Source organism: Phyllobates terribilis, unplaced genomic scaffold (assembly GCF_046119375.1).
Source record: "Phyllobates terribilis strain yellow unplaced genomic scaffold, ASM4611937v1 Scaffold_1__5_contigs__length_1240528914, whole genome shotgun sequence".
NCBI lineage: Eukaryota > Metazoa > Chordata > Amphibia > Anura > Dendrobatidae > Phyllobates > Phyllobates terribilis.
Window position 1 is genome coordinate 210,134,622 of NW_027362761.1, and position 72,089 is coordinate 210,206,710.

Sequence of the window (72,089 nt, forward strand, 5' to 3'; positions counted from 1 at the left end):
GACGGGGAATATGAAATTTCTCGCATCCTTGACTCTAGACGGTATAGAGGTAGTTTGCAGTATCTTGTGGCCTGGAAAGGTTTCGGACCCGAGGATAACTCTTGGGTGAGGTCAGATGATGTTTCCGCGTCCAGACTTATCAGAGCGTTTCACAGGAGATTTCCTGATAAGCCTGGTCCTAGGGGATCCGGAGGATCCTCTTAGAAGGGGGGGTACTGTTAGAACCTTGCTGTTAGGTTTTTTTTCCTTTGCTGGTCACATGACCTTGTTGGCCTATTTAATCCTGCTCCGCCCTTCTGGCTTTGCTGGACTTCATTGTATATCTACTTTCTAGCTAGCCTGTGCTCTGTATCTAACTCTGTTAGTTTGCTTGGTCTACGGACCTCTATGTTCTATCTATTTTGTTTGTTCGTCTGTCTGCTACTATTTCTGTTAGGAGGTGTCCCATATTCCTCCCAGTCCTTAGTACTTGTAGGGATTCCCTCCCCACATCTATAGGTCTTCGTACAGACTAGATTAGGACTTTAGCAGGTCTGATCGCAGGATCAGGTTCCCTGTTACATCGTAGGGATTCAGCTGAGTCTTATAGTAGGGACAGATCTCCTCTCTTTCCTTAGCTTTGGTAGCAGAACATAACAGTAGGTTTCTGGTTCTGCCTTTCCCTTCCTGTCTGTTCCGTGTGAACAGAGCCCTGTCCCCTCTGCTCTGCCTTGCTCGCTGCTCCGGCGGTTCTTGCCTGCTCTGCCTTGCTCACCGCTCCGGCGGTTCTTGCCTGCTCTGCCTTTGCTCACCGCTCCAGACGGTCTCACTCTGCTCTGCCTTTGCTCACCGCTCCAGGCGGTCTCGGTCTGCTCTGACCCTTTGCTCACTGCTCCGGCAGTCTCGCTCTGCTCTGACCCTTTGCTCACTGCTCCGGCAGTCTCGCTCTGCTCTGACTCTTTGCTCACTGCTCCAGCAGTCTCGCTCTGCACTGACCCTTTGCTCGCTGCTCCGGCAGTCTCGCTCTGCTCTGACCTTTTGCTCGCTGCTCCGGCAGTCTCACTCTGCTATGACCTTTTGCTCACTGTTCCGGCAGTCTCGCTCTGCTCTGACCTTTTGCTCGCTGCTCCAGCAGTCTCGCTCTGCTCCGACCTTTTGCTCGCTGCTCCGGCAGTCTTGCTCTTCTCTGACCCTTTGCTCGCTGCTCCGGCAGTCTCCCTCTGCTCTGACCCTTTGCTCGCTGCTCCGGCAGTCTCGCTCTGCTCTGACCCTTTGCTCGCTGCTCCGGCAGTCTCGCTCTGCTCTGACCCTTTGCTCGCTGCTCCGGCAGTCTCGCTCTGCTCTGACCCTTTGCTCGCTGCTCCAGGCGGCCTCGTCCTGCTCTACTCTCGCTCACCGCTGCAGGCGGTCTCGTCTTGCTCTGCTCTTGCTCGCCGCTCCGGGCGACCTCACTCTGCTGTGTTTGTCCACCGCATCTGCGGTTCTGTTCCTGAGTCCCAGTCTGTACTGGGTCCTATCCACTGTCGTACCTGCCAGTACCTCCCTGCCTGCATACCAGTCGTGCTTGCCAGCATCCACCCGTCTGCATACCTGCCATGTCTGCCTGTACCCACCAGTCTGTGTGCCAGCCTAACCTGCCTGTTCCTGTATTCCCCGGTGTGGGTCAACAGCCGTGTCCGGGGTCTGACCTGGAGTAGCACCTGGTCCCTCTGCTCGGTCCATCCTTGGTGCACTGGCGTCATATGCCGTCGTGCGACCTTGGTCGGATCGGGTGGATACTTAGTTGCGCCCCTCCAGGAATTCACTCTCCGGTACGGTCCAGTGGAATCACTACATATACACGCACACGCCAGTCAGTCCGGGCGTGTGCATTACAGCATGCTCAGGCCATGGTTCCCGTTGAGCCCCACGGCCTTCGCTCTCTGAGATGTTTTCCAGCGAATACGTGCATCTAGAAGAAATTTTTTTTTTTTTTGCTACTAGCTGAGTTCCAGGCGAATTACGCACCCGTCCAGATGGATCTATCTGCACTCGTTCCTGCAGATCCGCCACGTTACTATGGGGATCCAAGACTGAGTCGTGCATTTGTGGAGCAATGCTTGCTACACTTCAAGTTCTACCCTCTTTATTTTCCCACCGATCGGGTTAAGGTGGGATTCATGATGTCTTACCTAGCGGGTGATGCCTTGAAATGGATCACTCCCCTATGGGACGCACAGGATCCTATCGTCCTGGACCTGCAGGCCTTCCTGGTGGCCTTTCTAATGGTCTTCGATGACCCTAATCCGGAAGGCCCTGCTGAAGCTTCACTTCCCAATATCCCGGAGCAGCCCCGATGGGTAATGTGTGTGGGTAGCGCACTAGTCCTCCTGCCCGAAGAGACTACTGCCCACCCAGAATCCACACAGGATGACTACACTCTCTGGAATACTTCTCCCAACCTCAAGAGGCAGTCCAGACGTGCTAGGCGTAGAGGCAAGCCGTCACGCCAGGGTCTGTCCTCCCAAAGACCTCCTGACCCCAACCTTGAAATCCCTGCTGAAGCTTCACTTCCCAGTATCCCGGAGCAGCCCCGACGGGTAATGTGCGTGGGTAGCGCACCAGTTCTCCTGCCCGAAGAGACTGCTGCCCACCCAGAATCCACACAGGAGGACTTCCTGCACCCGGTATCTGATACTTCACCCACTTTAACCGGTGAGCCTGTCCAAGGGTACTCCGAAGCAGTGATTACCTCCGAGTCCATGCACCTCTACAACCTGGACCCCCTGTTGCCTCCTGAATCCTCCGGGATACCACTTGATGACAAATGGAGAGAGACTTCCCTACACCCGGTACCTGATACCTCTCTCGCTTCGTCCAGTCAGTCTGACCTAGTGTAGTCCAAAGCAGAGGTTACCCCCGAGTCGCTACACCCCTCTGACCAGGCGGAGGACCTCCAGTTGTCTCCTGAACCCTTTGGGGTGCTACCTGGTAGCGAATGGACAGAGACTTTCCTATACTCTGCACCTGATACCTCGCCCGCTTCGTCCAGTGAGTCCGACCTAGTGTACTCCGAAGCAGAAGTTACCCCCAAGTCTCTACACCCCTCTGACCAGGCGGAGGACCTCCAGTTGTCTCCTGAACCCTTCGGGGTGCTACCTGGTAGCGAATGGACAGAGACTTTCTTATACTCTGTACCTGATACCTCGCCCGCTTCGTCCAGTGAGTCTGACCTAGTGTACTCCGAAGCAGAGGTTACCCCCGTGTCTCTACACCCCTCCGACCAGGCGGAGGACCTCCAGTTGTATCCAGAACCCTTCGGGGTGCTACCTGGTAGTGAATGGACAGAGACTTTCCTATACTCGGTACCTGATACCTCGCCCGCTTCGTCCAGTGAGTCCGACCTAGTGTACTCCAAAGCAGAGGTTACCCACGAGTCTCTGCACTCCTCCGACCCAGCGGAGGACCTCCAGTTGTTTCCTGAATCCTCCGGGGTACCACCAGATAACAAAGGGACAGTGACATTTCTACACCTTGTACCTGATACCTCGCCCATTTCATCCTGTGAGCTTGACAAGATATACCCCGAAGCAGAGGTTACCCCCAAGTCTCTGCCCCCCTCCAACCCGGCGGAGGACTTCCAGTTGTCTCCTGTACCCTCTGGGGTGCCACCTGAAAATATGTGGAGAGAGACTTCCTTGTATGCTGTTCCTGGTACTCCACCCGTTTTGTCTGTTGCTGAGGATGGCTGGATAGGAGGTAGCATCATAGCTACCCAGATGAGACCATTTTTTTCTGTGGACAGCAGAAGTAACCTCCTTGAAGTGAAGGATTGGCCCTCGAATTCCCTACGGAAGATTCTGGCAGGCCTGAAGAAGAGGGGGCGTAAGGGGAGGGTACTGTAACATACCTGGCGGCGTCCTTGCATATTGGTCCATCTCCCACTGTGCAAGAGTGCGCACTTGATTTCCAGTCCAGACTATCACTTTGGCTTCTTTCCATATGGTCTGCTTTGCTCTCCTCTGTCTGCTGAGGGAGACGCCCGCTGAACTTCCTGTTTCTTGTAGCTGCTGCAGACACACCCCTAATGCGTCCTCAGCCTATTGCTGTCTGTCACCTGGTATTTAACCCAGCTCCTCCCTGGAATCCATGCCTGAGCATCTTGTTCTGTCAGTTGGCGTCTTGTCACTGATGTGCCAGGTCCTGTCTTTGCTTCCTGCCTTGCGGTATCAGTTCCCGTGTCTGAACTGAGTCCTGTCTGTGTACTCTAGCCAGCTGCCTTTCCTGGAGGCTGTATTTCCAGGCCCGTGTGAACACGCTCTTTGCCTGTTCCTTCTGCCCTTTAGGGGCCGTATACCTAGATCTGTTGTCTGTGTCTTTTCCCAGTGTCTGTTCCTGCCCTATCTATCTTCCAGCCTGTTTCCCGTTTCTCTCTACGCCCATATCTTCCCTTTTTCTGCAGAGTCTGAACTCGTACCTAACTCCTGCTCGTTGTCACTGTACTTCCGATTGTGAGTTTGTGGTCCACTCGCTACTTCACTGCAAGTACCCTGTAGGTATCTGGTTCTGCCTTTCCCTTCCTGTCTGTTCCGTGTGAACAGAGCCCTGTCCCCTCTGCTCTGCCTTGCTCGCTGCTCCGGCGGTTCTTGCCTGCTCTGCCTTGCTCACCGCTCCGGCGGTTCTTGCCTGCTCTGCCTTTGCTCACCGCTCCAGATGGTCTCACTCTGCTCTGCCTTTGCTCACCGCTCCAGGCGGTCTCGCTCTGCTCTGACCCTTTGCTCACTGCTCCGGCAGTCTCGCTCTGCTCTGACCCTTTGCTCACTGCTCCGGCAGTCTCGCTCTGCTCTGACTCTTTGCTCACTGCTCCAGCAGTCTCGCTCTGCTCTGCCCCTTTGCTCGCTGCTCCGGCAGTCTCGCTCTGCTCTGACCTTTTGCTCGCTGCTCCGGCAGTCTCACTCTGCTATGACCTTTTGCTCGCTGTTCCGGCAGTCTCGCTCTGCTCTGACCTTTTGCTCGCTGCTCCAGCAGTCTCGCTCTGCTCCGACCTTTTGCTCGCTGCTCCGGCAGTCTTGCTCTTCTCTGACCCTTTGCTCGCTGCTCCGGCAGTCTCCCTCTGCTCTGACCCTTTGCTCGCTGCTCCGGCAGTCTCGCTCTGCTCTGACCCTTTGCTCGCTGCTCCGGCAGTCTCGCTCTGCTCTGACCCTTTGCTCGCTGCTCCGGCAGTCTCGCTCTGCTCTGACCCTTTGCTCGCTGCTCCAGGCGGCCTCGTCCTGCTCTACTCTCGCTCACCGCTGCAGGCGGTCTCGTCTTGCTCTGCTCTTGCTCGCCGCTCCGGGCGACCTCACTCTGCTGTGTTTGTCCACCGCATCTGCGGTTCTGTTCCTGAGTCCCAGTCTGTACTGGGTCCTATCCACTGTCGTACCTGCCAGTACCTCCCTGCCTGCATACCAGTCGTGCTTGCCAGCATCCACCCGTCTGCATACCTGCCGTGTCTGCCTGTACCCACCAGTCTGTGTGCCAGCCTAACCTGCCTGTTCCTGTATTCCCCGGTGTGGGTCAACAGCCGTGTCCGGGGTCTGACCTGGAGTAGCACCTGGTCCCTCTGCTCGGTCCATCCTTGGTGCACTGGCGTCATATGCCGTCGTGCGACCTTGGTCGGATCGGGTGGATACTTAGTTGCGCCCCTCCAGGAATTCACTCTCCGGTACGGTCCAGTGGAATCACTACATATACACGCACACGCCAGTCAGTCCGGGCGTGTGCATTACAGCATGCTCAGGCCATGGTTCCCGTTGAGCCCCACGGCCTTCGCTCTCTGAGATGTTTTCCAGCGAATACGTGCATCTAGAAGAAATTTTTTTTTTTTTTGCTACTAGCTGAGTTCCAGGCGAATTACGCACCCGTCCAGATGGATCTATCTGCACTCGTTCCTGCAGATCCGCCACGTTACTATGGGGATCCAAGACTGAGTCGTGCATTTGTGGAGCAATGCTTGCTACACTTCAAGTTCTACCCTCTTTATTTTCCCACCGATCGGGTTAAGGTGGGATTCATGATGTCTTACCTAGCGGGTGATGCCTTGAAATGGATCACTCCCCTATGGGACGCACAGGATCCTATCGTCCTGGACCTGCAGGCCTTCCTGGTGGCCTTTCTAATGGTCTTCGATGACCCTAACCCGGAAGGCCCTGCTGAAGCTTCACTTCCCAATATCCCGGAGCAACCCCGATGGGTAATGTGTGTGGGTAGCGCACTAGTCCTCCTGCCCGAAGAGACTACTGCCCACCCAGAATCCACACAGGATGACTACACTCTCTGGAATACTTCTCCCAACCTCAAGAGGCAGTCCAGACGTGCTAGGCGTAGAGGCAAGCCGTCACGCCAGGGTCTGTCCTCCCAAAGACCTCCTGACCCCAACCTTGAAATCCCTGCTGAAGCTTCACTTCCCAGTATCCCGGAGCAGCCCCGACGGGTAATGTGCGTGGGTAGCGCACCAGTTCTCCTGCCCGAAGAGACTGCTGCCCACCCAGAATCCACACAGGAGGACTTCCTGCACCCGGTATCTGATACTTCACCCACTTTAACCGGTGAGCCTGTCCAAGGGTACTCCGAAGCAGTGATTACCTCCGAGTCCATGCACCTCTACAACCTGGACCCCCTGTTGCCTCCTGAATCCTCCGGGATACCACTTGATGACAAATGGAGAGAGACTTCCCTACACCCGGTACCTGATACCTCTCTCGCTTCGTCCAGTCAGTCTGACCTAGTGTAGTCCAAAGCAGAGGTTACCCCCGAGTCGCTACACCCCTCTGACCAGGCGGAGGACCTCCAGTTGTCTCCTGAACCCTTTGGGGTGCTACCTGGTAGCGAATGGACAGAGACTTTCCTATACTCTGCACCTGATACCTCGCCCGCTTCGTCCAGTGAGTCCGACCTAGTGTACTCCGAAGCAGAAGTTACCCCCAAGTCTCTACACCCCTCTGACCAGGCGGAGGACCTCCAGTTGTCTCCTGAACCCTTCGGGGTGCTACCTGGTAGCGAATGGACAGAGACTTTCTTATACTCTGTACCTGATACCTCGCCCGCTTCGTCCAGTGAGTCCGACCTAGTGTACTCCGAAGCAGAGGTTACCCCCGTGTCTCTACACCCCTCTGACCAGGCGGAGGACCTGCAGTTGTATCCAGAACCCTTCGGGGTGCTACCTGGTAGTGAATTTACAGAGACTTTCCTATACTCGGTACCTGATACCTCGCCCGCTTCGTCCAGTGAGTCCGACCTAGTGTACTCCAAAGCAGAGGTTACCCACGAGTCTCTGCACTCCTCCGACCCAGCGGAGGACCTCCAGTTGTTTCCTGAATCCTCCGGGGTACCACCAGATAACAAAGGGACAGTGACATTTCTACACCTTGTACCTGATACCTTGCCCATTTCATCCTGTGAGCTTGACAAGATGTACCCCGAAGCAGAGGTTACCCCCAAGTCTCTGCCCCCCTCCAACCCGGCGGAGGACTTCCAGTTGTCTCCTGTACCCTCTGGGGTGCCACCTGAAAATATGTGGAGAGAGACTTCCTTGTATGCTGTTCCTGGTACTCCACCCGTTTCGTCTGTTGCTGAGGATGGCTGGATAGGAGGTAGCATCATAGCTACCCAGATGAGACCATTTTTTTCTGTGGACAGCAGAAGTAACCTCCTTGAAGTGAAGGATTGGCCCTCGAATTCCCTGCGGAAGATTCTGGCAGGCCTGAAGAAGAGGGGGCGTAAGGGGAGGGTACTGTAACATACCTGGCGGCGTCCTTGCATATTGGTCCATCTCCCACTGTGCAAGAGTGCGCACTTGATTTCCAGTCCAGACTATCACTTTGGCTTCTTTCCATATGGTCTGCTTTGCTCTCCTCTGTCTGCTGAGGGAGACGCCCGCTGAACTTCCTGTTTCTTGTAGCTGCTGCAGACACACCCCTAATGCGTCCTCAGCCTATTGCTGTCTGTCACCTGGTATTTAACCCAGCTCCTCCCTGGAATCCATGCCTGAGCATCTTGTTCTGTCAGTTGGCGTCTTGTCACTGATGTGCCAGGTCCTGTCTTTGTTTCCTGCCTTGCGGTATCAGTTCCCGTGTCTGAACTGAGTCCTGTCTGTGTACTCTAGCCAGCTGCCTTTCCTGGAGGCTGTATTTCCAGGCCCGTGTGAACACGCTCTTTGCCTGTTCCTTCTGCCCTTTAGGGGCCGTATACCTAGATCTGTTGTCTGTGTCTTTTCCCAGTGTCTGTTCCTGCCCTATCTATCTTCCAGCCTGTTTCCCGTTTCTCTCTACGCCCATATCTTCCCTTTTTCTGCAGAGTCTGAACTCGTACCTAACTCCTGCTCGTTGTCACTGTACTTCCGATTGTGAGTTTGTGGTCCACTCGCTACTTCACTGCAAGTACCCTGTAGGTATCTGGTTCTGCCTTTCCCTTCCTGTCTGTTCCGTGTGAACAGAGCCCTGTCCCCTCTGCTCTGCCTTGCTCGCTGCTCCGGCGGTTCTTGCCTGCTCTGCCTTGCTCACCGCTCCGGCGGCTCTTGCCTGCTCTGCCTTTGCTCACCGCTCCAGACGGTCTCACTCTGCTCTGCCTTTGCTCACCGCTCCAGGCGGTCTCGCTCTGCTCTGACCCTTTGCTCACTGCTCCGGCAGTCTCGCTCTGCTCTGACCCTTTGCTCACTGCTCCGGCAGTCTCGCTCTGCTCTGACCTTTTGCTCGCTGCTCCGGCAGTCTCGCTCTGCTATGACCTTTTGCTCGCTGTTCCGGCAGTCTCGCTCTGCTCTGACCTTTTGCTCGCTGCTCCAGCAGTCTCGCTCTGCTCCGACCTTTTGCTCGCTGCTCCGGCAGTCTCGCTCTTCTCTGACCCTTTGCTCGCTGCTCCGGCAGTCTCGCTCTGCTCTGACCTTTTGCTCGCTGCTCCGGCAGTCTCGCTCTGCTCTGACCCTTTGCTCGCTGCTCCAGGCGGCCTCATCCTGCTCTACTCTCGCTCACCGCTGCAGGCGGTCTCGTCTTGCTCTGCTCTTGCTCGCCGCTCCGGGCGACCTCACTCTGCTGTGTTTGTCCACCGCATCTGCGGTTCTGTTCCTGAGTCCCAGTCTGTACTGGGTCCTATCCACTGTCGTACCTGCCAGTACCTCCCTGCCTGCATACCAGTCGTGCTTGCCAGCATCCACCCGTCTGCATACCTGCCGTGTCTGCCTGTACCCACCAGTCTGTGTGCCAGCCTAACCTGCCTGTTCCTGTATTCCCCAGTGTGGGTCAACAGCCGTGTCCGGGGTCTGACCTGGAGTAGCACCTGGTCCCTCTGCTCGGTCCCTCCTTGGTGCACTGGCGTCGTATGCCGTCGTGCGACCTTGGTCGGATCGGGTGGATACTTAGTTACGCCCCTCCAGGCATTCACTCTCCGGTACGGTCCAGTGGAATCACTACATATACACGCACGCGCCAGTCAGTCCGGGCATGTGCATTACACTTTAGGTGCCAATTGACTTCCTTTCTGGTGGTGTTGATTAGTTTGTTATGGTAGAATTGCTATGTCGGTTTAATAGTCTTTTAATACCATTTTTGGCAATTCAAAAGTGCTCCCTGATGCTGAGTGTGAAGGGGAGCATCAAATGAACTCTCCTCTACCTAAATCCACTCAGATATTCTACTGATTTTGGCTGCAGCTTCCCTACCTCTAATCTGGAGTATAGTACAAGTGCATTCAATTTCCAAGTACCCACTTGCATGTAGCGGAAGAATCACAGTATTCCATGCTAGGTATTATCAGCCACTTGTAGATGTAGCCTAATAGCATTATGGACACTGATGTGCAGCAAGGAGGACCTCAACAAGAGAGGAGAACTTTCTTATGTGTTCCTAAGGCCAGGTTCTAGAAAAGTGGGACTATTATTTTCTCACTCGTCTTCCATGTGCTGTTCATATACAATCCGTCTCTTACAGCAGCAGCCATTGATCATTAACAGGACCATTTAGAGTTTCCTCTGTTACAGAATTGCAATATATCCGTAAAAATCGGATGCTATACTGTGGCTCCATATGACATTTGATTTTGTTTATCATACCAATAGACTTGCATGGCTGAGTCTCTTCTGATTTTCGGATGCTGTGATTTTTTTCACACACATTTGGTCAGTGAAAAAAAAAAGTTCATCTGCACTGTCTGATTAAATAAAATTGGTTCCAGCACAATCCGTTTTTTTAACAGATAGGACTTCGACTGAAAATAAGATCATGTGCACGAGGCCCAACAGCGTGGAACACTGTTTTTTACCAAGCAGAAACACTTCAAGAATTGACATGTGGCTGTTTTTCTACATTTAAAAAAAAACAGGAAAAGAACAACACCATGTGCACTATTTGAGTGATTTCCCATAAAAACACAATATGAAACTTATTCATTATTCACCCTTTCAATGTAGATTAAGGAGCTAAAAATTCTATGTGATCCTACCATTACTAAGCATTCCAATAGGGCTGTAATACACAGGTTTTTTGCAGGTCTTTCATGTCAATAGCACCTTTAGAAATATATTTACTTAGAAAATTGGTGACATGTTAATACTTTTTTATTTTATCCGCTATATGTGCACAGTAAGTCTTTGTTCCTCCGGTGGAGCCACCACGCCTAAGAAGAACGCCACAGGTCTTTTTCCTGAAGTGGCTTCACTGGTGCTTCGCCATCGTTTTTTTCAGCAGCTCTGCCACCAGCGTCTTATCTTTGCATTTTACACTAAAGTGGCGAGAATGAGTATGTTACATCTTTTAAACGTTTCATAGCTACTGTGCCCTGACGTGGTTAAAAGAAGTATCAAAAGACTGAACATATGCACAGCAATGTATTTTTGATATTACTGCGCACTTCATTTTTTGTGTCGGTTTTGCGGCACTATTTCAAGCAGAATCCGCCTGAAAAAGACGTCACGCGCACATATCCTCTAGAGAATACCTTATCAAGGACGCCAACCACAACATCTACCAAATAAACAACTCAACTTTTTCCCCTCTTTAGGTTCTGTGGTTGTCTCCATATCTTCCTCGTCTTACAAGATATCCACCCATAGCACATTTGCTGACAAAGAATTCTTGTTGCTGATATTGGTTGGTTCATTAATGCATCAATGATCCCTTTTTCTTGTTCTGAAAAATGTTGACACTTTATAAATAAAAATATTATTATTATTAATAATAAAAACTTATACCCATTTAGTGTCTGTACAGGGTGGGCCATTTATATGGCTACACCTAAATAAAATGGGAATGGTCGGTGATATCAACTTCTTGTTTGTGGCACATTAGGGAGGGGGAAAACTTTTCCAGATTGGTGGTGACCATGGCGGCCATTTTGAAGTCAGACATTTTGGATCCAACTTTATTTTTTTCAATGGGAAGAGGGGTCATGTGACACATCAAATTTATTGAGAATTTCATAAGAAAACCAATAGTGTGCTTGGTTTTAACGTAACTTTATTCTTTCATGAGTTATTTACAAGTTTCTCTTTGTGTACAGCCATTGACATGTCGCAGAGGTTAACACGTGAGGAGCGGATAGAAATTGTGTTGCTGTCTGGTGAACGCAGTACCCGGGTCATTGCAGCAGATTTCAATGCAAGACACCCTACGAGACCACCCATTTCCCATGCTAGAGTTAGCAAACTGCTTGCCAAATTTTGTGAAACAGGTTCAGTGTTGGATTTGCCAAAATGTGGACGCAAGAAAACTGTCACTAATGAAGAAACATCAGTGGCTGTCCTACAGTAGCCTCATTCAGCAAGAGCCCACAGGGTAGTACTCACCGCATGTCACTGGAGAGCAGCATCAATCGAACATCCCTTTGGCGGTTATTAGCTACTCACAAATGGCACTCTTACAAAACCAGCTGCTGCAGCATCTCATCGAGGATGACCCAGATCGGCGCACTGAATTTGCAGAATGGGCAAAACAAAAATTGGAACAGGACCCTCAGTTTACACAGAACATTATGTTCAGTGATGAGGCAAACTTTTTTGTGAATGGTGATCTATCCACTGTGACACTAACCCACAGTGGATAGATCCCTCCAAAACTGTTGGAGCACAAAAATTGATGGTATGGTTTGGTATATGGGGTACAAAGATAGTGGGGCCATTCTTCATAAATGGAAACCTCAATGCCACTGGATATCTGAAATTGCTACATGATGATGTGTTGCTCTCTTTATGCACTGAAGATGGCAAGTTCACTGAGTTTTTCCAACAAGACTGTGCACCACCACATTATGGGTGTCAGGTCCGAGCATTCCTACATGAACAGTTTCCTGGAAAGTGGATTGGTCGTCATGGGCCTGTTGAATGGCCAACAAGGTCTCCCGATCAGACCCCGTTAGACTTTTATCTTTGGGGTCATCTGAAGGCAACTGTCTATGCTGTGAACAACGGATACTGGAAGCCTGTGCTAGCATTTCTTCTGCGGTGTTGCTATCAGTGTGTCAAGAGTGGGAGAAGAAGGCTGCATTGACAATCCAACACAATGGGCAGCACTTTGAACACATTTTATAAGTGGTCATAAACTTGTAAAAAACTCATGAAAGAATAAAGTTATGTTAAAACTAGAGATGAGCGGTGTTCGACTAGAACTGTTCGCCAATCTCAAATTCGAGCTGTTTTGGGTGGTGTTCGAGTTGTTCGACGAACCCGAACGATTTGCAAAAAATTTGGCTGTTCGAGGTTATGTTCGATAACTGTTCGTGCACCAAAAGCGTGTCCTGCATGCCTGGCGCTATTTAGAGCATCAATCATGCAGGGATTGTCTGCCACTCACTGTAATGCCACAGCCATGGTGGTTGTGGCATTACAGTGATTGCCCAAATCGATGGGAACAGTGCTCACAGTGAAACATGAAAAGCCGGCAATTCAGCAGCGGCATACACCGGTACCCGACAATTTAGAACCAAAAGAATAGAGCTTCACACATAGATTAGATAGATAGAAACATGTCAGTCACATACATATGAAGTACAGTGACAGTGTTGCTTACTGTACTTGTCATTTAGTGTAAAGGATTTATCAAAAAAAATAATAGTGTTTTCATGCACCGTCTTTTTAAAAAAGCCGGCTGGCAATTCAGCATCTGTACCCGACAATTTAGAATAGAAGGAATAGAGAATCACACATAGATTAGATAGATAGAAACATGTCAGTCACATATATATGAAGTACAGTGAAAGTGCTGCTTACTGTACTTGTCATTTAGTGTAAAGGTTTTATTAAAAAATATAATAGTGTTTTCGTGCACCGTCTCTTTAAAAAAGCCGGCCGGCAATTCAGCAGCGGTACCCGACAATTTATAACAGACAGAATAGAGCTTCACACATAGATTAGATAGATAGAAACATGTCAGTCACATATATATGAAGTACTGTGACAGTGTTGCTTACTGTACATGTCATTTACTGCAAAGGATTTATTAAAAAAAATAATAGTGTTTTCATGCACCGTCTCTTTAAAAAAGCCGGCCGGCAATTCAGCATCTGTACCCGACAATTTATAACAGAAAGAATAGAGAATCACACATAGATTAGGTAGATAGAAACATGTCAGTCACATATATATGAAGTACTGTGACAGTGTTGCTTACTGTACTTGTCATTTACTGCAAAGGATTTATTAAAAAAAATAATAGTGTTTTCATGCACCGTCTCTTTAAAAAAGCCGGCCGGCAATTCAGCATCTGTACCCGACAATTTATAACAGACAGAATAGAGCTTCACACATAGATTAGATAGATAGAAACATGTCAGTCAAATATATAATAAGTACAGTGACAGTGTTGGTTACTGTACTTGTTATTTAGTATTAAAATAAAGGATTTATTATTAAAAAAAATTGGCGTGGGGTTCCCCGTAATTTTAGTCTCTAGCGGAGGTTAAGCAGACAGCTGGGGCAGATGTTTGAAGCCTGGGAAGGGGGTAATACCCACGGAGCTTCCCAGGCTACTAATATCAGCCCCCAGCTGAATACCTAGCCTTTACTAGCTATTAAAATGGAGGACCCCCCCCAAAAAATGACGTGGGGTCCCCCCTAATTTAATAGCTAGCAAAGGCTAGGCAGACAGCTGGGGGCTGATATTAATAGCCCAGGAAGGGAGCCATGAATATTGGCCCCCTCCCAGGCTAGAAACACCAGCCGTCAGCCGCCCCAGAAATGGCGCATCCATAGGATGCGCCAATTCTGGCACTTAGCCTCGCTCTTCCACGCAGCCCTGGTGCGGTGGCAGGGGGTAATAGGGTTGGGGTTGATGTCAGCTTATAATGCCAGCTGACATCAAGCCCAGGTTAGTAATGGAGAGGCGTCTATAAGACACCCCCATTACTAACCCCATAGTCAAAGTTAAAAGAAAACACAAACACCCAGAATAAAGTCCTTTAATTGAAATAAAGACACATTCCTTTATTGTTCTAAATTAAACCATACTTACCGTCACGCCCATTCCAGCTGAAGCCAACGATCTCCTGCAATAAAAGAAAGATAATAAAGCAACCTCATCCTTACCTTTCGATGGTTCCCACGACAGCTTCAGCTCTGCTACATCGAGATAACAGGCTGGACCGCAGCAGAACGCTGCCATCCAGCCTGTCATCCCGCAGACACTGAGAAGCGCAGGCATGCTTGCGCTCTGCAGTGTCTGGCTGTAACGGCATAAAGATGAGACGAGTTCATGTCCAATGAACTCGGCGCACCTCATGCACGTCACGGACAGCGTGGGAAAATTCTCACGCTGAAGCGCTGAGTGCAGGAGAATTTTCCCACGCTGTCAGTGACGTGCATGAGGTGAGCTGAGATCATTGGACATGAATGAGCTCACCTCATGCACGTCACTGACAGCGTGGGAAAATTCTCCTGCACTCAGCGCTTCAGCGTGAGAATTTTCCCACGCTGTCAGTGACGTGCATGAGGTGAGCTCATTCATGTCCAATGAACTCAGCTGACCTCATGTACGTCACTGACAGCATGGGAGAATTTTCACGCTGAAGTGCTGAGTGCAGGAGAATTCTCCCACGCTGTCAGTGACGTGCATGAGGTGCGCCGAGTTCATTGGACATGAGCTTGTCTCATCTTTATGCCGTCACAGCGAGACACTGAGGAGAGCAAGCATGCCTGCGCTTCTGAGTGTCCGCGGGATGACAGGCTGGATGGCAGCGTTCTGCTGCGGTCCAGCCTGTCATCTCGATGTAGCAGAGCTGAAGCTGTCGTGGGAACCATGGAAAGGTAAGGATGAGGTTGCTTAATTATTTTACTTTTATTGCAGAAGACTTTGGCTTCAGCTGGAATGGGCGTGACGGTAAGTATGGTTTAATTTAGAACAATAAAGAATTGTGTGTTTATTTCAATTAAAGGACTTTATTCTGGGTGTTGTGTTTTTTTAAATACTTTACTAGAAATTCATGGTGGTCATGTCTAATATTGGCGTGACCCCATGAATTTCGGGCTTAGGGCCAGCTGATAATGCCAAGCTGGCCTTAACCCCTTTATTACCCAGTGAGCCACCGCACCAGGGCCCTGGATGAGTTGGGTACAGCGCCAGAAGATGGCGCTTCTATGAACGTGCCATTTTCTGGGGCGGCTGCGGACTGCAATTTGCAGCGGGTGGGGCCCAGAAAGCTTGGGCCTCCCTGCGCTGCGGATTCCAGCTCCCAGCTGCCTAGTTGTACCTGGCTGGGCACAAAAATAGGGCGAAGCCCCACGCATTTTTTTTTTAAATTATTTCATGAAATTCATGGAATAATTAAGAAAAAAAGGGCTTCCCTATATTGTTGTGTCCAACCAGGTACAAATAGGCAGCTGGTGGTTGGGGGCAGCCCGTCCCTGCCTGCTGTACCTGGCTGGACACAAATATAGTGCGAAGCCTCACGTCAATTTTTTTTTAATTATTTCATGAAATAATTTTTTTAAAAAAGGGCTTCCCTATATTGTTGTGTCTGGCCAGGTACAAATAGGCAGCTGGTGGTTGGGGGCAGCCCGTTCCTGCCTGCTGTACCTGACTGGACACAAATATAGGGCGAAGCCCCACGTCAATTTTTTTTAAATTATTTCAGGAAATTCATGAAATAATGAAAAAAAAATTGATGTGGGGCTTCGCCCTATATTTGTGTCCAGCCAGGTACAGCATGCAGGTACGGGCTGCTCCCAACCACCAGCTGCCTATTTGTACCTAGCCGGACACAACAATATAGGGAAGCCCTTTTTTTCTTAATTATTCCATGAATTTCATGAATTTAAAAAAAAAATACGTGGAGCTTCGCCCTATTTTTGTGTCCAGCCAGGTACAACTAGGCAGCTGGGGGCTGGAATCTGCAGCGCAGGGAGGCCCAAGCTTTCTGGGCCCCACCCGCTGCAAATTGCAGTCCGCAGCCGCCCCGGAAAATGGCACGTTCATAGAAGCGCCATCTTCTGGCGCTGTACCCAACTCATCCAGGGCCCTGGTGCGGTGGCTCACTGGGTAATAAAGGGGTTAAGGCCAGCTTGGCATTATCAGCTGGCCCTAAGCCCGAAATTCATGGGGTCACGCCAATATTAGACATGACCACCATGAATTTCTAGTAAAGTATTTAAAAAAAACACAAACACCCAGAAAAAAGTCCTTTAATTGAAATAAACACACAATTCTTTATTGTTCTAAATTAAACCATACTTACCGCCACGCCCATTCCAGCTGAAGCCAATGATCTCCTGCAATAAAAGTTAAATAATAAAGCAACATCATCCTTACCTTTCCATGGCTCCCACAACAGCTTCAGCTCTGCTACATCGAGATGACAGGCTGGACCGCAGCAGAACGCTGCCATCCAGCCTGTCATCCCGCAGACACTGAGAAGCGCAGGCATGCTTGCGCTACTCAGTGTCTGGCTGTGACGGCATCCAGATGAGCCGAGGTCATGTCCAATGAACTCGGCTCACCTCATGCACGTCACTGACAGCGTGGGAAAATTCTCACGCTGAAGCGCTGAGTGCAGGAGAATTTTCCCACGCTGTCAGTGACGTACATGAGGTGAGCCGAGTTCATTGTCGGCTCATCTGGATGCCGTCACAGTCAGACACTGAGGAGCGCAAGCATGCCTGCGCTTCTCAGTGTCTGCGGGATGACAGGCTGGATGGCAGCGTTCTGCTGCGGTCCAGCCTGTCATCTCAATGTAGCAGAGCTGAAGCTGTCGTGGGAACCATGGAAAGGTAAGGATGAGGTTGCTTTATTATTTTTCTTTTATTGCAGGAGATCGTTGGCTTCAGCTGGAATGGGCGTGACGGTAAGTATGGTTTAATTTAGAACAATAAAGGAATGTGTCTTTATTTCAATTAAAGGACTTTATTCTGGGTGTTTGTGTTTTCTTTTAACTTTGACTATGGGGTTAGTAATGGGGGTGTCTTATAGACGCCTCTCCATTACTAACCTGGGCTTGATGTCAGCTGGCATTATAAGCTGACATCAACCCCAACCCTATTACCCCCTGCCACCGCACCAGGGCAGCGTGGAAGAGCGAGGCTAAGTGCCAGAATTGGCGCATCCTATGGATGCGCCATTTCTGGGGCGGCTGACGGCTGGTGTTTCTAGCCTGGGAGGGGGCCAATATTCATGGCTCCCTTCCTGGGCTATTAATATCAGCCCCCAGCTGTCTGCCTAGCCTTTGCTAGCTATTAAATTAGGGGGGACCCCACGTCATTTTTTTGGGGGGGGTCCTCCATTTTAATAGCTAGTAAAGGCTAGGTATTCAGCTGGGGGCTGATATTAGTAGCCTGGGAAGCTCCGTGGGTATTACCCCCTTCCCAATCTTCAAACATCTGCCCCAGCTGTCTGCTTAACCTCCGCTAGAGACTAAAATTACGGGGAACCCCACGCCAATTTTTTTTAATAATAAATCCTTTATTTTAATACTAAATGACAAGTACAGTAACCAACACTGTCACTGTACTTATTATATATGTGACTGACATGTTTCTATCTATCTAATCTATGTGTGAAGCTCTATTCTGTCTGTTATAAATTGTCGGGTACCGCTGCTGAATTGCCGGCCGGCTTTTTTAAAGAGACGGTGCATGAAAACACTATTATTTTTTTTAATAAATCCTTTGCAGTAAATGACAAGTACAGTAAGCAACACTGTCACAGTACTTCATATATATGTGACTGACATGTTTCTATCTATCTAATCTATGTGTGAAGCTCTATTCTGTCTGTTATAAATTGTCGGGTACCGCTGCTGAATTGCCGGCCGGCTTTTTTAAAGAGACGGTGCACGAAAACACTATTATATTTTTTAATAAATCCTTTACACTAAATGACAAGTACAGTAAGCAACACTGTCACTGTACTTCTTATATATGTGACTGACATGTTTCTATCTATCTAATCTATGTGTGATTCTCTATTCCTTCTATTCTAAATTGTCGGGTACAGATGCTGAATTGCCGGCCGGCTTTTTTAAAGAGACGGTGCATGAAAACACTATTATTTTTTTTAATAAATCCTTTGCAGTAAATGACAAGTACAGTAAGCAACACTGTCACTGTACTTCATATATATGTGGCTGACATGTTTCTATCTATCTAATCTATGTGTGATGCTCTATTCCTTCATGTCTAAATTTTCAGGTACCGGTGTATGCCGCTGCTGAATTGCCGGCCGGCTTTTTTAAAGAAAGCGTCTTCTGAGCAGTTTGTCAGCTTTTGGACACCTTTGAAGGTGTTTTCTATGTGTTCCTATGTGTTTTTGTTTGCCTGCCATTGGTTTTAACGGTGTTCGACGGTGTTCTAAGGTGTTCGACGAACAGTTCGACGAACAGTTCCTCGAACATCCCGGTGTTCGACGAGCCGAACCGAACCCGAACACTACGGGGGGTGGCTCAACACTAGTTAAAACCAAGCACACCATTGTTTTTCTTATGAAATTCTCAATAAGTTTGATGTGTCACATGACCCTCTTCCCATTGTAAAAAATAAAGTTGGATCCAAAATGGCCGCTATGGTCACCACCCATCTGGAAAAGTTTTCCCCCTCCCATATACTAATGTGCCACAAACAGGAAGTTAATATCACCAACCATTCCCATTTTATTTAGGTGTATCCATATAAATGGCCCACCCTGTATTATGACCCAAAGGTTCTATTAAACCAGACTTATTTCCTTTAATATACTGTAAGAATTATTTTGCCGCAACTCTTCTTTAATAACAAAAAAATTGAAAAATAATTTTTTTTCGAACGATTTAAAATAAATAAATAAAAATGAAATAAAAAGTATGAACACTTTTGACTCTTAAAAATACAATTTGTCCATCCACCTAAAGACGCTCAGGTCAAGGCTTATAACTTACACTGCCTTGAGTTCACAAAACAAGCAATGGCAAATTGTTTATGTGAAACAGGAAACACAAGCTGTGTGATCACTGGAGGGGTAATTAACAGAGTCATCAGCAAATGTTGCATGAAGAGTCACTCTAAATCACATAGCTCTGTATCAAGTGATTCATCATTTACTTATGTCAAGAAGACGCCTGATCGGGATTCATAACACAGCTGTGTGCCAATAGTGATGCTATGCCAGGCGATTGTATAGCTATCGCAGCGTTATATCTGGACAAACCTGAGAATAAAATGAATCATATTTATACAAACTAATGAGATAAACCACTACAAAAACCATGCATAAAAATATACCCATCATTCAGTAAAGTTAGGCCACTTCTACATCACGTACTAGAGATCTGTTCTCCCCTACACATTTCTATCAAGAGGAGAAATGGAGCTCAAGAGAGAAGGGAAACATTCCCTAATATGACCATTACTTACCTATTCAATCCACTGCTGAACCAGGAACGCCACTGCAGGGATCCTCACAGGTTCTGCAGGTCCTCCTATGATCCTGGACTGTGCTGCAGAGATGTCACATCCATGATTCACATGACTGCTGCAGCCAATCAATGGCTACAGCGGTGATGTTTGCATGTATGGCACATGACTGATGCGACCAGTGATTAACTGTAATGATCATACACTGACAAGCAAAAGGGTAGCAATGTTTTGAACTTTTGACTTTCAGGCTCCATATCTCACCATCCACTACTGCTTCGAACGTGAGACTACCATCATTTTATAGACAATCATCTTGGCTATCTCATACATAAATTTGACTTGCAACTATTTAGTATATGATTAGTTATGCAGATTTTTGTCATGGCACTGCATTGTTACTGTTTTGCTCCTAAAAATCAAAATTTTAATTTTTATTATTTTGATAGTATTTGGTAAATCTACCTTTAGTTGTCAACACTGCCTGAATCCTTCTGGGCATGCTCTCAGATTCAAGTATATGTGAACCGAAATCTGATCCCAGGTCTCTTCTACACGTTGGTGCATTCTGGTCGCTTCACTTGGGTATGTATACATCTTTTTCTTTAACTCTACCCACAAGTGTATGATTGGATTGAGGTTTGGGGACTGTGGGGGCCAATCCAGCACCTCTACTTCATTGTCATCGAACCACTATGTCATCTTTTTCATACCCATAGTACTTGTATGAAGTAACTCATCTAGTATTAGTAAGATACTCACGTATAGCCAAGCATTGAAACCACCATCGATCCTGATCATGTATCCAACACCTTTTGCTGTGAAAAAAACCCATATCATCAGGCTTCCTCCACCGAACTTGACCGTTCCTTCAATTACTTGATCTGTTAACCCCTTTTTCCCTGGTTTCTTCCAGACTCATTTACACCCATTAGAGTCTAGTCTATTGACTTTCATCTCATCGCTCCAAATCACCTGTTTCCAATCTTCTGCTGTCTACTTTTTGTACTTTTTTGCAAGCTCAAGCCAACGCTATTGAAGTCGAGGCTTCTTCACCTTTTTTCAGACCACCATTCCAGATTTATCGCATGGTGCTTGCATGGACGTCTGTGATCTCACTATTACGAAGAATACAAGCCACCTCCACTACCATGTTTGTCACGCCAGAACTGATAGATCTTGTGATGATGAGCCGACTTGTTGACTCCGATATTTTGCCTCAACGTCCACTTCTTGGCATTTGAATGAATGGATGGACTTCATTTTGCTTTCTTCCAACTATCACAGCACTCACATGATGCATTTTGGCAATTTCCTTAGCCGAGACCGCTATCGATGAGCTGGATGATATTGTTTCTTTTTTCTTGTGAAATCTTCTTCACGGCTGCTTCTCGATTCGAACCAGTGACCTTTAGCTTGGGATTCAACCTAATAACACACTGAGCTATTAGGAAATGTGAGAACAGATTGTAATTTGTGGTATACAGGATGAAAAAGATCATTGTCTATAAAATTATGGTAGTCTCATGTTTGAAGCAATATTGGATGGTGAGATTTGGAGCCTGAAAGTCAAAAGTTCAAAACATTGTTACCCTTTTGCTTGTCAGTGTATTAATGATAAACGTAATATCTCTACAGCAGCATCTGGGATTGCCAAAGTGGCGATGTTTTAGTTGCATGGGATTAAATAGGAGAGTATAATTGGTTTAACAAATTTAAAAAAAAACTTTAAGAAGTAATACCCAATACAGCATGTGTGGGGGAACAAAAGTCCCATATGTAATGTAAAAGGGACATTAAAAGGTAATTATCAAGATATCTTATAGTTATAGTAGACATCTACAGGATTGTTATTACGACTATGTTCATGTTTATCTTTTTTATGTTTTCTCCTTGTTTGGGAATAGTAGATATGCTGGCCTACTCATTACAATCTTTTCTTTTTTTTTTACTAAAAACTGCATGCATGTCAGCACATTTTGTATAGGAAGTATGAATGTATTGTGTACAATACACATAATAATACAATGCTATATACAACTTGACAATGAGTATAAACTACTAGTTTATCGATTCATGAAGTTTATCAACTCAAGTAAGTAAGACTGGTTTTACAATTCCAACTTCCATGGCTCGTGTTAGGATCACGATGTCTAGACCGGATTAGATTAACTATCAGCCAAACAAACCGATATCCACAGACTCCGCCGACAGTCTAATGTGTATATGGGGACCTTCTGACTATTACCTAACAGATAGGGAGATTAGGATTCGGCATTTTGGACTGCTAATCTTTTTGTTCTTGGTGAGATAAGACAACGCCAGAGGAGACAAGCATTGGCTCTGTTGTAGAGAATACAAGAGAGCTCAGCAGAATGATCGCTTCTGTGTATGTATAAGGAGACAAAACACAGCGGAACCAAAAGAAAGAAGAAACATTGCAGAGGGGATGAGATTAACCCCTTCGACGCGAAGCCAGTTTTCACCTTCCTGACCAGGCCAATTTTTTGAATTGTGACCAGTGTCAATTTATAAGGTAATATATCTCTGGAATGCTTCAACGGATCCCGGTGATGCTGAGACTGTTTTTTCATGACATATTGTACTTCATGATAGTGGTAAATATTTTTTGATATGACTTACATTTATTTGTGAAAAAATTGGAAATTTGGAGAAAATTTTGAAAATTTTGCAATTTTTTAAACTTTTAATCTTTATGCACTTAAATCAGAGCATCATGTCACACAAAATTGTTAATACATAACATTTCCCACATGTCTACTTTACATCAGTACAATTTTAGAAACATAATTTTTTTTTTGTTAGGAAGTTATAAGGGTTAAAAGTTGACCAGCAATTTCTCATTTTTCCAACAAAATTTACAAACCATTTTTATTAGGGACCACATCACATTTGAAGTGACTTTGAGGGGTCAACATAACATAAAATACCCAAAAGTGACACCATTCTAAAAACTGCACCCCTCAAGGTGCACCACATTTAAGAAGTTTATTAACTCTTCAGGTGCTTCACAGGAATTAATGGAATGTGGAAGGAAAAATAAACATTTAACTTTTTTTCAGAAAAAATTTACTTTAGACCCAATTTTTTTTACTTTCACAAGGGTAACCGGAAAAAATGGACACCAAAATTTGTTGTGCAACTTCTCCTGAGCACACTAATACCCAATATGTGGGGGCAAACCACTGTTTGGGCGCAGGGCAGGGCTCGCAAGGAAATGAATGCCATTTGACTTTTTGAATGTAAAATCTGCAGGCATAATTAACAGACGCCTTGTCGCGTTTGGAGGGCCGCTGATGTGCCTAAACAGTGGAAAACCCGCACAAGTGGCACCATTTTGGAAACTAGACCCCTCAGGGAACTTATCTAGATGTGTAGTGAGCGCCTTGAATCCCCAAGTGCTTCACAGAATTTTATAACGTTGAGCCATGAAAATAAAGAAATCACATTTTTCCACATAAAAAAAATTTTTGCCCCAAAATTTAGCATTTTCACTAGGGTAACAGGAAAAATTGCACCATACAATTTGTTGTGCAATTTCTCCTGAGTAGGCAGATACCAAATATGTGGAGGAAGACTACTGTTTGGACGCACAGAAGGGCTTGGAACTAAAGGAGCGCCATTTGACTTTTTGAATGAAAAATTTGCTGGAATAATTAGTGGACGCTATATCGCGTTTGGAGAGCCCCTGATATGCCTAAACAGTGGAAACTCCCTACAAGTGACACCATTTTAGAAACTAGACCCCTCAGGGAACTTATCTAGATGTGTAGTGAGCATCGTGAACCCCCAGGTACTTCCCAGAAATTTATAACATTGAGCCATGAAAATAAAAAAAAAACACATTTTTCCCGCAAGAATGTTTTTAGCACAAAATTTTGCATTTTCACAAGAGTAACAGGAGAAAATGGACACCAAAATTTGTTGTGCAATTTCTCCTGAGTATGCAGATACCCCATATTTGGTCGACAACTACTTTTGAGGCGTAGTGGAAAGCTCAGAAGGGAAGAAGCGCCATATTGGAGTTCAGATTTTGCTGGACTGGTTTGAGGGTGCCATGTCACATTAGCAGAGCCCCTGAGGTGCCAGATCAGCCAAATCCCCAATAAGTGACCCCATTTTACAAACTACACCTCTCAATGTGAAATTTGTCCCACATTATCTGCTGAATGTATAAATACCCCATATGTGGCTGTACAGTACTGCTTAGCCACACGGCGAGACCCGGGAGGGACGGAGCGCTTTTTGCCTCCTGGAGCGCAGATTCTCCTAGAATAGTTTGCAGACTTTATATACAGAGCCCCTACGTACTAGAAGACCTCATTTTGTTAATTATACCCCTTTGTGAATTTATCTACAGGTGTATTATTATTATTTATTATTATAGCGCCATTAATTCCATGGCGCTTTACATGTGAAAAAGGGGTATACGTAGCAGACAAGTACACTAGTTTGAACAAAAACAAGTTACCAACTGGTACAGGAGGAGAGAGGACCCTGCCCACGAGGGCTCACAATCTAGAAGGGGGAGTGAGGACACAGTAGGTGAGGGCACACCTGGTCATGCAGCGAGGGTTACTGCAGGTTGAAGGCTTGTCAGAAGAGGTAGGTCTTCAGGTTCCTTTTGAAGGTTTTCATGGTAGGCAAGAGTCTGACGTGTTGGGGTACAGAGTTCCAGAGTAGGAGGGATGCATGGGAGAAATCTTGTATGCGGTTGTGGGAAGAGGAGGTCAGAGGGGAGTAGAGAAGGAGGTCCTGTGAGGATCGGAGGTTGCGTGCAGGTAGGTACCGGGAGACTAGATCACAGATGTATTGAGGTGACAGGTTGTGGATGGCTTTGTATGCCAAGGTTAGGGTCTTGAACTTGAGTCTCTGGGCAATGGGGAGCCAGTGCAGGGATTGGCAGAGGGAAGAGGCCGGGGAATAGCGGGGGGACAGGTGGATTAGTCAGGCAGCAGAGTTTAGGATAGATTGCAGGGGTGCAAGAGTGGTAGAAGGAAGGCCACAGAGCAGGAGGTTACAGTAGTCGAGGCAAGAGATGATGAGGGCATGCACTAGTGTTTTTGCAGATTCATGGTTGAGGAATGTACAGATCCGGGAAATACTTTTGAGTTTGAGTCGGCATGAAGTGGAAAGGGCTTGGATATGAGGTTTGAAGGAGAGATCAGAGTCAAGGGTTACCACGAGGCAGCGAGTTTGCGGGACTGGGGAGAGTGGACAGCCATTGACTTTGATAGATAGGTCAGGTGGGGGGGTTGAGTGAGATAGTGGAAAAATGATGAATTCGGTTTTATCCATATTAAGCTTTAGGAATCTAGCAGAGAAGAAAGATGAAATAGAGGACACACATTGTGGGATTCTGGTTAGTAAAGAGGTGATATCAGATCCAGAGAGGTAGATCTGTGTGTCATCAGCATAAAGGTGATACTGGAAGCCGTGAAACTCTATGAGCTGTCCCATGCCGAAGGTGTAGATGGAGAAGAGCAGGGGTCCTAGAACTGAACCTTGGGGGACACCGACAGAAAGGGGGCGAGATGAGGAGGTGGTGTGTGAGTGGGAGACTCTGAATGTCCGGTCTGTTAGGTATGAGGAGATCCTAGATAGGGCCAAGTCTGTGATGGCGAGAGATGAGAGAGTCTGTAGTAAGAGGGAATGGTCCAATGCACACTCTTGGCATTCTTTTGATGAGCTTCAAGAGGTAGTCACCGGAAATTGTCTTCCAACAATCTTGAAGGAGTTCCCAGAGATGCTTAGCACTTGTTGGCCCTTTTGCCTTCACTCTGCGGTCCAGCTCACCCCTAACCATCTCGATTGCTTTCAGGTCTGGTGACACTGGAGGCCAGGTCATCTGGTGTAGCACTCCATCACTCTCCTTCTTGGTCAAATAGCCCTTACACAGCCTGGAGGTGTGTTTGGGGTCATTTTCCTGTTGAAAAATAAATGATGGTCCAACTAAACGCAAACCGGATGGAATAGCATGCCGCTGCAAGATGCTGTGGTAGCCATGCTGGTTCAGTATGCCTACAATTTTGAATAAATCCCCAACAGTGTCACCAGCAAAGCACCCCCACACCATCACACCTCCTCCTCCATGCTTCACGGTGGGAACCAGGCATGTAGAGTCCATCCATTCACCTTTTCTGCGTCGCACAAAGACATGGTGGTTGGAACCAAAGATCTCAAATTTGGACTCATCAGACCAAAGCACAGATTTCCACTGGTCTAATGTCCATTCCTTGTGTTCTTTAGCCCAAACAAGTCTCTTCTGCTTGTTGCCTGTCCTTAGCAGTGGTTTCCTAGCAGCTATTTTACCATGAAGGCCTGCTGCACAAAGTCTCCTCTGAACAGTTGTTGAAGAGATGTCTGCTGCTAGAACTCTGTGTGGCATTGACCTGGTCTCTAATCTGAGCTGCTGTTAACCTGCGATTTCTGAGGCTGGTGACTCGGATAAACTTATCCTCAGAAGCAGAGGTGACTCTAGGTCTTCCTTTCCTGGGGCGGTCCTCATGTGAGCCAGTTTCTTTGTAGCGCTTGATGGTTTTTGCAACTGCACTTGGGGACACTTTCAAAGTTTTCCCAATTTTTCGGACCGACTGACCTTCATTTCTTAAAGTAATGATGGCCACTCGTTTTTCTTTACTTAGCTGCTTTTTTCTTGCCATAATACAAATTCTAACAGTCTATTCAGTAGGACTATCAGCTGTGTATCCACCTGACTTCTGCACAACACAACTGATGGTCCCAACCCCATTTATAAGGCAAGAAATCCCACTTATTAATCCTGACAGAGCACACCTGTGAAGTGAAAACCATTTCCGGCGACTACCTCTTGAAGCTCATCAAGAGAATGCCAAGAGTGTGCAAAGCAGTCATCAAAGCAAAAGGTGGCTACTTTGAAGAACCTAGAATATGAGACATATTTTCAGTTGTTTCACACTTTTTTGTTAAGTATATAATTCCACATGTGTTAATTCATAGTTTTGATGCCTTCAGTGTGAATGTACAATTTTCATAGTCATGAAAATACAGAAAAATCTTTAAATGAGAAGGCGTGTCCAAACTTTTGGTCTGTACTGTATATCTGGGTTTCCATCTAAATCTCCAAGTGACGTGATTCAGATTAAATCCCCAAGGGATCCATTCATCATAATGAGGCAGCAGAGTTACACTGGACTCCATCTGACCTCTGTTCAGTGGTGTCCTTCTTTTCAGAAGTGCACAAAACCGTGGCCAACGGCACTTTTCTGCACGCCTTATAAAAAGACGGACACCTCCGCATCATAGGCCAAACGGCGTCCACAGAGTCTCCATCTGCCTCACTATAGGGAATTTTCCACTGGGGGTTCCGTCTGAATCATGTATTTCAGAAATTTACACAGAAACCCCAGTGTAAGCGCTCAGCGCAGAGTGCAGGATAAATGTGAGCCGAGCCATATTGCAATCTTTGGGAGGCAGAAAGAACCAATCAACAGCAGGTGAAGAATTGGTTTTATTTATTTTTTTACGCGGTTTCTTGTGCGGTAAAATTGATTAGACGACTTTATTCTTCAGGTCGGTGCGATTACAGCGATACCAGATTTATATCGGGTTTTTATGATTGGCAGCTGTCATACACTAAAAAACACTTTTTATTGTAAAATCAAGTTTTTGCATCGCCATATTTTGAGAGCTATAATTTTTCCATATTTCTGTCGATAAGAGTCATGTGACGGCTTGTTTTTTGCGGGACAATTTGACTTTTTTATCGGTGCTATTTTCGGGCAAATTAAATTTTTTGATCGCTTTCTATTCCCTTTTTTGTGAGACAGAACGAACAAAAACCAGCAATTCAGGAATTTTTTTTATGCTGCTCCACATGTGGTGAAATTGATAAGGCAGCTTTATTCTTCGGGTAAGTACAATTACAGCGATACCACATTTATATAGTTTTTTTTATGTTTTGTCGCTTTTACACAATAAAAACTATTTGATAGAAAAAATAATTATTTTGACATCGCTTTATTCTGAGAGCTGTAACTTTTTTATTTTTCTGACGGAGATGTATGGTGGCTTCTTTTTTGTGGGACAAGATGACGTTTTCAGTGGTACCATATTTATTTACAGGCGTCTTTTTTATTGCGTTTTATTCCACTTTTTGTTCATAATACTGTAAAGTATTGTTTTTTCCTTTGTTTTTCATTTCTTTTTTTACGGTGTTCACTTAAGGGGTTAACTAGTGGGACAGATTAATAGGTCGGATCGTTACGGAAACGGCGATACCAAATATGTGTACTTTTTTAGTTTATTTTTTTTTACACAGATAAATAATAAATATATTTCTTGGAATAATATTTTTTCCTTTTTTTGTTCTTTATTTTGTGATTTTTTTTTTAATATTTTTCCAATTTTTATTAACTTTTTTTTTACTGTTTCACATTGTCCCACTATGGGACATCAACTTTCTCTGCCCTGATCACTGATCTAATACTTTGCAGTGCTTCTGCACTGCAGAGCTTCAGATCAGAGTCTGAGAGGCAGGAAGGAGGTGTCTCAGCTCCTGCTCTCTGAGCAGGCGCTGACAGGCCACCTTCCTGCAGGACCCTGAAGGACTCCGCGTCCAACTTGGGATTGGGGGTCACCCTGGAGACCATCAACACAACGCGATTGCATCGCATTGTGTTGATGGAATCACAGTTGGAGTTTACGCCCTCTGCGATGCCCTGCGATGTCACTGTCACTATTGACAGCGGCATCACAGAGGTTAAACACCCACGATCGGTGCTAGCACAGATCGTGGGCATTGCTGCGGGGTGTCAGCTCTTTGTGAGCCCGCGTGAGCTCGCGCGATCACTGCGCCATACATATACTGCTCTTTGCAGGAACGTAGCTCCCGCAGTGCAGTACATGTACGGGGCACGTCGGGAAGGGGTTAATTAGGACTCCGGGTAAAGTGACATCAGAGAGATCAGCTCAGGAAACAAAAGGCGCGCGCAACTTCTGAGGAGATTTTGGCACCAAGAAGAGAGACGGAAGGAGCAACTCTCAGGAGCAGAAGACCCGAGCAACGCCAGTCAAGGGTCCCAGCCCAGCCCAGACGTCGACGGTCAAGCCCGAAGACCCAAGTGACGCTGGTCAAGGTTCCTCACCCAAGTGACACCGGTCAGCAGGACGGAAGCAGGCTACGACGGCACGGTTCTCGGATGTGCGCATCAGCGGCAGGACGTTGCAGAAGTGCTAGAGGCGCCAGATCGGGAATTCATGCTCGGGCTGGCAATCAGAGAGGATGCGTGAGACAGGCCGCTACCTCTGGCAGGGACATATACTGGGCGCAAGCAGAGGGGAGACCCATAGTCAGATAGGGACCGGCAGATGTCAGAGAGGCACAGCGAGAGTGGATAGATGTCAGTAGGGGGACCGGACATCGATTTGTGACAGGATCAGAGTAATGTCCAGGTTTTCAAGGACTGCCCTTTGCCCGGTATAGTCACTGAAAATTTAGTCCCTTTTCTCTGGCAAATCATCTTTGACTGCCAGCCCCTGAATTCTAGTATGTTCTTAAAGTTTATTCTTTTATGTGAATTTCTGTTTATTCTATTGCCAAACTTTGTGAATACTGTTACTGTATTACCCATGCTTCATAATCACCATAATTAATATTAGCTTGTTAAATAAAAGAAATAGATTGTTGTTCTACGTGTGTCTCTGATATTGCATTCTGTTCACCTGCGTACTGTAGATATGGAGGAGTCGGGAGATATAGGTGTCATCCAAAAGATCGGTCAAACTAACAACTATCTATTGTGTATGGGGCCCCAAACTCAACAGCCTAATGTATGCCTATGAGATGAGGATTCAGTTCTCTATCAAGTGTTTTGTCACAAGTTTTCTTATCTCAAGAAGAAGCCTGATCAAGTCTCAGTTGCACAAAGAATTCTTGGGTTACAAACATTTGAAATGTCTACAAACAAATGGCACGTTTGTCCAAGAGATTGTATATGCATCCTGTGTCCTACACAAACTGGTGTAACTAAAGGATGATAATGACTTTCTAACAGGATATACCACAGGATATAGTAAGCCATAGTGTGTACACACTCCGATAAGATCCTCATTTCCTAAGAGGGCCTTGTTACACCTATATAATATCATAGAATGTAGACATCATTTCTAATGTTTTTCTGCTTTAAAAAATCACCCAACTATATGAAATATTTTGCTAACATTCTTACATTAATTTACAGCTGCTGAATTAACCTGTTTCAAGCTACAAAACATCACCTTGCCACCATGAGAAAGCACAAAATATGACAATGTCGGCACAAGTAAATAGGGAGAACAGAAAGTTTCTAACCCTTTCCTAAACGTGCGATTTTATTTTTTCATTTTTTTTCCGCTTCTTCAAAGAGTCATAACATTGTTATTTTTCTGTTGACATAATCATATGATGGCTTGTTTTTTTTGTGAAACGAGTTGTGGTTTCGAATGACACCATTCATTTTATCATATGATGTACTGGAAAACAGAAAAAGTTGCAGAATAAAGTATTTCCTAAATATATGTATAGTATGAACAAGGCAATGCAATTTTCTCTCATCATCTTTAAAATACCATTGCTCCATCCACATAAAAATGTTCAGGTCAGGGCTTATAATATACACTTCCAGGGTCGGACTGGGGCACTGGGACACCGGAGAATTCTCTGGTGGGCCTGGGTCCTCGGTGGGCCCCCGAGCAGGACGTAGAGGGGACCCGCTGGTTTTAATTGAATGTGCATCCGAGCACATTCAGTTGAAATATATTATGCTGCAGAAAGTCTGCACCGCAGTAGTTAACATGACAGCTGACCTAACAGAGGCCGTCTGCTGACGTCAGTGCGCCCTTTGCAGGCGGCGCATAACAGTGACGTCGACGAGTGCACTGACCGTGATGTCAGCCGTCGGCCTCTCATAGGTCGGCGGCCATTTTATCTCGTCCACGCCAGATCTGCGCCATATTTATCTCGTCTGCGCCAGAGGATGCTGCAAGACGCCGGGAGTGCAGGCAGGTAAGATTTTTAAAATAAAAATAAAAAAAATTTGTGGATGCGGCCAGGACCAGGGACATGGGGGCCAAGGACATGGGGGCCAGGGACATGAGACATGGGGGCCAGGCACCTGAGATATGGGGGCCAGGCACCTGAGACATGGGGGCCAGCGACCTGAGAAATGGGGGCCAGGGACCTGAGACATGGGGCCAGGGACCAGAGATATAGGGGCCATGGACATGGGGGCCAGGGACCTGAGACATGGGGCCATGGACATGGGCGCCGGGGACTTAAGACATGGGGGCCAGGGACATGGGAGCCAGGGACCTGAGACATGTCTTTTTTCTTCAACTGGTGTATAAGTCAGGGAAAAATTGGGGAATGTGCTCTGAAAGTGGTGCTCTAGATAACTGTGTTATTTTCTGCAGATGAGTCCTGGCTGGAAGAAGTGATGGCGGTCTGTGCCAGATGAAGAAGAAAAGCGAAGATGAAGGACTTCAACTAGAGACATCACTGGTGAGTCAGTGTGTTACCTGTACACTTACACTATATACAGAGCTCCGGTGCATAATGTCACCAGTGATCCCTGTATTACCTGTACACTGACACTATACACAGAGCTCCTGTGTATAATGTCAGTGGTGATCACTGTATTACCGGTACACTGACACTATATACAGAGCTCCTGTGTATATTTTCACTGGTGATCCCTGTATTACCTGTACACTAACATTATATACAGAGCTCCTGTGTATAATTTCAGAAGTAATCACTGTATTACCTGTACACTGACACTAAGTACAGAGCTCCTGTGTATAATGTAACCATTGGTAATATCAGTGTTGTTAGTATTGTGGTTTTTAATAGTGATCAGTATTGTAATATTCGGTCACTATGCCCCAATATGTGGTCCGGTCATGGTGTGGTGGTATTTATCCCTTGTATGTGGAATTATTTGGTTGCTATTTGCTGGTAATATCTGGTCTGGTCACGGTGTGGCAGTATTTCTCCCTTGTACAGTATGTGGTATTATTCATTCACTATGTGGTCTGGTCATGGTGTGGCAGTATTTTTCCCTTATTTGTGGAATTATTTGGTCGCTATATGCTGGTAATATATGGTATGGTCACGGTGTGGCGGTATTTCTCTCTTGTACAGTATGTGGTATTATTCGATCACTATGTGGTGGTAATATGTGGTCTGGTCGCGGTTTTTCTCCCTTGTATGTGGTATTATTCGGTTGCTATGTGGTGGTAATACAGACCCTGGCAAAAATTATGGAATCACCGGGGTCAGAGGATGTTCATTCAGTTGTTTAATGTTGTTGAAAAAAAGCAGATCACAGACATGGCACAAAACTAAAGTCATTTTCAAATGGCAACTTTAGGGCTTTAAGAAACACTAAAATAAATCAAGATAAAAAATGTGGTACTCAGTAAGGGTAATATTTTTCAGACCAAGCAGGGGAAAAAAATATGGTATCATGAAAACAAACACACAAAAGAACACTCCAATACATCACTAGTATTTTGTTGAACCACCTCTGGCTTTAATAACAGCTTGCAGTCTCTGAGGCATGGACTTAATGAGTGACAAACAGTACTCTTCATCAATCTGGCTCCAACTTTCTCTGATTGCTGTTGCCAGATCAGCTTTGCAGGTTGGAGCCTTGTTATGGACCATTTTTTTCAACTTCCACCAAAGATTTTCAATTGGATTGAGATCCGGACTATTTGCAGGCCATGACATTGACCTTATATGTCTTCTTTCAAGGAATGTTTTCACAGTTTTTGCTCTATGGCAGGATGCATTATCATCTTGAAAAATGATGTCATCATCCCCAAACATCCTTTCAATTGATGGGATAAGAAAACTGTCCAAAATATCAATGTAAACTTGGGCATTTATTGACAGTTTAAGTTTAACAGTAATGACAGCCGTCATTTATTGACAGTAATGACAGCCGTCTCCCCAGTGCCTTTACCTGACATGCAGCCCCATATCATCAATGACTGTGGAAATTTGCATGTTCTCTTCATGCAGTCATCTTTATAAATCTCATTGGAACGGCATCAAACAAAAGTTCCAGCATCATCACCTTGCCCAATGCAGATTTGCGATTCATCACTAAATATGACTTTCATCCAGTCATCCACAGTCCACGTTTGCTTTTCCTTAGCCCACTGTAACCTTGTTTTTTTCCTGTTTAGGTGTTAATGATGGCTTATGTTTAGCTTTTCTGTATGTAAATCCCATTTCCTTTAAGCGGTTTCTTACAGTTCGGTCACAGACATTGACTCCAGTTTCCTCCCATTCGTTCCTCATTTGTTTTGTTGTGCATTTCCTGTTTTGGAGACATATTGCTTTAAGTTTCCGGTCTTGACGCTTTAATGTCTTCCTTGGTCTACCAGTATGTTTGCCTTTAACAACCTTCCCATGTTGTTTGTATTTGGTCCAGATTTTAGACACAGCTGACTGTGAACAACCAATATCTTTTGCAACATTGCGTGATTTACCTTCTTTTAAGAGTTTGATAATCCTCTCCTTTGTTTCAATTGACATCTCTTGTGTTGGAGCCATGATTCATGTCAGTCCACTTGGTGCAACAGCTCTCCAAGGTGTGATCACTCCTTTTTAGATGCAGACTAACAAGCAGATCTAATTTGATGCAGGTGTTAGTTTTGGAAATTAAAATTTACAGGGTGATTCCATAATTTTTTCCTCAGAATTGAGTGATTCCATAATTTTTTCCCTCTGCTTGGTCTGAAAAAAATTACCCTTACTGAGTACCACATTTTTAATCTTGATTTCTTTTAGTGTTTCTTAAAGCCCTAAAGTTGCCATTTGAAATGACTTTAGTTTTGTGCCACGTCTGTGATCTGCTTTTTTTCAACAACATTAAACAACTGAATGAACATCTTCCAAGCCCGGTGATTCCATAATTTTTGCCAGGGGTTGTATGTGATCTGGTCATGGTGTGGTGGTGTTTCTCTCTTGTATGTAGTATTATTGGTGCTGGTATAGTGGATTGTGTTGTGTATGGTGGTCATTTGTTCTCTCTGATATTTATTAGGAGAAGATTCTTTATTTCCATTAGTGATTAAATACTTGGAACAAGATGCACTTACAGGGGTTCTTCGGTGAAAACAAGTAATCACCTCTCCACAAGATAAGTGGTAACTTGATTGGTGGGGGTCTGACTGCTGGGACCCAATCGGCAGAATGTGGAGCTTTTATCCCCATTAGACTAGAGAGGCATGTACGATTTGACCACTGGTCCATTCATTTCCTCAGTGGTTGCGAGCGCTGTTCTTGTTTTTTTCTGGAAACCCCAAAGAGAATGAAAGGAGCTGCGGTCAGACATCCCACCTGCCGCTGCATTTTAAAAAGGGTGTAAAAGTGTCCTGTCGGAGATAAAACTTCCCCATTCTTCCGATCGGTGCAGTTTCCAAATGTCGGACCCAAACGATCAATAAGTTATCACCTATCCTGTGGAGCCCATGGATCGGTGATAACTTGTTTTAACCAAAGAAGCCCTTAAATGCAAACTACCGTAATTGTACATCCCAGTTATGGTGGCGCACAGTAGATGTGCAGGAGCAACCTGTGTTTTACAGTCGTCGCTCCACTATAACAAGGATAACGGCTAACAGGTATTTGCATATTGCTGTAGAGTGGGCCCCAGAGTTAATTACTCCTGTGGGCCCGACACCCCAGTCAGACATTGTACAGTTCTATGATTTAATAGCTGAGCTTGCATGTCAAAGAGATGTGACATGGTGAAAAAAAAGCAATTCCACCCATTGTTTTGTTTTTTTCTGGTAAAAATGACTTGACAATGTGATTCTTCAGGTCTGTACGACCAGGCCGAAGCTTAGGAGGTTTTTGTTTATATTTTAGTGGTAAAAAAATGCTTATATTGCCATTTTCTATCTATGGAGCTGTATGAGGGCTTGTTTTTTTGTGAGCTCAGCTAGTGTTTTCATTTGATATCATTACATTTTGATTGATTTTTATTGCATTTTCTGTATGGGGTGTTGGACAATGGCTATGAAAAACAGCAATTCTGGAGTTTTGATTTTTTATTCATTTTTGGTATCTAACCCCTTTACCCCCCAAGGGTGGTTTGCACGTTAATGACCAGGCCAATTTTTACAATTCTGACCACCGTCACTTTATGAGGTAATTACTCTGGAATGCTTCAACGGATCCCCTTGATTCTGAGATTGTTTTTTCGTGACATATTGTACTTCATTGCAAAGAGAACTTCGGCACTCCATACATGAATATATAAGAAATAGTATATCTAGACTGATGTCACTTTACAAAATGAAGGTTTTTGGCACATAATTTGGCCAATTTATGTGTGCCCATCAACCACGACAAGGTCACCTTCGTATGATGGGTAACTATGCTACACTACCACTGGATATGCCACTCTTGGGCTGTAAGCCTGTATGGACAATATGTCTCTGCTTGGGCTTTAAACCTACAATGTATGGGCTGGTAGAGCTAGTTAAAACCACCTGTGAATGAATAGAAGGAATTAGTGGGAGGGACGCATGGTCAGAAAAAAGGCTGTCAAACTTCAAATAGTGTGAACATGTACCTGCTGCAATGTCCCAGGAGCGGGATCCCAAAAATGATTAATAGAAAAAAGAGGGGTCACTCACTGGTCTATTCGGGTGCTCTGAAGAAAAAAGTAATCTAAATTGAAAAGAGATCTTCGGCACTCCATACATGAATATATAAGAAATATTATATCTAGACTGATGTCACTTTACAAAATGAAGGTTTTTTGCGTATAATTTAGCCAATTTATGTGTGCCCATCAACCACAACAAGGTCACCTTCGTATGATGGGTAACTACGCTACGCTACCACTGGATATGCCACTCTTGCACTTCATGATTGTGGTAAAATTTCTACAATATCACTTGCGTGTATTTGTGAAAAAATCTGAAATTTGGTGAAAATTTTGAAAATTTTGCAATTTTCAACATTTTTATTTTTATGCCCTTAAATCAGAGAGATATGTTGCACAAAATAGTTAATAAATAACATTTCCCACATGTCTACTTTACATCAGCACAATTTTGAAACCAAAATTTTTTTTTAACAGGGAGCTATAAGGGTTAAAAGTTGACCAGCGATTTCTCATTTTTACAGCAAAATTTACAAAAAAATTTTTTTAGGGACCACATCACATTTGAAGTGACTTTGAAGGGCCTTTATCACAGAAAATACCCCAAAGTGACACCATTCTAAAAACTGCACCCCTCAAGGTGCTCAAAACCACATTGAAGAAGTTTATTAACCCTTCAGGTTCTTCACAGGAATTTTTGGAATGTGGAAGAAAAAAATTAACATTTAACTTTTTTCACAAAAATGTTACTTTAGACCCAAATTTTTTTATTTTCGCAGGGGTAACAGGAAAAATGGACTCCAAAATTTGTTGTGCAATTTCCCCTGAGCACGCAGATACCCCATATGTGAGGGAAAAACACTGTTTGGGCGCACAGCAGGGCTCGGAAGGGAAGGAGCGCCATTTGACTTTTTGAATGTAAAATTTGCTTGAATAATTAGAGGACGCCATGTGGCGTTTGGGGAGCCCCTGATTTGCCTAAACAGTGGTAACCCCCCACAAGTGACACCATTTTGGAAACTAGACCCCTTAGGGAACTTATCTAGATGTGTGGTGAGCATCTTGAACGCCCAGGTGCTTCACAGAAGTTTATAACATGGAGCCGTGAAAATAAAATTTTCACATTTTTCCCACAAAAATGTTTTTCAGCCCCCAGTTTTGCATTTTCATAAGGGTAACATGAGAAATTGCACCATGCAACTTGTTGAGCAATCTCTCCTGAGTAAGCCGATATCCCATATGTGGGGGAAAACCACTGTTTGGGCGCACGGCAGGGTTTGGTAGGGAAGGAGCGCCATTTGACTTTTTGAATGTAAAATTTGCTTGAATAATTAGCGGACGCCATGTTGCGTTTGGGGAGCCCTGATGTGCCTAAACAGTAGAAATCCCCCACAAGTGACACCATTTTGGAAACTAGACCCCTCAGGGAACTTATCTAGATGTGTGGTGAGCATCTTGAACCCCCAGGTGCTTCACAGAAGTTTATAACATGGAGCCGTGAAAATAAAATTTTCACATTTTTCCCACAAAAATGTTTTTCAGCCCCCAGTTTTGCATTTTCATAAGGGTAACAGGAGAAATTGCACCATGCAACTTGTCGTGCAATCTCTCCTGAGTAAGCCGATACCCCATATGTGGGGGAAAACCACTGTTTGGGCGCACGGCAGGGTTCGGAAGGGAAGGAGCGCCATTTGACTTTTTGAATGTAAAATTTGTTTGAATAATTATCGGACACCATGTTGCATTTGGAGAGCCCCTGATGTGCCTAAACAGTGAAAAAACCCCACAAGTGACACCATTTTGGAAACTAGACCCCTCAGGGAATTTATCTAGATGTGTGGTGAGCATCTTAAACCCCCAGGTGCTTCACAGAAGTTTATAACATGGAGCCGTGAAAATAAAATTTTCACATTTTTCCCACAAAAATGTTTTTCAGCCCCCAGTTTTGCATTTTCAGAAGGGTAACAGGAGAAATTGCACCCTGCAACTTGTTGTGCAATCTCTCCTGAGTAAGCCGATACCCCATATGTGGGGGAAAACCACTGTTTGGGCGCACGGCAGGGTTCGGAAGGGAAGGAGCGCCATTTGACTTTTTGAATGTAAAATTTGTTTGAATAATTATCGGACACCATGTTGCGTTTGGAGAGCCCCTGATGTGCCTAAACAGTGAAAAAAAACCACAAGTGACACCATTTTGGAAACTAGACCCCTCAGGGAACTTATCTAGATGTGTGGTGAGCATCTTGAACCCCCAGGTGCTTCACAGAAATTTATAACATGGAGCCGTGAAAATAAAATTTTCACATTTTTCCCACAAAAATGTTTTTCAGCCCCCAGTTTTGCATTTTCATAAGGGTAACAGGAGAAATTGCACCATGCAACTTGTTGTGCAATCTCTCCTGAGTAAGTCGATACCCATATGTGGGGGAAAACCACTGTTTGGGCGCACGGCAGGGTTTGGTAGGGAAGGAGCGCCATTTGACTTTTTGAATGTAAAATTTGCTTGAATAATTAACGGACGCCATGTTGCGTTTGGAGAGCCCCTGATGTGCCTATACAGTAGAAACCCCCCACAAGTGCCACCATTTTGGAAACTAGACCCCTCAGGGAACATACCTAGATGTGTGGTGAGCATCTTGAACCCCCAGGTGCTTCACAGAAGTTTATAACATGAAGCCGTTTTTAGCCCCAATTTTTTTATTTTCACAAGGGTAAGAGGAGAAAATGGACACCAAAAACTGTTGTGCAATTTTTCCTGAGTACGCCAATACCCCATATGTGGGGAAAATACAGTGTTTGGGCGCACGGCAGAGTTCAGAAGGGAAGGAGAACTGTGTGACTTTTTGAACGCAAAATTGGCTGGAATCGAGAGCGGATGCCATGTCGCCTTTGGAGAGCCCCTGATGTGCCTAAATAGTGGAAACCCCCCACAAGTGACCCCATTTTGGAAACTTCACCCCTCAAGGATTTTATCAAGGGTTATAGTGAACATTTTGAGCCCAGAGGTAATACACAGAATTTGATAACATTAGGTCATCATATTGAATAAGTTGTCATTAGTCTTGAGTGCAAGTGCTCGCTATCTGAGTTTGCATCGGGTGCCCAGGTATGCACCAAGTATCGCGGGTGCTCGAGTGACAAGCTCGAGTCCCCGCCCAGCATGTTTCACGGTTATTAGACACCCAAAAAAAAACATGTGGGGATCGCTCGTGCATGGCAGGCAATCCCCGCAAGGTTTTTTTGGCTGTATAAGAGCTGCAAAACATTTGGGGCAGAGACTCGAGCATGTCATTCGAGAACCCACTATACTCGGTGCATACCCGAGCACCCGATGCAAACTCAAATAGCGAGCACTTGCGCTCAACATTAGCCGCCATATCGTCATTTTTTTTTCTTTACTTCTGAAAAAATCCCAACCCCAACCCTAACCCTAGCCCAACCCTTGTCCAACTCTAACCCTAGCCTAACCCTAACCTTAGCCTAACCCTATCCTAACCCTAACCTAACCCTAGCCTAACCCTAGCACAACCCTAACCTTATGCCAACCTTAACCCTAGCCCAATCCCAACCCTAGCACAACCCTAACCCAAACCCTAGCACAACCCCAACCCTAGCCCAACCCTAACACTAGCCCAACCCCAACCCTAGCCCAACTCCAACCCTAACACAACCCTAACCCAAACCCTAGCATGACCCTAACCCTAGCCCTACCCTAACACTAGTCCAACCCCAACCCTAGCCCAATCCCAACCCTAGCACAACCCTAACCCTAACCCTAGCACAACCCTAACCCTAGCCCAATCCCAACCCTAGCACAACCCTAACCCAAACCCTAGCACAACCCTAACCCTAGCCCAACCCTAACACTAGCCCAACCCCAACCCTAGCCCAACCCCAACCCTAACACAACCCTAACCCAAACCCTAGCACAACCCTAACCCTAGCCCAACCCTAACACTAGCCCAACCCCAACCCTAGCCCTATCCCAACCCTAGCACAACCCTAACCCTAACCCTAACCCGAGCACAACTCTAACCCTAAAGTTTATTTTTTACGCCGTTCCTCGTGCGGTATAATTAATTAGACAACTTTATTCTTCGGGTTGGTGCGATTACAGCGATACCAGATTTATAGAGGTTTTTTATGATTGACAGCTGTCACACACTAAAAGACGCATTTTTTTGCAGACTAGTTTTTACATCGCCATATTTTGAAAGCTATAATTTTTCCATATTTCGGCCAACAGAGTCATGTTGCAGCTTGTTTTTTGCGGGACAAGTTGATGTTTTTATTGGTAACATTTTCGGGCACGTGACATTTTTTGATCGCTTTCTATTCTGATTTTTAGAAGGCAGAATAAACAATTCAGGAATTGTTTTTTTGAGGGTTTTTTTATGCCGTTCTGCGTGTGGTAAAATTGATAAGGTATCTTTATTCTTTGGGTCAGTACGTTTATAGCGGTACTACATTTATATTTTTTTTTTATATTTTGGCGCTTTTACACAATAAAAACTATTTTATAGAAAAAAGAATTGTTTTTGCATCGCTTTGTTCTGAGAGCTATAACTTTTTTATTTTTCGGCCATTGTAGCTGCTTGGTAGCTTGTTTTTTGCAGGACAAGATGGCGTTTTCAGTGGTACCATTTTTATTTACATTCGTCTTTTTGATCGCGTTTTATTGCATTTTTTGTTTGGCAGTATGATGATAAAACATAGTTTTATTTTTTGTTTTTTATTTATTTTTTTTATCGTGTTCACTAAAGGGGTTAACTACCAGGACAGTTTTATAGGTCAGGTCGTTCCGGATGCAGCGATACCAAATATGTGTACTTTTATTTTTTTATTTTTTTTTTTCATAAGATTATTTATTTATGGGTACAATATATATATTTTTTTTTCTTTTTTTTATATTTTTACAATTTTTTTTTTTTTTTTCACTTTCTGACATTTTTATTACTTGTTCACATTGTCCCACTATGGGACTTTCACTTTTTGCAGCCTGATCGGCTGCATGGCATAGAGAGCAGCAGCTCCCTATGCCATGCAGCCTGTCAGCTCTGCACAGGGAGAAGTTGCTTTGGTCGTGCACTGCGCATGACCAAAGCAACTTCCTGCCTCCTGGTGTCCCGGATGTTGTCATGATGACGTCGGGTCACCATGGCAACATCCGGGACCGGACTCAGACGCCGCTGGACGCTGGCAGAGAAGGTAAGTATAGCGCTTACCTCCTCTTGCCACCGGAATGCAGCGATCGATTTCGATCGCAGCATTGTGGGGGTTAATGTGCCGGGAGCGATGCGGGACTTCTCCCTGCACATAGCACCGGGTGTCAGCTGTAACAATCAGCTGACACCCGGCGGTGATCTCGCCGCACCGCTTGTGTGTGGGCGAAATCGCCAGGGCGTATTAATACGTATCAGGCCCATAAGGCCCAGGGCACAGATACGTACTAATACGCCCTGGGCCAGAAAGGGGTTAATGTGCAGTTTAAATAATTTTATATCTTGATAAATCAGACATTAATGAACACAACAATGCCATTTTGATTGATTTTTATTGTATTTTTTGGGAGGGGTGTTGGAGAATGGCCATGAAAACCAGCAATTCTGGAGTTTTGATTTTGTATTCATTTTTGGTGTTTAATGTGCAATTTAAATCATTTTATATCTTGTTAGATCGGAAATTTATGGACACAACGATGCCAAATATGTCTATTTTTTTATTTCTTTATTTTTGAACAGCGTGGGGGGTGAGTTTCATGGAAAACCCACTCCAATGGTAGAAATATATCTTCACCTATATGTTGTTGTTGGCCAAATGATCCAATGTAAATACATATGTGACGCGAGGAAATCTTTACATCTGGTCTACACTTAATTAGTTAATAATTTAACAACACAAGTATTTACGTCTTTATCTGCTTAAGTCTAGACAAACCAGTCTTTTAAGAAGGTACCAAGGTGACCTCATCAAGTTCAAAGGTCAACTTCTCATACCGGGATCTTGGAGCATTTTAAAGCTGAAAATAGTTGCCTGTTTTACAGAACTATAGGGAATGGAGAACATAAATCCAAGCTGATCTGACCTGTGTTCTAAAATGTTTCCAGACGCCCATCATGACATGCGCATATATACACAGATATCCGAGAATGGGAATGCTTCTCCATGGAAAATATAATTCCCACTGTTGCAGTTTATCAACATAAATGTAATTTATCTTCTCAAAAGAGCCCTCCTCTGAGGTACCTGGCAGGGCGAGGCCCAAGAATATTTCTTGGGAAGATTGTACCGACCCAAACACAGCAGCGTTTCAGAATTACACATAGCTGTATACAGTATAACAAGGGAGCCGGTCTTTGTCCTTGTCACGTGGTTCAAGTAAAAATATGTTGTTGTAAGCAGTCATCTTGCCTTTCTTGAAGCCAACTACTGTTTGCTGGTCTGACCTGCTCCTGAGGTGACTGTTTTATAGGTCCTATTAAATAGCTTCTATAGCCTTATGTAAATCTTACATAGGATTGCCTTCAGAAGTGTAGACTACAAACAATAAAACTGCCCATGCACATTACACTCATTGTGGATGGTCTTAGGTTGTATTGTTTGTACAAACATCCCAGATGGTGGTGGCACTAGCTACATTTACTACTTACATTTGGGGCTAGAAATTCTGCACGTATGCATGGGTTAATACAGATTGACCATGCTTGAGGGGCTTTCCAGTACTTTCATGCTGATAACCTTGATATCCTTAGGACAGGTGATGAATACGAGTCCGGTGGGGGTCCAAAATCTGGCACTCTAGCAGATTGGCTGTTATCACCTCTGGTGGATATAAACAGCATACTGAGCAGGATAGGACACCCAAGTGAAAAGAATAGGAGCAAATCTGCCGTACCCAACAGTGGCCACTAAGAGTATGGAGTCTCAGTGTGCCGGGTGTCAGACCACCATCCAACGTATATTGGTAACAAAAGGTGATCAATATAAATGTAACAGAAAACTCCATTAACAAGTCCATAATTATAGTTGTAATAAAAGGCTATGGCTAACACGGATAGAGGTGAATGAAAGCATCTGTACCTACTAAACTATGAGAAGCAGTAAATCAGGTCTGCAGTTATTCTTGTTTCCATTGCTCCACCTATGTAATGTTTGTACAGTAAATGTTGTGAAGTCACATTCTGAATTCACCATGGGTTTATCTTACTCTTATGGAGACCTTTTTGTCAGCCAAAACAAGTCTGCTTTTATTATTAGAGCAGGGCTTGCAGCAGGGGCTCACCAGAAACAAATACATCTGCCCCTCTCCCACTTTTGCTCTTTGTTTTGTGTTCAATCAATGGTTCATGTAAATGTTGGTATCTGCATATCAAAGGAGGTTGTGAGGTATATTGTATTCTGTGAATATCCTTATAGAAGAGGAATGGTATGTGAATGTAAGGATAATGATGCCATCCAATTCCTAACAAGAGAAAAAAAATCCACTGTATTTGAAAAAATATACAATATATAACATGACGTTTTACTTCATTTTTAGAGATATTCTGGGACTGAAAAATGGCAATTTGGATTTTTTCTCTTTACAGTTCTTACCATATGGGTTAATTAGTTTTGATAGATCAGATGGTTATGAACACTGTAATACCAAGTACATTCATTTTGTTATTGCATTACTTTTGGTGGGAACGGGATGATTGAATTTTTTTTTAGAATTTTTTTATTTTTAACTTTGCTTTTTAATTCCTCTTTGGGAATTTGAACCTGCGATCCTTTGATCACTTGTTCTATATAGTGCACTACTGCATTGCATTATATAGTGAAACTGACACAAGCTGCACTTTACAGGAGGACCAAGATGGCAGCAACGAGAGCCTTCAGTAGGATCATTGAGTCATGGGGGACATTGGAAGTCAGTGGGTGAATTGGTTAAACAGAAGTTCTGTTCGCCGTGGGATTTATACATCTTCTATTATTGTACATGTATAAATAAATGGAAACAAGTAGCTCTTATCTGGTGATCTTCAATAAACTTTGTACAAAGGTCCAAAAACTTGTAAATTGACAGACAGTAGGCTAATTAATATCATAAGGATCATATCAAAACTGGCACTGAAAGTTGAAATTATTATGACCCAGGCTAAGTGTCATGGAAAAACTAATGCAGTGGTAAAAAAGTATATTCACAAATATGTTGTTATTTGCCAAATGATCCAATTGTAAATACTTATGTGATGGGAAGAAATCTTTACATCTGTGTCTACAGTTAATTACTCAATAATTTACAAACACAAGTATTTACGTCTTTATCTGTTTAAGTCTAGACAAACCAGTCTTCTCACAAGGTGCCAACATTACTTCACCAAGTTCAAAGGTCAACTTCTCCTATAGGGATTTTGAAGCTGAAATCAGTTGCCTGTTTTACAGAACTATAAGGAATGGATATCTAAGCTTACCATTGACAGTAAGATTTGGACCTCATCTGTCCAGGGTTCTAAAATTTCTCAAGATGCCCATCATGACATGGGGATATATACACAGATATCTGAAACAGAGAATGGCTTCCCTTAAAAATATAATTCCCACTGTTGCAGATATTATTAATGTTTATCGTCACACATATAATTTCTCGTCTCACCTCAAAAGAGTCCTTTGAGGAATTACCTGACAGGGGAAGGCTAAAGGCCCCGTCACACACAACGAGATCGCTAGCGAGATCGTTGATGAGTCACGGTTTTCGTGACGCAATAGCGATCTCGCTAGTGATCTCGTTATGTCTGACAGGTAGCAACGATCAGGCCCCTGCTGTGAGATCGCTGATCGTTACAAAGCTTCCTGGACCATTCCTGGGTCGTTGCGCTCCCGCTGGGCAGTGTGCATAGCTGTATTTAACACCTTATCAATGACCTCGTTAGCGATTCAGAACTGAGACACGTAGGCGTGCATAAATTGGACTTTTCCGCGCCCCTCGTCCCCGATTAGTGGTCGCTACTGCGTCCTTGTTTTTCGGATCCCACCAGCGTTCTCCGGCTGTGACTCCACTTTGGAGAAATCAGACATCTTTAGCGGGGTAGGTATTGTTTGGGGTCTCAAATGAGTTTTCATTTTTAATTCATTTATAGGACATCTACCAATTATCTGCTATCATTGCTCTTCAGGGAGGGAGGGCTTGGCTTCTATCTGTATATATATGCTTTTGCATGGGCAGATATTTTAGGGGTCTTGTGCACACACACACACAGCACATTTTCTGACACGATGTCCTGGCCAACCGCTTCAGAGTTTTTCACACGCCAATTAACATGAAGCTTAAATCAATAGACTCTGTTGTTTTGGCCTGTTGCATGCTTCACAACTTTCTTCGTCGACGTGATGCAATTACGTACTGTCCGCCTGGCTTTGTGGACTCTGTGGACCTAGCCAATGGGGAAGTGGAGCTCGGTGAATGGCGTGCAAACGATCATGCAATTGCAGGCCTTCAACCAGTGGGACATGGCAGAAACACCCATGATGCGAAGACCTGCCGCGACAACTACTGCCAGTATTTTAACCGTCCTGGTGCTGTTCCTTGGCAGCATCAGAACCTATAGTGGGCAACTACTCATGTTTCTACACTACGGACATTTATGTACTGATGTGTCTAATAAACTGTGTGTTCTACTATGCAAAAGCTTTGTTTCTCATTCTTTCAGTAGTAGCAGTAGTCACCGCAGTAAGCAGTCCATATATATATATACATATGTATACACATGCGTATACAGATACATACATACATACATACACACATACATACACGCATATACATTCGTGTACTCGTATGTAAACAGATTCATCCATGTACTCATACATATTTTTAAGTACATAAATATATACACACACACTCATATACACATACGTATACAGATAATTATATATACACATACATACTCTCAAACATACAGATATGCATACACATAAATGGCCATTTACATCCCTATATATATATTCATATAAATATATGGACATCCATACATCTGTACAGGAACAATGCACACACCAGTGTTCCTGTCTGACCGGAGACGCAGTAGCGATGTTAAACCAAGGCCGCCCAATCAGAACGCAGTAGCGTCCACCAATCGGAGATGAGGGGGCGCGGAAAAGTGATTTTATGCACGCCTTTGTGACACAGTACAGTCCCTATCAAGGTTTGGATCGTTGAAATAGCTGCTGTGTGAAAGCGCCCCAACGACCGCTGAGATCGTTAGTTAGATCGCTGGGGCGGCCGAAATCGTTGGTAAGTTCTGCATGTTTGACAGCTCCCCAGTAGAGATGAGCGTTGTTCTACTCGAACTGTTCGCCAATATCAAATTCAAGCTGTTTTGGGCGGTGTTCGAGCCGTTCGGCGAACACGAACAATTTGAGAAAAATTCGGCTGTTCGAGGTTATGTTCGATAACTGTTCGTGCACCAAAATCATAACTGGATTTTTTCTCAGTAATGATGAAAATTAATGTTAATACGCAGTTTGAGTGTACAGCGGGGTGGGGGGAGGGGCAGGGGATGGATCTCTGCAGGAACAATGAAGATCTCCATTTTTTTTTTCTCTTTCCCGCATTTACAGTGGGGAGGTGCAATCTGTCAGCCTATCAGCAGCGCACACACGGAGCGAAGTGCTTTTTTTCACACAAGCAAGGGCATGTGTCATTGGCAGTGTATGTCACATGTCCTTGCCCTATAAGACCAAGCCATTTTCCCCGTCGCCACCATTTTCTCACTGCTGCAGCTGCGTGTTAGACGGCACCGCTGTTGCTGTGTGCGCTATACCTTGTTAATTTCAAGCCAATTTTCGCACAAATCTACAGATAGCTTGGGAGTAGGGAATAGTTGTGATTGCAGTCCTTTTAAGGACTAGGTTACATCAGTTCCTGCTCTTAAATAGATAGATTGTGGGAGTAAAGACTAATTGTAATTGGAGTCCTTTTCAGGACTAGGTTACATCAGTTCCTATCAGTTTTTGCCAGGCAGGTCTGTGCCAGTGCTGTGCAAGTTTTTTTCACAGCATTTGGCTGAATCTAGCAAAGCTAATCCTTTTTGGCCTATTGCAGAGTGTGTTAGTCAGTGGAGTAGCCTATCTGTGTTGCAAGATATACCACCTGTGTATAGAATACCAATTTTTTTACTGCACCTAGTGAAGTAAAATCTTTTGGGCATAGCATCATTCTATTAGTCCATCTATACTGACCTCCATCAGGTTGCAAATTGAATATAATTTTTTTCTGCATCTAGCTCTGAAGAAATATTGGGCTTCTAGCTGTGTGTGGGACTTGTTGTATTAGTCCATCTATATTGACCTCCATCAGGTTGCAAGCTGAATATATTTTTTTCTGCATCTACCTCTGAAAAAATATTGGGCTTCTAGCTGTGTGTGGGACTTGTTCTATTAATCCATCTATACAGACCTCCATCAGGTTGCAAACTGAATATATTTTTTTCTGCATCTACCTCTGAAAAAATATTGGGCTTCTAGCTGTGTGTGGGACTTGTTGTATTAGTCCATCTATACTGACCTCCATCAGGTTGCAAACTGAATATATTTTTTTCTGCATCTACCTCTGAAAAAATATTGGGCTTCTAGCTGTGTGTTGGACTTGTTCTATTAATCCATCTATACAGACCTCCATCAGGTTGCAAACTGAATATATTTTTTTCTGCATCTACCTCTGAAAAAATATTGGGCTTCTAGCTGTGTGTGGGACTTGTTGTATTAGTCCATCTATACTGACCTCCATCAGGTTGCAAATTGAATATAATTTTTATCTGCATCTAGCTCTGAAAAAATATTTGGCCTTCTAGCAGTGTGTGGGACTTTCTCTATTAGTCCATCTATACTGACCTCCATCAGGTTGCAAACTGAATATATTTTTTTCTGCATCTACCTCTGAAAAAATATTGGGCTTCTAGCTGTGTGTGGGACTTGTTCTATTAATCCATCTATACAGATCTCCATCAGGTTGCAAACTGGATATATTTTTTTCTGCATCTACCTCTGAAAAAATATGTGGCCTTCTAGCAGTGTGTGGGACTTTCTCTATTAGCCCATCTATACTGACGTCCATCAGGTTGCAAACTGAATATAATTTTTTTCTGCATCTAGCTCTGAAAAAATATTTGGCCTTCTAGCAGTGTGTGGGACTTTCTCTATTAGTCCATCTATACTGACCTCCATCAGGTTGCAAATTAAAAATAATTTTTATCTGCATCTACAGTACCTCTGAAAAAATATTTGGGCTTCTAGCTGTGTGTGGGACTTGTTCTATTAGTCCATCTATACTGACCTCCATCAGGTTGCAAATTGAATATAATTTTTATCTGCATCTAGCTCTGAAAAAATATTTGGCCTTCTAGCAGTGTGTGGGACTTTCTCTATTAGTCCATCTATACTGACCTCCATCAGGTTGCAAATTAAAAATAATTTTTATCTGCATCTAGCTCTGAAAAAATATTTGGCCTTCTAGCAGTGTGTGGGACTTTCTCTATTAGCCCATCTATACTGACCTCCATCAGGTTGCAAATTAAAAATAATTTTTATCTGCATCTACAGTACCTCTGAAAAAATATTTGGGCTTCTAGCTGTGTGTGGGACTTGTTCTGTTAGTCCATCTATACTGACCTCCATCAGGTTGCAAATTGAATATAATTTTTATCTGCATCTAGCTCTGAAAAAATATTTGGCCTTCTAGCAGTGTGTGGGACTTTCTCTATTAGTCCATCTATACTGACCTCCATCAGGTTGCAAATTGAATATAATTTTTATCTGCATCTAGCTCTGAAAAAATATTTGGCCTTCTAGCAGTGTGTGGGACTTTCTCTATTAGTCCATCTATACTGACCTCCATCAGGTTGCAAATTAAAAATAATTTTTATCTGCATCTACCTCTGAAAAAATATTTGGGCTTCTAGCTGTGTGTGGGACTTGTTCTATTACTCCATCTATACTGACCTCCATCAGGTTGCAAACTGAATATATTTTTTTCTGAATCTACCTCTGAAAAAATATTGGGCTTCTAGCTGTGTGTGGGACTTGTTGTATTAGTCCATCTATACTGACCTCCATCAGGTTGCAAATTAAAAATAATTTTTATCTGCATCTACAGTACCTCTGAAAAAATATTTGGGCTTCTAGCTGTGTGTGGGACTTGTTCTATTAGTCCATCTATACTGACCTCCATCAGGTTGCAAATTGAATATAATTTTTATCTGCATCTAGCTCTGAAAAAATATTTGGCCTTCTAGCAGTGTGTGGGACTTTCTCTATTAGTCCATCTATACTGACCTCCATCAGGTTGCAAATTAAAAATAATTTTTATCTGCATCTAGCTCTGAAAAAATATTTGGCCTTCTAGCAGTGTGTGGGACATTCTTTATTAGTCCATCTATACTGACCTCCATCAGGTTGCAAATTAAAAATAATTTTTATCTGCATCTACAGTACCTCTGAAAAAATATTTGGGCTTCTAGCTGTGTGTGGGACTTGTTCTGTTAGTCCATCTATACTGACCTCCATCAGGTTGCAAATTGAATATAATTTTTATCTGTATCTAGCTCTGAAAAAATATTTGGCCTTCTAGCAGTGTGTGGGACTTTCTCTATTAGTCCATCTATACTGACCTCCATCAGGTTGCAAATTGAATATAATTTTTATCTGCATCTAGCTCTGAAAAAATATTTGGCCTTCTAGCAGTATGTGGGACTTTCTCTATTAGTCCATCTATACTGACCTCCATCAGGTTGCAAATTAAAATAATTTTTATCTGCATCTACCTCTGAAAAAATATTTGGGCTTCTAGCTGTGTGTGGGACTTGTTCTATTACTCCATCTATACTGACCTCCATCAGGTTGCAAACTGAATATATTTTTTTCTGCATCTACCTCTGAAAAAATATTGGGCTTCTAGCTGTGTGTGGGACTTGTTGTATTAGTCCATCTATACTGACCTCCATCAGGTTGCAAATTAAAAATAATTTTTATCTGCATCTACAGTACCTCTGAAAAAATATTTGGGCTTCTAGCTGTGTGTGGGACTTGTTCTATTAGTCCATCTATACTGACCTCCATCAGGTTGCAAATTGAATATAAATTTTATCTGCATCTAGCTCTGAAAAAATATTTGGCCTTCTAGCAGTGTGTGGGACTTTCTCTATTAGTCCATCTATACTGACCTCCATCAGGTTGCAAATTAAAAATAATATTTATCTGCATCTAGCTCTGAAAAAATATTTCGCCTTCTAGCAGTGTGTGGGACTTTCTCTATTAGTCCATCTATACTGACCTCCATCAGGTTGCAAATTAAAAATAATTTTTATCTGCATCTACCTCTGAAAAAATATTTGGGCTTCTAGCTGTGTGTGGGACTTGTTCTATTAATCCATCTATACAGACCTCCATCAGGTTGCAAACTGAATATAATTTTTTTCTACATCTAGCTCTGAAAAAATATTTGGCCTTCTAGCAGTGTGTGGGACTTGTTCTATTAGTCCACCTATACTGACCTCCATCAGGTTGCAAATTCAAAATAATTTTTTCTCTGCATCTAGCTCTGAAAAAATATTTGGCCTTCTAGCAGTGTGTGGGACTTTCTCTATTAGTCCATCTATACTGACCTCCATCAGGTTGCAAACTGAATATACTTTTTTTCTGCATCTACCTCTGAAAAAATATTGGGCTTGTAGCTGTGTGTGGGACTTGTTCTATTAATCCATCTATACAGACCTCCATCAGGTTGCAAACTGAATAAAAAAATTTTCTGCATCTACCTCTGAAAAAATATTTGGGCTTCTAGCTGTGTGTGGGACTTGTTCTATTAGTCCATCTATACTGACCTCCATCAGGTTGCAAATTGAATATAATTTTTTTCTGCATCTAACCCAGCCAATAGTTTTGGCCTAATACCACAGTTTGGCCACTCAGCTCTGCTCGGTTCCCATCCATTGTTTTTTTGTGCAAACAACTCCAGAGTTGTGAATTAGTTAACCACCAAAATGAGTGGAAAAAGGCCTGCTGCTGGCGGAAAGGGGAATAGGCGTGTTGGGAAGGGGAAAAAAGGTTGTGTCCGTGGGGTAGGTGTTAAAGCAACAGTAACATCTGCAGAAGAAAGACCATCTTCCAGCCAAACTAAAATGTCTACTTCTTTTAGCGGACAATGTGATAAGATCCCTTTCTTACAGCCACGCCAATCGCTACAAATTCCAGATGAGGCACAAAAACAGCAGGTGCTTCAACGGATATCAAGTGCTCCTTTAAGTGGGCTCTCCTCCACATCAACTTCAACATCACAAATACTCCAGTCCTCAAAGGTGTCACCCCAATCGCACTTGCTTCCTCACAGCTCCCAAATCTCCAGCTGCCCGTCTGAGTATGAGGTAGAACAGATGGTTGAGTCTGCAGAGCTGTTTACTCATACTATAGCCTGGGAATCAGAGGTCGACTCCAGCGCTTCTGTGAATCCAGACGAGGAAATGATCTTCACTGATGCCCAGAATCTTTATGAGTCGGATCCAGGACCAGACGCAGAAGGTTCTGACCATAATGTAGACCATCATTCCCAAACTCCTGTTGGTGGAGACAATGAGGAAGACGATGATGAGACTCAAATACCTGATTGGAGCGACAACTTTAGTTTTTTGTCAGGGCAGGAACAGGTTGGCTCTGAGGACGACGGGTGTAATAACGCACACGGTGATGATGATGAGGTTGGAGATCCCACTTACTGTCAACCCACAGTCAGCCAAGAGATGAGGTCAGCAGAGGAGGTGGAGGAAGATGCTAGTGACGACGAGGTCAGGTTGTGCCTTCCTGGACAGAGACGTAGTACTGGAAGCACGTCAACAACTGCATCCTCAAACACAACTCTGCTTCTCACCACAAGTCGTGGTGGCTCTTCAGGTCGCATGGGTGCTAAGCCTTGCATAGCCTGGGCAATTTTTCAGATCGATAAAGATGACCCAACTCGTGTTATCTGTAACATTTGTCAGCAAAAGCTAAGTAGAGGCCAAAAAATACATAGTTTGAGTACTTCATGCATGAACCGGCACATGGACATGAAGCATAATTTGCAGTGGGAAGCTCAGTGTGCTACAATGCGGCCTAGCCGGCCGGGCCAACCACCGTCTGCCATATCTTGTGCATCCGCGGCCTCTTCATCCTCTGTGACTGGGGGGACAGCAGTCACACCTGTTTTGGGGCGCAGACCTGCCACCTCTTTACCGGCAACAGCCAGCGTGATTGGCAGGTCATCATTTTCTTTGGAGGTGGTAACACCAGCTGGTGTTGAGCGCTGTCCGACATCGATAGCACCACCTTTGGATCAAGGCAACCTAACATGTCCGCCTGCATCTTCCTCACAGACCGGCAGTTTGCCGGGGACACCCTTATCAACCCCGTCTAAGCACAATAGCCAGCCCTCGGTCCCTCAGATTTGGACAAGTAAAAGACCATTTCCTCCTAGCCATGAGAAAGCTAAGAGGTTGAATTTCACCATCTGCAAGCTCTTGGCTACAGAAATGCTGCCTTTCCGCCTGGTGGACACAGAGGATTTTCGAGACCTTATGTCCGTCGCAGTGCCCCAGTACCAGATGCCCAGTCGGCACTACTTCTCAAAGAAAGGTGTGCCTGCGCTCCACCAGCATGTCGCACAAAACATCACCGCTTCTTTGAGAAACTCTGTGTGTGACAGGGTGCATTTCACCACAGACACTTGGACGAGTAGGCATGGACAGGGGCGTTACATGTCGCTGACTGGGCACTGGGTAACTATGGTGACAGCAGGACAAGGGGCTGCTGTCCAAGTCTTGCCGTCCCCACGAGTTGTGCGTCAATCCTCTTTATGTCAAAGTTCCTCCACTGCTTCTGCCTCCTCAACCTCCTCTCGGTCTTCCACCTGCACCCAAAGTCTGTCTGGTCATGCCACAAGCTTTCTAACTGCGCAGAAGGGATCCTGCACACCTCCTTACTATGCTGGCAGTAGGGCTCAACGTCATCAGGCGGTTTTTACATTGAAATGTCTGGGAAATGTGAGTCACACAGCTGAGGAGTTGTGGTCAGCTCTGGAGAACCAATTTCATGAATGGTTGTCTCCACTGGACCTGAAACCAGGGAAGGCCGTGTGCGACAATGCTGCAAACCTGGGTGCGGCCCTTCGCCGGGGCAATGTCACACACGTGCCTTGTATGGCTCACGTGTTGAACCTGGTTGTCCAGCAATTTTTAGCCCACTATCCCAGACTAGATGGCCTTCTGCAGAGGGCACGGTCGCTGTGTGCTCACTTCCGCCGTTCGCATCCCGCAGCTCAGCGACTTACATCTCTACAGAAGTCGTTGGGCCTGCCACTTCACCGGCTAAAATGCGATGTGCCTACCCGGTGGAATTCAACTCTGCACATGTTGCAGCGACTGTGGCAGCACCGACAAGCCCTGGTGCAATACGTTCTGACGTATAGCCTGGGCCAACGAGATTCAGAGGTGGGGCAAATCACGCTGGAGGAGTGGTCTCAGATCAGGGACCTATGCACCCTTCTGCACAGTTTTGAAATGGCGACGAAGATGTTTAGTGCTGACGATGCCATTATCAGCATGACTATTCCGGTGATTTACATGCTGGAGCACATGTTAAACAGAATTCGGAGTCAGGTGGTGGCACAAGAGGAGGTGGAGGAAGTAGAGGAGGAGGAGTTGTATGCGGAAGGGCTAACATCTGCAAGGTCCAGACGGTCGGCAGCACCAAGGCGGCAGGCATGTGAGGGTGGGGGAGATGGTTTTACCAGGGCGCATGGTAGCAGCCAAACTAGTGAGGAAGGTGCAGGAGCCCAGGAAGAAGTGGAGGACGAACTGATGGAAGACTCATCAGATGAGGGAGACCTTGATCACATTTCTGTTGTGCGAGGTTGGGGGGAGAGGACAGAGGAAGGAAGCATGATTGTTACCTCGCCACCAACACAACAGGGACTTGGTGCTCCTGGATGCGCAACACACATGAGTGCCTTCTTGCTGCACTACCTGCAACATGACCCTCGAATTGTGAGAATTAGAAATAATCCTGACTACTGGGTTGCCACACTGTTAGATCCCCGGTACAAAAGTAAATTTGCAGAAATTATTCCTGCCATAGAAAGGGATGCACGCATGCAGGAGTATCAGCAGAGACTGTTGCAGAATCTTACATGTGCTTTTCCACAAAATACCAGTGGTGCACGTAGTGAATCTCACAGTTCCAACTTGCCAACCGTGGGACCGTCAAGTGTTCAGCACTCAAACCGTAACAGAACCACAGTATCTTTTGGTAACATCAATTTTGCGGAATCATTTCACCACATTTTTAGCCCATCCTTTGCAAGGCCACAGGAGACAAGAAGTCTGACACATAGTCAACGCCTAGAGACGATGGTACAGGAGTATCTCCAAGTAAACATTGAAGCCATGACTGTGTCACTGGACCCTTGCTCTTTTTGGGCTTCCAATCTGGATAAATGGCCGGAGCTAGCCACTTACGCCTTGGAGATCTTGTCATGCCCCGCAGCCAGCGTTCTGTCTGAACGTGTGTTCAGCGCTGCTGGTGGTGTGCTGACAGATAAGCGAACGCGGCTCTCCACTGATAATGTAGACAGACTCACGTTCATAAAGATGAACAAATCATGGATCCGAAACGACTTTTCTACCCCTGTGTCATCCTGGGGAGAGTAAAAGCTTGATGATTGGTTAAAATCACCCTACCAACCGTTTTAAGCTTTCAAATTACTAATTATGTTTATCTGTATCTTGGCTGGAAAATAATTTGGGCTTTGTAGCAGTGTGCAGCACTGATTCTATTAGGTCATCTATAATAAGCTCCACCAGATTTAAAATTACTAATCATGTTTATCTGTATCTTGACTGGAAAATAATTTGGGCTTTGTAGCAGTGTGCAGCACTGATCCTATTAGGCCATCTATACTAAAGCTTCACCAGATTTAAAATTAATAATAATTTTTAGCTGCATCTAGCCCGGAAAATAATTTTGGGGCTCCGAGATGCGCAAGACACATAAGTGCCTTCTTGCTGCACTACCTGCAGCATGACCCTCATTTTGTCAGAAATCGAAGTAATCATGACTACTGGGTTGCCACACTCTTAGATCCCCCAAACTTTTCGATCAACCTTTTCATTTTAATAAAGACCAAAAAAATGGTCATTTTTGAAATTATAAGCATTAGCAGGTTGTTAGAAACTGAAATCAAACAGTTTTCAACTCAAAACTTTATTCTAGGTGATGTTACATTTTCACATAGGACCCCTTGTTCGAAAGGAGCTTCTGAACTCTCTCGTCCATTGAATTTGTCAGGTTTTGGATGGTTTCTGCTTCAATTGTTTTGCATGAGGACAGAATACCCTCCCAGAGCTGTTGCTTAGATGTGAACTGCCTCCCGCCATCATAGACACTCCTTTTAATGATGCTCCAAAGGTTCTGAATGGGGTAGAGGTCAGGGGAGCATGGGGGTCACACCATAAGTTTGTCCCCTTTTATGCCCATATCAGCCAGAGATGCAGATGTTTTATGTGCAGCATGAGATGGTGCATTATCATGCAAAAAAATGATCTTGCTGTGAAATACACGGTTCTTCTTCTTGAACCATGGCAGGAAGTGCTGTTTGAGAAAATCCACATACATTATGGAGTTCATCTTTAGCGCCTTCAGGGATCCTAAAGGGGCCGACAATCTCTCTCCCCATGATTCCAGCCCAAAACATTACTCCACCTCCTCCTTGTTGGCGCAGTAGCCGTGTTTGCATGGGGTGTCCATCAACCAGCCATCCTCCACTCCATCCATCTGGACCATCGAGCGCTGCACGGCACTCATCCGTGAACAAAACAATTTTAAAATCAGTCTTCATGTAATGTTTGGCCCACTGGAGCCGTTTCTGCTTGTGTGAAGTGGATAGAGGAGGTCGACAGGATGGCGTATGCACAGCTGCAAACCTCTGAAGGACCCTGCATCTTGTTGTTCGGGGGACGTTGGAGGCACCAGCAGCTTCAAAAACTTGTCTGCTGCTATGACAAGGCTTTTTTGCCGCTGCTCTTTCAACCTGACGTAATTGCCTGTAGGAAAGAGTCCTCAATTTGCCCTTATCAGCACGCACACGTGTGTACTGTGAATCAGCTACATACTTCTTGATTGCCAAGACACTAAATCCTGATCATCGCACAATGTTGATTGTAGTCATGCCTTGACCTAAACACTCCACAATTTGTTGCTTCTCAGCAGCCGACACATCCTTTTTCTTTCCCATTTTGGCAGAAAATGTAGGCTGCTTAATAATGTGAGACAGCCTTCTTAAGTAGTCTTGCCTTTCATTGGACACACCTGCCAAACTAATTAGCACAGGTGTCTGCAATTGCTTACAGTGATATAAAGAGCCCTGACACACATCACCATCAATGAGTTTAACTGACAAACAAACAAATTCTTCCCTTATCACTCCTAAACACTTTTTGCATAATAATTTGGAACACAGTGTACATGTGCTTTTCCACAAAACACCAGTGGTTCACGTAGTGAATCTTACAGTTCTAACTTGCCAACCGTGGTCTGTATGGAGTTGTTCAATAAAGGGCCCAAAATTAAGATAACATAGATGGGAGAGGTCTCTATGAATAGGAATTCCTAAGTATTTGATACCCTGTGAGGGCCAGGCAAAGGGAAAGTTGGACTGGATGGAATCCTATATGGATTTGGGGAGGGAGACATCGAGGGCCTCAGACTTCGCTGCATTGATTTTAAAATTTGACCATGTAACAAAGTGATCTATTTCAGCCATAACAGCATGGATGGATATATGTGATTGAGTGATATATACTAGGACATCATCAGCAAATAGAGAGCACTTGTACTCGGTGCCTCCCACCTCAATCCACCTAATATTGGGGTTATGGCGAATTGATGAGAGCAGGTGCTCCATCACTAGGATGTATAAGAGAGGGGACAGAGAACATCCCTGCCTTGTCCCATTGGTGATTGTGAAAGGTGATGAAAATGTTCTGACGCGCCCCCTGGGCCTTGGGACACCCGGAGCCGGACCCTTTTTGGTGGATGCTGGTGGTTGTAGTCTCCGTGGCGGCGACCCAGTTCCGTGGCTCAGGGCGGTCAAACCAGTGGCGGAACTATTTATGTGGTTTTGATGTTTAAATGTCCGACTACGCCACCCGTGGATTGCGGTCAGAGTGAACCGCCGCTCCAGGGCAGACCGCTGAGGCTGGTGTTGTGGGTGCTGCAGAGCGTAGCATAACTCACCACGGGAGGAGTATAGCCTCAGGGCAGTGTATGCGGAGGATGGGGGTGATGGTGCAGGGCAGCAGCAGTAACGACACGGAGTCAGTGATGCAGTCCAGGGCCTTTACTCACAGTTCTTATTATCCAGACCACGTCTGCAGGTAACGGCTGCCCACGTCGTACTGTGCTCACCAGGTGAGGGGCTCAGACAACTCCCAGATAACTTTGGAGCGCTTCACAGGACCCCCTTTGTGTGTCCTTTGTCTGGCCTTTCTTACCAACCCTTCTGTCCGGCTGCCTCGGGCCTCCTCTTGGTAAACTTGGCGCCAGTTTCCCTGACCCTATGTGGTGCCTTCCTAGCGGGTGTAGCGAGGGGCTGCGCCACATAAAATGTCACAGCCTCCTGTTTCTAGCTGAGGGTCGTTTCCTGCCTCCACTAGTTTCGGGGACCGGTCTCCCCCTTTGGCCTGACCCCTCCACGCAGGTGGATTCGGGCGTGCGGTGGCGACTCGCCCGTCCGCACCCCTGGGATCCCTCCGCTCCTCTTCCTTCCTTCTCCCTCTTCCAGGCCTGGGCCTCTGTTACTAGGCCCGCCTCCGGAGCAGAGCTCATGCAGAGCCCCTGCTCCCTGCCACTTCTGCTCAGACTTCTCTGCACTGAACTAAGATGGTGCCCACCTTTTATACTCCCTTCTCAATGCACCCAGGAACTGCTTCCTCCCTGCTCCTGAACTACAGGGTTCCCCTTCCTCAGTGTTCCCTCCCCCCACTCCAGCCAGGGACAAGGACTGTCGTGCCCATCTCAGGGGCATATTGGTCACCCTGCCCCACGGCAATGTGGTGTAATGCATGCAGGTGTCGAGTCCTGATCCACACTACATCCTTACCTGAGAGTGAGATATCACACCTCTGGGTGAGGTGCAATACCTCTGTAGCAACCGAGCCCTCAGGGTGCTACAGTTCCAGTTATCTTCAGCCTAGGTGACGTATTGCGATACAGGCCCTATAAAAGGGTCCCCTAGACCCCTACTCCAAGCTTTTTAAGAGAATCATATATGGCGTGCCAGGAGACTCTATGGAATGCTTTCTCAGCATCCAATGAGAGTATCTAATTACAAATTTTTAACTGCATCTAGCCCAGGAAATACTTTGTGCCTAGTAGCAGTGTCTGCTAGTCAGCGGATTATCCCGGCTGTTAAGCAAGCTACACCACCTGTAGTTTGGACAATTAATTTTTTCAAAGGAAATGCTTCGGGACCACGGGATACTCAGTGAAGAGCATCAGGAGGCACCCCAAGGCATAGGGGCTGGGACTGGCAGTAGGATGCCTTGCGGTGGACAGCCGAGCTCGATCCTTATAAAAGCTTTTTAACTGCAGCAGCTTTAGTGGATGCTACTGGAGCTGGAATTACGCGGCTGCTGGCATGAGACTTGCCCTCCAATAGATCCTTTTAAATGGATTTAAAGTGTATTCATTCAAATTAGAGAGACAATTTAAATTAAAAAGCTTAGAGCTGCCTCCACCACAGGGGGGCTCGCTCGACCCACCAGCGGACAGGCACCAGTATTGGGAGAGGGGGGCTGGCCGTCAGGGTTCACCGCGGCTCTGGCACAAATCCGGCGACGCGGAGGTGGCACGGGCAGGAGCGGACTGAACGTGTCGGCTTCTCACTTTTTGGATTTTAGAAGGGCATGACATGCCTATATCTGTGTCTCCCCCTTCTTTTACTCCTCCACCTCTTTTCTTTTCGCATGACTATATGTACTTGTCACTTTTCCATGTGTTAGTTGTGTCTTCTGAGCAGTTTGTCAGCTTTTGGACACCTTTGAAGGTGTTTTCTATGTGTTTCTCTGTGTTTTTGTTTGCCTGCCATTGGTTTTAACGGTGTTCGAAGGTGTTCGACGAACAGTTCGACGAACAGTTCGGCGAACACACGGGTGTTCGACGAACCGAACCGAACTCGAACACTACGGGGGTGGCTCAACACTAAAGATAAGTAATAATTTTTGGTTCTTCAATACTCTTTGTACATTAATTTTCTACAAGTCCTGGAAAACTACTTAAAATGGACCTATAACTTATATACAGAAAAATGGTCAGGCATATCTCATTCAATAACACAATACCAATGTGTGAGTAATAAATATGGTAACAAATCAGCTTTAGAAATACATGATTAGAACATATTATAGATCTATAACAGATTTAGAGGCTTAAAAAGGGGTTACTTATACTACCTTGAGGAATAATCTTTAAAACTCTATTAATTTAACTCATCAAAATGACAATGTCACTTTTTTTGATAATTCGGTCTTAAAACTTAAAAAATTAAAATTGTAAATCTTTATTTTCAATCATTACTTTGCTTTATAAAAAAGACATGATTTACATTTACCGTATATTCCGGCGTATAAGACGACCTGGTGTATAAGACGACCCCCCTACTTTCCTGTTAAAATATAGAGTTTAGGATATATTCACCGTATAAGACTAACCCTTTTCCAACGCATACCAAACACCGGTAAAAATTAAAAAAAAACAGATTTGAATTTAACATGGTCCTTTTTTAATTTAAATTCTTATGACATGCAGGTATATAGCAGGAAAACTGTCACTCATAAACATATTAAAATAGGGGGGACCCCACGTCATTTTTTGGGGGGGTCCCCCATTCTAATAGCTAGTAAAGGCTAGGTATTCAGCTGGGGGCTGATATTAGTAGCCTGGGAAGCTCCGTGGGTATTACCCTCTTCCCAGACTTCAAACATCTGCCCCAGCCGTCTGCTTAACCTCCGCTAGAGACTATAATGATGGTGGATCCCACGCCAATTTTCTTTTTAAAAAATCCTTTATTTTAACACTAAATGACAATTGAGGGGTTAATAAAGATGCAGTCCCTAAATTATTAATTTTGTAATTAATTTTTCCCAAAAATGTTGACGTGGGGCTTCGCCATATTTTTGTGTCCAGCCAGGTACAGCAGGCAGGAACGGGCTGCCCCCAACCACCAGCTGCCTATTTGTACCTGGCCGGACACAACAATATAGGGAAGCCCTTTTTTTTTTAATTATTTCATGAAATAATTAAAAAAAAAAATACGTGGGGCTTCGCCCTATTTTTGTGTCCAGCCAGGTACAACTAGGCAGCTGGGGACTGGAATCTGCAGCGCAGGGAGGCCCAAGCTTTCTGGGCCCCACCCGCTGCAAATTGCAGTCCGCAGCCACCCCGGAAAATGGCGCGTTCATAGAAGCGCCATCTTCTGGCGCTGTACCCAACTCATCCAGGGCCCTGGTTAGGTGGCTCACTGGGTAATAAAGGGGTTAAGGCCAGCTTGGCATTATCAGCTGGCCCTAAGCCCGAAAATCATGGGGTCACGCCAATATTAGACATGAACACCATGAATTTCTAGTAAAGTAATTAAAAAAAACACAACACCCAGAATAAAGTCCTTTAATTGAAATAAAGACACAATTTTTTAATGTTCTAAATTAAACCATACTTACCATCACGCCCATTCCAGCTGAAGCCAACGATCTCCTGCAATAAAAGTAAAATAATAAAGCAACCTCATCCTTACCTCTCCATGGTTCCCAGGACCGGTCCAGCTCTGCTACATTCACATGACAGGCTGCACCGCAGCAGAACGCTGCCGTTCAGCTTGCCATGCGGCAGACACTGAGAAGCGCAGGCATGCTTGTGCTCCTCAGTGTCTGACTGTGACGGCATTCAGATGAGCCGAGATCATGTCCAATGAACTCGGCTCACCTCATGCACGTCACTGACAGCGTGGGAAAATTCTCCTGCTCCCCGCATGCGCAGTAGAAGTTTCCCACGCTGTCAGTGACGGACGTCCAGGAGGTGAGCTGAGTTCATTGTCGGCTCATCTGGATGCCGTCACAGCCAGACACTGAGGAGCGCAAGCATGCCTGCGCTTCTCAGTGTCTGCGGGATGACAGGCTGGATGGCAGCGTTCTGCTGCGGTCCAGCCTGTCATCTCGATGTAGCAGAGCTGAAGCTGTCGTGGGAACCATGGAGAGGTAAGGATGAGGTTGCTTTATTATTTTTCTTTTATTGCAGGAGATCGTTGGCTTCAGCTGGAATGGGCGTGATGGTAAGTATGGTTTAATTTAGAACAATAAAGGATTGTGTCTTTATTTCAATTAAAGGACTTTATTCTGGGTGTTTGTGTTTTTTTTAACTTTGACTATGGGGTTAGTAATGGGGGTGTCTTATAGACGCTTCTCCATTACTAACCTGGGCTTGATGTCAGCTGGCATTATAAGCTGACATCAACCCCAGCCCTATTACCCCACTGCCACCGCTACAGGGCAGTGGGAAGAGCGAGGCTAAGTGCCAGATTTGGCGCATCCTATGGATGCGCCATTCCTGGGGCGGCTGACGGCTGGTGTTTCTAGCCTGGGAGGGGGCCAATATTCATGGCACCCTTCCTGGGCTATTAATATCAGCCTTCAGCTGTCTGCCTAGCCTTTGCTAGCTATTAAAATAGGGGGGACCCCACGTCATTTTTTTGGGATCCCCCATTTTAATAGCTAGTAAAGGCTAGGTATTCAGCTGGGGGCTGATATTAGTAGCCTGGGAAGCTCCGTGGGTATTACCCCATTCCCAGGCTTCAAACATTTGCCCCAGCTGTCTGCTTAACCTCCGCTAGAGACTAAAATTAAGGGGAACCCCACGACAATTTTTTTTTTAATAAATCCGTTATTTTAACACTAGATGACAAGTACAGTAACCAGCACTGTCACTGTACTTCATATATATGTGACTGACATGTTTCTATCTATCTAATCTATGTGTGAAGCTCTATTCTGTCTGTTATAAATTGTCGGGTACAGATGCTGAATTGCCGGCCGGCTTTTTTAAAGAGACGGTGCATGAAAACACTATTATTTGTTTTAATAAATCCTTTACACTAAATGACAAGTACAGTAAGCAACAATGTCACTGTACTTCATATATATGTGACTGACATGTTTCTATCTATCTAATCTATGTGTGAAGCTCTATTCTTTCTATTCTAAATTGTCGGGTGCCGGCTTATGCCGCTGCTGAATTGCCGGCTTTTCATATATTGTCACAGAAGTGATGCGAACTTCCCATCTCCGGTCACAGCGCAGCGCTTCTGTGACAAGTGAAAGCTGTCGGCACAGAAGCCCTGCGCTGTGTCCGGAGCTGGGAATACGCAGCGATGTGTCCGTTTCAGCACAGAAGCGCTGACCGTCTGGACCTACCGCCACCGTATTTTAACTCCCTCCACCTTATATTAACTCCGACATGGCAGGGATACGGCCACGGCAGCTTATTAACACCCCCAGAGTATCCCCGCATGTCAATTTCTGAAAGTTCAAAAGCATTACCGGCGTATAAGACGACCCCAGACTAGACAGAAGATTTTTCAGTCTTCAAAAGTCGTCTTATACGCCGGAATATACGGTACTTCTCAGCTACTTTTCATAAGTTATGAGCAAATAGATGGGCCACACTCAGCAAATACATCGATAAAACATCAGCTTCCTTCATAACCCCTCTAGCTGTCCTTTCCATCACCAAAAGTAGTGTGTTTTCAGCCACCTTAGGCAAAACAAAAAGGTTAATCCATTTACTTATAATTTAGGAAATCTAATATTAATTTAATATTCACCTAATGTACTCCTTGAACTCCTCGAGGCTTTGAACTGTTTTGTATTATGGGTATATGTTAAACCTATAATTTGATAAAAAATTTTCAATATTGGCCACAAAGCAGGGAATGTATCAAACTCACAAATAGGTAGAATTTACCTAAAATTTCCGGCCGCTAGTAGATTGTTGATATGATGATCCCGCTGGTCTTTGAAAACTGTTTTGCATTACTTAAGAGCTGACCATACACAGGTTGCAGCTACCGCCAATCCCTGGCTTCACCAGTGATGATACTATGCTGCATAAATGCATTGGCCATTGACTAGTCATATCTGTCCCGATAGTACTGTTGGGATCTAATTGCCGCAGTTTACTCTAACAAGGACTATCAGGACAAATGGGCACGCGGCACTGGAAATTACATGAATATTTACAAGGCAAGTAATAATTTTGTGTATTCCCTCCTCTGTGTTCATTTTTTAAAAATCCTATACATCTTAAAATGTACCTATAATTCATGCACAGAACATCATCACTGCAGGCCACTTAACAAACGCTGATGGCATTACCGGAGTGGCGGGATTAGAAGCATGGATGATTTATAAGATCAGTAATAATTTTTGGTTCTTCAATACTCTTTCTACATTAATTTTTTACAAGTCCTGGAAAACTACTTAAAAAATGGACCTATAACTTATATACAGAAAAATGGTCAGGCATATCTCATTCAATAACACAATACCAATGTATGAGTAAAAAATATGGTAACAAATCAGCATTAGATATACATGATTAGAACATATTATAGACCTATAACAGATTTAGAGGCTTAAAAAGGGTTACTTATACTACCTTGAGGAATAATCTTTAAAACTCTATTAATTTACGTCATCAAAAATGACAGTCACTTTTTTTGATAATTCGGTCTTAAAACTTAAAAAATTAAAATTCTAAATCTTCATTTTCAATCATTACTCTGCTGTTTAAAAAATGCATGATTTACATTTAATTCTCAGCTACTTTTCTAAATTATGAGCAAATAGATGGGCCACACTCAGCAAAAACATCTAAAAAACATCAGCCTCATCCATAACCCCTCTAGCTGTCCTTTCCATCACCAAGAGTAGTGTGTTTTCTGCCACATTAGGGAAAAAAAAGGTTAATCCATTTGCTTATAATTTAGGAAAACTCTTATTAATTTTATATTCGCCTAATGTATACCTTGAGGCTTTGAACTGTTTTGTATTATGGGTATATGTTAAACCTATAATTTGTTCAAAATTTTTAAATACTGGCCACAAAGCAGGGAATGTGTCAAACTCACAAATACATAGAATTCACCTAAAATTTCCGTCCGCTAGCAGATTGTTGATATAATGGTCCCGCTGGTCTTTGAAAACTGTTTTGCATGACTTTTGAGCTGACCATACACAGGTTACAGCTTCGGCCAGTCCCTGGCTTCACCAGTGATGATACTATGCCATTGACCATTGACTAGTCATATCTGTCCCGATGGTAATTTTGGGATATAATTGCCGCAGGCTACACTAACAAGGACCAGCAGGACAAATGGGCATGCTGCATTGGAAATTATGTGAAGATTTACAAGGCAAGTTGTTAAGGGGACGATTTACAAGGCAAGTAATAATGTTGAGTATTCCCTCCTCTGTGTCCATTTCTTAAAAATCCTATACAACTTAAAATGTACCTATAATTCATGCACAGAACATCATCACTGCAGGCCACTTAACTGGGGTCCGCGATGCAGCCTGATGGACTGCTGCCAAACACCTTCTGGGTGTGAAGGAAAAACTAACTGAATATCAATCCCCTCTGTGTTACAGCACACTGGAACGGGTATAGGAATTTGCACTATCTCCGTTAGCAGCACAAGAGAAATGCGGTAAAACACTATCTGTAGTCCTGTTACAGCACGGGGACTACACTGGCGGCGTTAGGATGTGTGTGTGACTGCGCCGACGGATACACGTGCCTCCAGCCGGCATGCTACCGGACAGAAGGGTACTACTCCACGTGGCTGACAGGCGATAACCGTGGATAGGACGTCTGCAGGCTGCTCGGGGTGTTAGGCGACCCCTTTGGCAGAGCCAGACTGCTAGACGAAGCTACCTGCCTATTTCCACTAGCCTGCCTATGAAAACTACATGTGGAACACAGTCGTCCACACAACAGCATAACTGCTCAATGATCAGAGCGCGTCGCCATGTTTGTGGGCGGATCTTTTAAAGACTAAGCCCTGCCCACCTTCGCACTATTGGTGGCGTCACCCGCGACCAATCAGGCGGTGCGAGGTCACCGAATCAGCTGACTCCCAAACCACCAATCATGGTCGCCATGTCACGGGCATGCTCAGTACCGAGAATCCTGGACTTAGGCTCCAACAGCCCTGTCTCCCTCCACAACCTATGCTTAACATTGCTAGGCCCAAATACCCGAGAGGCAATCTGTACATCTCGTGGACCAGCTAGGCGCTGGGGCTGATGACAATGCTGAGCAGCATCAGCCCTTGCTGGACTGGAAAAGGAGACCACAGAAGGTTCTGGACCCATTTCAAATCCAGCAACAGCCTGACGTCTAACACAAGTAATAATTTTGAGTATTCCCTCCTCTGTGTCCATTTTTAAAAAATCCTATAGATCTTGAAATGTACCTATAATTCATGCACAGAACATCAACACTGCAGGCCACTTAACGAAGGCTGATGGCATTAGCGGAGTGTCGGGATCCGAAGCATTGATGATTTATAAGATCAGTAATAATTTTAGGTTCCTCAATACTCTTTCGACATTAACTTTTTACAAGTCCTGGAAAACTGCTTAAAAAATGGACATATAACTTATGTACAGAAAAATGGTCAGGCATAAGTCATTCAATAACACAATACCAATGTATGAGTAAAAAATATGGTAACAAATCAGATTTAGATATACATGATGAAAACATATTATAGACCTATAACAGATTTAGAGGCTTAAAAAAGGGTTACTTATACTAACTTGAGGAATAATCTTTAAAACTCTATTAATTTACCTCATCAAAAATGACAATATCATTTTTTTTGATAATTCGGTCTTAAAACTTAGAAAATTAAAATTCTAAATCTATATTTTCAATCATTACTCTGCTTTTTAAAAAAGACATGATTTACATTTAATTCTCAGCTACTTTTCCTAAATTATGAGCAAATAGATTGGCCACACTCAGCAAAAACATCTAAAAAACATAAGCCTCCTCCATAACCCCTCTAGCTGTCCTTTCCATCACCAAGAGTAGTGTGTTTTCTGCCACCTTAGGCAAAAAAAAGGTTAATCCATTTGCTTTGAATTTAGGAAAGCTCATATTAATTTTATATTCGCCTAATGTACTCCTCGAGGCTTTGAACAGTTTTGTAATATGGGTATATGGTAAACCTATAATTTGTTCAAAATTTTTCACTACTGGATACAAAGCAGGGAATGTGTCAAACTCACATATAAGTAGAATTTACCTAAAACTTCCGGCCGCTAGCAAATTGTTGATATAATGGTCCTGCTGGTCTTTGAAAACTGTTTTGCATGACTTTTGAGCTGACCATACACAGGATACAGCTTCGGCTAATCCCTGGCTTCACCAGTGATGATACTATGCCATTGGCCATTGACTAGTCATATCTGTCCCGATGGCACTGTTGGGATCTAATTGCCGCAGGCTACTCTAAGAAGGACCAGCAGGACAAATGGGCAAGCGGCACTGGAAATTACGTGAAGATTTACAAGGCAAGTAATAATTTTGAATATTCCCTCCTCTGTGTCCGTTTCTTAAAAATCTTATACAACTTAAAATGAACCTATAATTCATGCACAGAACATCATCACTGCAGACCACTTAACAAAGGCTGATGGCATTACCGGAGTGGTGGGATTAGAAGCATGGATGATTTATAAGATAAGTAATAATTTTTGGTTCTTTAATACTCTTTGAACATTAATTTTTTACAAGTCCTGCAAAACTATTTAAAAAATGGACCTATAACTTATGTAAAGAAAAATGGTCAGGCATATCTCATTCAATAACACAATATCAATGTATGAGTAAAAGATATGGTAACAAATCAGCTTTAGATATACATGATTAGAACATATTATAGACCTATAACAGATTTAGAGGCTTAAAAAATGGTTACTTATACTACCTTAAGGAATAATCTTTAAAACTCTATTAATTTACATCATCAAAAATGACAATGTCACTTTTTTTGATAATTCGGTCTTAAAACTTAAAAAATTAAAATTCTAAATCTTTATTTTCAATCATTACTCTGCTTTATAAAAAAGACATGATTTACATTTAATTCTCAGCTATTTTTCCTAAATTATGAGCAAATAGATCGGCCACACTCAGCAAAAACATCTAAAAAACATCAGCCTCCTCCATAACCCCTCTAGCTGTCCTTTCCATCACCAAGAGTAGTGTGTTTTCTGCCACCTTAGGCAAAACAAAAATGTTAATCCATTTGCTTATAATTTAGGAATTCTCATATTAATTGAATATTCACCTAATGTACTCCTCGAGGTTTTTAACTGTTTTGTAATATGGGTATATGTTAAACCTATAATTTGTTCAAAATTTTTCAATTCTAGCCACAAATCAGGGAATGCGTCAAACTCACAAATAGTTAGAATTTACCTAAAATTTCCGTCCGCTAGCAAATTGGTGATATAATGGTCCCGCTGGTCTTTGAAAACTGTTTTGCATGAGTTTTGAGCTGACCATACACAGGTTACAGCTACGGCCAATCCCTGGCTTCACCAGTGATGATATTATGCTGCATAAATGCATTGGCCATTGACAAGTCATATCTGTCCCGATTGTACTGTTGGGATTTAATTGCCGCAGGCTACTCTAACAAGGACCAGCAGGACAAATGGGCACACGGCACTGGAAATTACGTGTAGATTTTCAAGGCAAGTAATAATTTTGAGTATTCCCTCCTCTATGTCCATTTCTTAAAAATCCTATACAACTTAAAATGTACCTATAACTCATGCACAGAACATCATCACTGCAGACCACTTAACAAAGGCTGATGGCATTACCGAAGTCGCGGGATCAGAAGCATGGATGATTTATAAGATAAGTAATAATTTTTGGTTCTTCAATACTCTTTCTACATTAATTTTTTACAAGTCCTGGAAACGTACTTAAAAAATGGACCTATAACTTATGGACAGAAAAATGGTCAGGTATATCTCATTCAATAACCCAATACCAATGTATGAGTAAAAAATATAGTAACAAATCAGCTTTAGATATACATGATTAGAACATTTTATAGACCTATAACAAATTTAGAGGCTTAAAAAGGGTTACTTATACTACCTTGAGGAATAATCTTTAAAACTCTATTAATTTACCTTATCAAAAATGACAATGTCACTTTTTTTGATAATTCGGTCTTAAAACCAAAAAAATTTAAATTCTAAATCTTCATTTTCAATCATTACTCTGCTTTATAAAAAAGACATGATTTACATTTAATTCTCAGCTACGTTTCCTAAATTATGAGCAAATAGATGGGCCACACTCAGCAAAAACAGCTAAAAAACATCAGCCTCCTCCATAACCCCTCTAGCTGTCCTTTCCATCACCAAGAGTAGTGTGTTTTCTGCCACCTTAGGCAAAAAAAAGGTTAATCCATTTGCTTAGAATTTAGGAAAGCTCATATCTATATATACAATCCTCTTATCCCGTCTGTCTGTCTGTCTGTCCTGGAAATCCCGCATCGCTCGTTGGTCCGGCAGCGGCCAATCAGCGCCGCGGGATTTCTGAAAAAAGATTGCGGCCGTTAGCGGCTCATCTGCGGGACGGAGATTCCGCGGGAGATGACCGGCGTGAGGCCCTCATCTCTCGGCGCTAGCAGCAGAAGGACCTCGACCGCTGGCGCCGCTGACCTCCATGCGGAAAGGAGGACCGGGGAGCGGCGCTGCGGGTCGGGATACTACTGCTGCGAGCGCCCGCTCATGTCCCGGGTTCTCGCAGCGGAAGTAGCCTTACAGGCAGCTCCGCTGACATCCATGCGGCTAGGGTGTCAAGGGAGGACCGGGGAGCGGCGCTGCGGGTCGGGATACTTCTGCTGTGAGCTCCCGCTCATGTCCCGGGTTCTCGCAGCGGAAGGAGCCGCACAGGCAGCGGCGCTCCCCGGTCCTCACCAATAATACGATTCGATGATTGGTCGCGGTCTTCGGCCGCGACCATCCACCGATCTTGCCGCAACAGTTAAACACCGCTGTGCTTATTGGTCGCGGATGCTGCCAGCGACCAATCACCGATTTGGGCGCCACATTTAAATATCGGCCGCGACCAATCACCGATCTTGGCACCATATTTAAACACCACTGTGCTGTTAGGTCACGGACGCTGCCCGCGACCAATCACCGATTTGGGCGCCACATTTAAATATCGGCCGCGACCAATCACCGATCTTGGCGCCACATTTAAACACTGCTGTGCTGATTGGTCGCGGACGCTGCCCGCGACCAATCACCGATTTTGGCGCCACATTTAAATCGCGTCCGCGACCAATCAGAACAGCAGTGTTTAAATGTGTCTGCAAGATCGGTGATTGGTCGCGGCCGCTATTTAAATATGGCGCACAAATCGGTGATTGGTCATGGTCTTCGGCCGCGACCAATCACTGATCTTACTGCAAAACTTAAACACCGCTGTGCTGATTGGGCGCGGACGCTATTTAAATGTGGAGCCAAAATCGGTGATTGGTCGCGGCCAGTGTCCGCCACCAATCAGCACAGCGGTGTTTAAATGTGGCGCCAAGATCGGTGATTGGTCGCGTGCAGCGTCCGCGACCAATCAGCACAGCTGTGTTTAAATGTGGCGCCCAAATTGGTGATTGGTCGCGGGCAGCGTCCGCGACCACTCAGCACAGCGGTGTTTAAGTTTTGCGCCAAGATCAGTGATTGGTCGCGGCCGAAGACCACGACCAATCACCGATTTGTGCGCCACATTTAAATAGCGGCCGCGACCAATCACCGATCTTGCAGACATATTTAAACACCGCTGTGTTGATTGGTCGCGGACGCGATTTAAATGTGGCACCAAAATCAGTGATTGGTCGCGGGCAGCGTCCATGACCAATCAGCACAGCGGTGTTTTAATGTGGCACCAAGATCGGTGATTGGTCGCGGCCGATATTTAAATGTGGCGCCCAAATCGGTGATTGGTCGCGGGCAGCGCCCGCGACCACTCAGCACAGCGGTGTTTAAGTTTTGCGCCAAGATCAGTGATTGGTCGCGGCCGAAGACCACGACCAATCACCGATTTGTGCGCCACATTTAAATAGCGGCCGCGACCAATCACCGATCTTGCAGACATATTTAAACACCGCTGTGTTGATTGGTCGCGGACGCGATTTAAATGTGGCACCAAAATCAGTGATTGGTCGCAGGCAGCGTCCATGACCAATCAGCACAGCGGTGTTTAAATGTGGCACCAAGATCGGTGATTGGTCGCGGCCGATATTTAAATGTGGCGCCCAAATTGGTGATTGGTCGCGGGCAGCGTCCGCGACCACTCAGCACAGCGGTGTTTAAGTTTTGCGCCAAGATCAGTGATTGGTCGCGGCCGAAGACCACGACCAATCACCGATTTGTGCGCCACATTTAAATAGCGGCCGCGACCAATCACCGATCTTGCAGACATATTTAAACACCGCTGTGTTGATTGGTCGCGGACGCGATTTAAATGTGGCACCAAAATCAGTGATTGGTCGCGGGCAGCGTCCATGACCAATCAGCACAGCGGTGTTTAAATGTGGCACCGAGATCGGTGATTGGTCGCGGCCGATATTTAAATGTGGCGCCCAAATCGGTGATTGGTCGCGGGCAGCGCCCTCGAACAATCAGCGATTTTGAACACAAATGTCCGGACCTTAGTAACACCATGCGGCTACTGTCGGGAGATCAGCGGCTAGGGTGTCAAGGGAGGTCCGGGGAGCGGCGCTGCGAGGCGGGATACTACTGCTGCGACCGCCCGCTCATGTTCCGGGTTCTCGCAGCGGAAGTAGCCGCACAGGCAGCTCCGCTGACATCCATGCGGCTAGGGTGTCAAGGGAGGACCGGGGAGCGGCGCTGCGGGTCGGGATACTTCTGCTGCGAGCGCCCGCTCATGTTCCGGGTTCTCGCAGCGGAAGTATCCGCACAGGCAGCGGCGCTGACATCCATGCGGCTGGCGTGTCAAGGGAGGACCGGGGAGCGGCGCTGCACGTCGGGATACTTCTGCTGCGAGCAGTTGCTCATCTCCCGGCTTCTCGGAGCGGAAGTAGCCACACAGGCAGCCGCTCCCCGGTCCTCACCAATACGATTCGCTGATTGGTCGCGCACTCCTGCCCCGATCAATCAGAGATTTTCCCGCTAAATTCAAACACACTGTTCGCTGCTTAGTAACACGGCGCGCGAGATTTAAAACCCGGTTCTATGATTGGTCACGGACGCCGCCCACGACCAATCACAGATTTTCGCGCCAAATTTAAACACGCTCTCCGGCCAATTAATGCAACTTTTCTAATAGCTACGCCACCTTCGGGAGATAGCAGGGCTAACTCCGTCCATGTGGTCATGTGACTCACAAGCTGCTCATAACGTACTGAGCAGGTTTTCTCAGTCACACTGTGCGAGGGACTTCAGTCAGACTGTGCGAGGGACTTCTGTCCCACTGTGCGAGGGACTTCTGTCACACTGTGCGAGGGACTTTAATCACACTGTGCGAGGGACTTCAGTCACACTGTGCGAGGGACTTCAGTTAGGTTTACTGAACATGTTCTGCCAGTGACAGCGCGCTGAAGAGATACTTCTTTATGCTTCCCGTTTTATAATGGGTCGTAAGCGAAAATATGACTAGTGTTGAGCCACCCCCGTAGTGTTCGAGTTCGGTTCGGTTCGTCGAACACCCGTGTGTTCGCCGAACTGTTCGTCGAACTGTTCGTCGAACACCTTCGAACACCGTTAAAACCAATGGCAGGCAAACAAAAACACATAGAAACACATAGAAAACACCTTCAAAGGTGTCCAAAAGCTGACAAACTGCTCAGAAGACACAACTAACACATGGAAAAGTGACAAGTGCATATAGTCATGCGAAAAGAAAAGAGGTGGAGGAGTAAAAGGAGGGGGAGACACAGATATAGGCATGTCATGCCCTTCTAAAATCCAAAAAGTGAGAAGCCGACACGGCCAGTCCGTTCCTGCCCGTGCCACCTCTGTGTCGCCGGGTTTGTGCCAGAGCCGCGGTGGACCCTGACGGCCAGCCCCCCTATCCCAATACTGGTGCCTGTCCGCCGGTGGGTTGAGGCCCCCCACGGTGGGGGGGGGGAGTAACATCTGCAGAAGAAAGACCATCTTCCAGCCAAACTAAGATGTCGACTTCTTTTCGTGGACAATGTGATACGATCCCATTCTTACGGACACGCCCATCGCTACAAATTCTAGATGAGGCACAAAAACAGCAGGTGCTTCTACGGATATCAAGTGCTCCTTCAAGTGGGCTCTCCATCACCTCAATTTCAACATCACAAATACTCCAGTCCTCAGAGGTGTCACCCCAATCGCACTTGCTTCCTCACAGCTCCCAAGTCTCCAGCTGCCCGTCTGAGTATGGGGTAACACAGATGGTTGAGTCTGCACAGCTGTTTACTCATACTATAG